Raw genomic sequence first — 72089 nt, 5'->3', positions numbered from 1 at the left:
TATTTCGCTGAAAACTAGTATGTGCTAACATGATGTAAACCTTATTATTATACTCACCATATGATTTAGAATCGTCTGCAACCAATTTTATGTCTGTGCTACCTAAGCTCCAGAATTTACTTTCAGGAACAACGCATTCTCTACATAGTGGAACATTAGAGTTTGCAGTACAAAAGCAAGTCAATGGCTGTTCCATTCCAAATGGTACCAGGTAGGTTCCTCAATTCAGCTTGCATTGGTGTATTCCATGGCACTGAGCACTCTACATGCAATATCTGCGCAGTTCCAAATCACACTGAGTAGTTATGTACACAACCTTACCACGAAATGCATTGAATAGAAAGTAAAGCATTGAACACAATAGAGTGTCAAGTACAATTTCGCTGAAAACTAGTATGTGCTAACATGATGTAAACCTTATTATTATACTCACCATATGATTTAGAATCGTCTGCAACCAATTTTATGAGTGTGCTACCTAAGCTCCAGAATTTACTTTCAGGAACAACACATTTTCCACATAGTGCAACATTAGAGTTTGCAGTACTAAAGCAAGTCAATGGCTGTTCCATTCCAAATGGTACCAGGTAGGTTCCTATATTCAGCTTGCATTGGTGTACTCCATGGCACGGAGCACTCTACATGCAATATCTACACAGTTCCAAATCACATGGAGTAGTTATGTACACAACCTTACCACGAAATGCATTGAATAGAAAGTAAAGCATTGAACACAATGGAGTGTCAAGTACAATTTTGGTGAAAACAAGTATGTGCTAACATGATGTAAACCTTATTATTGTACTCACCATGTGATTTAGAATAGTCTGCAAAACAATTTTATGTGTGTGCTCCCTGAGCTCCAGAATTTACTTTCAGTAACAACACATTTTCTACATAGTGCAACATTAGAGTTTGCAGTACAAAAGCAAGTCAATGGCTGTTCCATTCCAAATGGTACCAGGTAGGTTCCTATATTCAGCTTGCATTGGTGTACTCCATGGCACTGAGCACTCTACATGCAATATCTACACAGTTCCAAATCACCCTGAGTAGTTATGTACACAACCTTACCACGAAATGCATTGAATAGAAAGTAAAGCATTGAACACAATGGAGTGTCAAGTACAATTTCGCTGAAAACAAGTATGTGCTAACATGATGTAAACCTTATCATTATACTCACCATATGATTTAGAATCGTCTGCAACCAATTTTATGAGTGTGCTACCTAAGCTCCAGAATTTACTTTCAGGAACAACGCCTTCTCTACATAGTGGAACATTAGAGTTTGCAGTACAAAAGCAAGTCAATGGCTGTTCCATTCCAAATGGTACCAGGTAGGTTCCTATATTCAGCTTGCATTGGTGTACTCCATGGCACTGAGCACTCTACATGCAATATCTACACAGTTCCAAATCACCCTGAGTAGTTATGTACACAACCTTACCACGAAATGCATTGAATAGAAAGTAAAGCATTGAACACAATAGAGTGTCAAGTACAATTTCGCTGAAAACTAGTATGTGCTAACATGATGTAAACCTTATTATTATACTCACCATATGATTTAGAATCGTCTGCAACCAATTTTATGAGTGTGCTACCTAAGCTCCAGAATTTACTTTCAGGAACAACACATTTTCTACAAAGTGCAACATTAGAGTTTGCAGTACTAAAGCAAGTCAATGGCTGTTCCATTCCAAATGGTACCAGGTAGGTTCCTATATTCAGCTTGCTTTGGTGTACTCCATGGCACGGAGCACTCTACATGCAATATCTACACAGTTCCAAATCACATGGAGTAGTTATGTACACAACCTTACCACGAAATGCATTGAATAGAAAGTAAAGCATTGAACACAATGGAGTGTCAAGTACAATTTTGGTGAAAACAAGTATGTGCTAACATGATGTAAACCTTATTATTGTACTCACCATGTGATTTAGAATAGTCTGCAAACAATTTTATGTGTGTGCTCCCTGAGCTCCAGAATTTACTTTCAGTAACAACACATTTTCTTCATAGTGCAACATTAGAGCTTGCAGTACAAAAGCAAGTCAATGGCTGTTCCATTCCAAATGGTACCAGGTAGGTTCCTATATTCAGCTTGCATTGGTGGACTCCATGGCACTGAGCACTCTACATGCAATATCTACACAGTTCCAAATCACCCTGAGTAGTTATGTACACAACCTTACCACGAAATGCATTGAATAGAAAGTAAAGCATTGAACACAATAGAGTGTCAAGTACAATTTCGCTGAAAACTAGTATGTGCTAACATGATGTAAACCTTATTATTATACTCACCATATGATTTAGAATCGTCTGCAACCAATTTTATGAGTGTGCTACCTAAGCTCCAGAATTTACTTTCAGGAACAACACATTTTCTACATAGTGCAACATTAGAGTTTGCAGTACTAAAGCAAGTCAATGGCTGTTCCATTCCAAATGGTACCAGGTAGGTACCTATATTCAGCTTGCATTGGTGTACTCCATGGCACGGAGCACTCTACATGCAATATCTACACAGTTCCAAATCACATGGAGTAGTTACGTACACAACCTTACCACGAAATGCATTGAATAGAAAGTAAAGCATTGAACACAATGGAGTGTCAAGTACAATTTTGGTGAAAACAAGTATGTGCTAACATGATGTAAACCTTATTATTATACTCACCATATGATGTAGAATCGTCTGCAACCAATTTTATGAGTGTGCTACCTATGCTCCAGAATTTACTTTCGGGAACAACACATTTTCTACATAGTGCAACATTAGAGTTTGCAGTACTAAAGCAAGTCAATGGCTGTTCCATTCCAAATGGTACCAGGTAGGTTCCTCAATTCAGCTTGCATTGGTGTATTCCATGGCACTGAGCACTCTACATGCAATATCTGCGCAGTTCCAAATCACACTGAGTAGTTATGTACACAACTTTACCACGAAATGCATTGAATAGAAAGTAAAGCATTGAACACAATGGAGTGTCAAGTACAATTTCGCTGAAAACTAGTATGTGCTAACATGATGTAAACCTTAGTATTATACTCACCATATGATTTAGAATCGTCTGCAACCAATTTTATGCTGTGCTACCTAAGCTCCAGAATTTACTTTCAGGAACAACGCATTCTCTACATAGTGGAACATTAGAGTTTGCAATACTAAAGCAAGTCAATGGCTGTTCCATTCCAAATGGTACCAGGTAGGTTCCTATATTCAGCTTGCATTGGTGTATTCCATGGCACTGAGCACTCTTAATGCAATATCTATACAGTTCCAATTCACCCTGAGTAGTTAAATACACAACCTTACCACAAAATGCATTGAATACAAAGTAAAGCATTCAACACAATGGAGTGCCAAGTACATTTTGCTAAAAACAGTATTTGCTAACATGATGTAAACCTTATTATTGTACTCACCATGTGATTTAGAATAGTCTGCAAACAATTTTATGTGTGTGCTCCCTGAGCTCCAGAATTTACTTTCAGTAACAACACATTTTCTACATAGTGCAACATTAGAGTTTGCAGTTCTAAAGCAAGTCAATGGCTGTTCCTTTCCAAATGGTACCAGGTAGGTTCCTGAATTCATCTTGCATTGGTGTATTCCATGGCACTGAGCACTATACATGCAATATCTACACAGTTCCAAATCACATGGAGTAGTTATGTACACAACCTTACCACGAAATGCATTGAATAGAAAGTAAAGCATTGAACACAATAGAGTGTCAAGTACAATTTCGCTGAAAACTAGTATGTGCTAACATGATGTAAACCTTATTATTATACTCACCATATGATTTAGAATCGTCTGCAACCAATTTTATGAGTGTGCTACCTAAGCTCCAGAATTTACTTTCAGGAACAACACATTTTCCACATAGTGCAACATTAGAGTTTGCAGTACTAAAGCAAGTCAATGGCTGTTCCATTCCAAATGGTACCAGGTAGGTTCCTATATTCAGCTTGCATTGGTGTACTCCATGGCACGGAGCACTCTACATGCAATATCTACACAGTTCCAAATCACATGGAGTAGTTATGTACACAACCTTACCACGAAATGCATTGAATAGAAAGTAAAGCATTGAACACAATGGAGTGTCAAGTACAATTTTGGTGAAAACAAGTATGTGCTAACATGATGTAAACCTTATTATTGTACTCACCATGTGATTTAGAATAGTCTGCAAAACAATTTTATGTGTGTGCTCCCTGAGCTCCAGAATTTACTTTCAGTAACAACACATTTTCTACATAGTGCAACATTAGAGTTTGCAGTACAAAAGCAAGTCAATGGCTGTTCCATTCCAAATGGTACCAGGTAGGTTCCTATATTCAGCTTGCATTGGTGTACTCCATGGCACTGAGCACTCTACATGCAATATCTACACAGTTCCAAATCACCCTGAGTAGTTATGTACACAACCTTACCACGAAATGCATTGAATAGAAAGTAAAGCATTGAACACAATGGAGTGTCAAGTACAATTTCGCTGAAAACAAGTATGTGCTAACATGATGTAAACCTTATCATTATACTCACCATATGATTTAGAATCGTCTGCAACCAATTTTATGAGTGTGCTACCTAAGCTCCAGAATTTACTTTCAGGAACAACGCCTTCTCTACATAGTGGAACATTAGAGTTTGCAGTACAAAAGCAAGTCAATGGCTGTTCCATTCCAAATGGTACCAGGTAGGTTCCTATATTCAGCTTGCATTGGTGTACTCCATGGCACTGAGCACTCTACATGCAATATCTACACAGTTCCAAATCACCCTGAGTAGTTATGTACACAACCTTACCACGAAATGCATTGAATAGAAAGTAAAGCATTGAACACAATAGAGTGTCAAGTACAATTTCGCTGAAAACTAGTATGTGCTAACATGATGTAAACCTTATTATTATACTCACCATATGATTTAGAATCGTCTGCAACCAATTTTATGAGTGTGCTACCTAAGCTCCAGAATTTACTTTCAGGAACAACACATTTTCTACAAAGTGCAACATTAGAGTTTGCAGTACTAAAGCAAGTCAAAGGCTGTTCCATTCCAAATGGTACCAGGTAGGTTCCTATATTCAGCTTGCTTTGGTGTACTCCATGGCACGGAGCACTCTACATGCAATATCTACACAGTTCCAAATCACATGGAGTAGTTATGTACACAACCTTACCACGAAATGCATTGAATAGAAAGTAAAGCATTGAACACAATGGAGTGTCAAGTACAATTTTGGTGAAAACAAGTATGTGCTAACATGATGTAAACCTTATTATTGTACTCACCATGTGATTTAGAATAGTCTGCAAACAATTTTATGTGTGTGCTCCCTGAGCTCCAGAATTTACTTTCAGTAACAACACATTTTCTTCATAGTGCAACATTAGAGCTTGCAGTACAAAAGCAAGTCAATGGCTGTTCCATTCCAAATGGTACCAGGTAGGTTCCTATATTCAGCTTGCATTGGTGGACTCCATGGCACTGAGCACTCTACATGCAATATCTACACAGTTCCAAATCACCCTGAGTAGTTATGTACACAACCTTACCACGAAATGCATTGAATAGAAAGTAAAGCATTGAACACAATAGAGTGTCAAGTACAATTTCGCTGAAAACTAGTATGTGCTAACATGATGTAAACCTTATTATTATACTCACCATATGATTTAGAATCGTCTGCAACCAATTTTATGAGTGTGCTACCTAAGCTCCAGAATTTACTTTCAGGAACAACACATTTTCTACATAGTGCAACATTAGAGTTTGCAGTACTAAAGCAAGTCAATGGCTGTTCCATTCCAAATGGTACCAGGTAGGTACCTATATTCAGCTTGCATTGGTGTACTCCATGGCACGGAGCACTCTACATGCAATATCTACACAGTTCCAAATCACATGGAGTAGTTATGTACACAACCTTACCACGAAATGCATTGAATAGAAAGTAAAGCATTGAACACAATGGAGTGTCAAGTACAATTTTGGTGAAAACAAGTATGTGCTAACATGATGTAAACCTTATTATTATACTCACCATATGATGTAGAATCGTCTGCAACCAATTTTATGAGTGTGCTACCTATGCTCCAGAATTTACTTTCGGGAACAACACATTTTCTACATAGTGCAACATTAGAGTTTGCAGTACTAAAGCAAGTCAATGGCTGTTCCATTCCAAATGGTACCAGGTAGGTTCCTCAATTCAGCTTGCATTGGTGTATTCCATGGCACTGAGCACTCTACATGCAATATCTGCGCAGTTCCAAATCACACTGAGTAGTTATGTACACAACTTTACCACGAAATGCATTGAATAGAAAGTAAAGCATTGAACACAATGGAGTGTCAAGTACAATTTCGCTGAAAACTAGTATGTGCTAACATGATGTAAACCTTAGTATTATACTCACCATATGATTTAGAATCGTCTGCAACCAATTTTATGCTGTGCTACCTAAGCTCCAGAATTTACTTTCAGGAACAACGCATTCTCTACATAGTGGAACATTAGAGTTTGCAATACTAAAGCAAGTCAATGGCTGTTCCATTCCAAATGGTACCAGGTAGGTTCCTATATTCAGCTTGCATTGGTGTATTCCATGGCACTGAGCACTCTTAATGCAATATCTATACAGTTCCAATTCACCCTGAGTAGTTAAATACACAACCTTACCACAAAATGCATTGAATACAAAGTAAAGCATTCAACACAATGGAGTGCCAAGTACATTTTGCTAAAAACAGTATTTGCTAACATGATGTAAACCTTATTATTGTACTCACCATGTGATTTAGAATAGTCTGCAAACAATTTTATGTGTGTGCTCCCTGAGCTCCAGAATTTACTTTCAGTAACAACACATTTTCTACATAGTGCAACATTAGAGTTTGCAGTTCTAAAGCAAGTCAATGGCTGTTCCTTTCCAAATGGTACCAGGTAGGTTCCTGAATTCATCTTGCATTGGTGTATTCCATGGCACTGAGCACTATACATGCAATATCTACACAGTTCCAAATCACATGGAGTAGTTATGTACACAACCTTACCACGAAATGCATTGAATAGAAAGTAAAGCATTGAACACAATGGAGTGTCAAGTACAATTTTGGTGAAAACAAGTATGTGCTAACATGATGTAAAACTTATTATTATACTCACCATATGATTTAGAATCGTCTGCAACCAATTTTATCAGTGTGCTACCTATGCTCCAGAATTTACTTTCAGGAACAACACATTTTCTACAGAGTGCAACATTAGAGTTTGCAGTACTAAAGCAAGTCAATGGCTGTTCCATTCCAAATGGTACCAGGTAGGTTCCTATATTCAGCTTGCATTGGTGTATTCCATGGCACTGAGCACTCTTAATGCAATATCTATACAGTTTCAAATCACCCTGAATATGTATATACACAATCTTATCACAAAATACTTTGAATATAACGTATTGCCTTCAACTCAATGGAGTGTACAGTTCAATTTTGCTGAAAACTAGTAAGTCCTAACATGATGTAAGCCTTATTATTAGAGTATGATTTAGAGTAGTCTGCAACCAATTTTATGAGAGTGCTATCTATGAACCTGAAGTTATTTTCAGTAACATCATGTTCTCTACACAGTTGAACATTAGTGATTGCACTGCTAAACCAAGAAAATGGCTGTTCCACTCCAAATACTACCAGGTAAGTTCCTGAATTCAACTTGCATTGTAGTATTCCTTGGCACTGAGCAATGTACATGCAATATCTGCACAGCTCCAAATCACACTGAGTAGTTATGTACACAACCTTACCACGAAATGCATTGAATAGAAGGAAAAGCATTGAACACAATGGAGTGTCAAGTACAATTTTGCTGAAAACTAGTATGTGCTAACATGATGTAAACCTTATTATTATACTCACCATATGATTCAGAATCGTCTGCAACAAATTTTATGTGTGTGCTTCCTAATCTCCAGAATATACTTTCAGTAACAAAACATTCTCTACATGGTGGGACATTAGAGTTTGCAGTACTAAAGCAAGTCAATGGCTGTTCCATTCCAAATGGTACCAGGTAGCTTCCTATATTCAGCTTGCATTGGTGTATTCCATGGCACTGAGCACTCTACATGCAATATCTATACTGTTCCAAATCACCCTGAGTAGTTATGTACACAACCTTACCACAAAATTCATTGAATAGAGAGTAAAGCATTCAACACAATGGAGTGCCAAGTACAATTTTGCTAAAAACAGGTATTTGCTAACATGATGTAAACCTTATTATTATACTCACCATATGATTTAGAATCGTCTGCAACCAATTTTATGAGTGTGCTAACTAAGCTCCAGAATTTACTTTCAGGAACATCACATTTTCTACATAGTGCAACATTAGAGTTTGCAGTACTAAAGCAAGTCAATGGCTGTTCCATTCCAAATGGTACCAGGTAGGTTCCTCAATTCAGCTTGCATTGGTGTATTCCATGGCACTGAGCACTCTACATGCAATATCTGCGCAGTTCCAAATCACACTGAGTAGTTATGTACACAACTTTACCACGAAATGCATTGAATAGAAAGTAAAGCATTGAACACAATGGAGTGTCAAGTACAATTTCGCTGAAGACTAGTATGTGCTAACATGATGTAAACCTTATTATTATACTCACCATATGATTTAGAATCGTCTGCAACCAATTTTATGAGTGTGCTACCTAAGCTCCAGAATTTACTTTCAGGAACATCACATTTTCTACATAGTGCAACATTAGAGTTTGCAGTACTAAAGCAAGTCAATGGCTGTTCCATTCCAAATGGTACCAGGTAGGTTCCTCAATTCAGCTTGCATTGATGTATTCCATGGATTGAGCACTCTACATGCAATATCTGCGCAGTTCCAAATCACACTGAATAGTTATGTACACAACTTTACCACGAAATGCATTGAATAGAAATTAAAGCATAGAACACAATGGAGTGTCAAGTACAATTTCCCTGAAAACTAGTATGTGCTAACATGATGTAAACCTTGTTACTATACTCACCATATGATTTAGAATCGTCTGCAACCAATTTTATGTGTGTGCTACCTAAGCTCCAGAATTTACTTTCAGTAACAACACATTCTCTACATAGTGGAACATAAGAGTTTGCAGTACTAAAGCAAGTCAATGGCTGTTCCATTCCAAATGGTACCAGGTAGGTTCCTGAATTCAGCTTGCATAGGTGTATTCCATGGCACTGAGCACTCTACATGCAATATCTACACAGTTCCAAATCACATGGAGTAGTTATATACACAACCTTACCACACAATGCATTGAATATAACGTATTGCATTCAACTCAATGGAGTGTACAGTTCAATTTTGCTGAAAACTAGTAAGTGCTAACATGATATAAGCCTTATTATTACAGTATGATTTAGAGTAGTCTGCAACCAATTTTATGACTGTGCTATCTATGAACCACAAGTTATTTTCAGTAACATCATGTTCTCTACACAGGTGACGATTAGTGATTGCACTGCTAAACCAAGAAAATGACAGTTCCACTCCAAATACTACCAGGTAAGTTCCTGAACTCAACTTACATTGTAGTATTCCTTGGCACTGAGCAATGTACATGCAATATCTGCACAGCTCCACATCACACTGAGTAGTTATGTACACAACCTTACCACGAAATGCATTGAATAGAAGGAAAAGCATTGAACACAATGGAGTGTCAAGTACAATTTTGCTGAAAACCAGTATGTGCTAACATGATGTAAACCTTATTATTATACTCACCATATGATTCAGAATCGTCTGCAACCAATTTTATGTGTGTGCTTCCTAATCTCCAGAATTTACTTTCAGTAACAACACATTCTCTACATGGTGGGACATTAGAGTTTGCAGTACTAAAGCAAGTCAATGGCTGTTCCATTCCAAATGGTACCAGGTAGGTTCCTATAATCAGCTTGCATTGATGTATTCCATGGCACTGAGCACGCTACTTGCAATATCTACACTGTTCCAAATCACCCTGAGTAGTTATGTACACAACCTTACCAGAAAATGCATTGAATAGAAAGTAAAGCATTCAACACAATGGAGTGACAAGCACAATTTTGCTAAAAACAGGTATTTGCTAACATGATGTAAACCTTATTATTATACTCATCATATGATTTAGAATAGACTGCAAACAATTTTATGAGTGTTCTACCTAAGCTCCAGAATTTAGTTTCAGTAACAACACATTTTCTACATAGTGCAACATTAGTGTTTGCAGTACTAAAGCAAGTCAATGGCTGTTCCATTCCAAATGGTACCAGGTAGGTTCCTCAATTCAGCTTGCATTGGTGTATTCCATGGCACTGAGTACTCTGCATGCAATATCTACACAGTTCCAAATCACACTGAGTAGTTATGTACACAACCTTACCACGACATGCATTGAATAAAAGGAAAAGCTTTGAACACAATGGATTGTCAAGTACAATTTTGCAGAAAACTAGTATGTGCTAACATGATGTAAACCTTATTATTATACTCACCATATGATTCAGAATCGTCTGCAACCAATTTTATGTGTGTGCTACCTAAGCTCCAGAATTTAGTTTCAGTAACAACACATTTTCTACATAGTGCAACATTGGATTTGCAGTACTAAAGCAAGTCAATGGCTGTTCCATTCCAAATGGTACCAGGTAGGTTCCTGAATTCAGCTTGCATTGGTGTATTCCATGGCACTGAGCACTCTACCTGCAATATCTGCGCAGTTCCAAATCACACTGAGTAGTTATGTACACAACTTTACCACGAAATGCATTGAATAGAAAGTAAAGCATTGAACACAATGGAGTGTCAAGTACAATTTCCCTGAAAACTAGTATGTGCTAACATGATGTAAACCTTGTTACTATACTCACCATATGATTTAGAATCATCTGCAACCAATTTTATGTGTGTGCTACCTAAGCTCCAGAATTTACTTTCAGTAACAACACATTCTCTACATAGTGGAACATTAGAGTTTCTGGTACTAAAGCAAGTCAATGGCTGTTCCATTCCAAATGGTTTCAGGTAGGTTCCTATATTCAGCTTGCATTGGTGTACTCCATGGCACTGAGCACACTACATGCAATATCTACACAGTTCCAAATCACATGGAGTAGTTACGTACACAACCTTACCACGAAATGCATTGAATAGAAAGTAAAGCATTGAACACAATGGAGTGTCAAGTACAATTTTGGTGAAAACAAGTATGTGCTAACATGATGTAAAACTTATTATTATACTCAGCATATGATTTAGAATCGTCTGCAACCAATTTTATGACGGTGATACCTAAGCTCCAGAATTTACTTTCAGGAACAACGCATTCTCTACATAGGGGAACATTAGAGTTTGCAGTACTAAAGCAAGACAATGGCTGTTCCATTCCAAATGGTACCAGGTAAGTTCCTATATTCAGCTTGCATTGGTGTACTCCATGGCACTGAGCACTCTACATGCAATATCTACACAGTTCCAAATCACATGCAGTAGTTATGTACACAACCTTACCACGAAATGCATTGAATAGAAAGTAAAGCATTGAACACAATGGAGTGTCAAGTACAATTTCCCTGAAAACTAGTATGTGCTAACATGATGTAAACCTTGTTACTATACTCACCATATGATTTAGAATCGTCTGCAACCAATTTTATGTGTGTGCTACCTAAGCTCCAGAATTTACTTTCAGTAACAACACATTCTCTACATGGTGGAACATTAGAGTTTGCAGTACTAAAGCAAGTCAATGGCTGTTCCATTCCAAATGGTACCAGGTAGTTTCCTCAATTCAGCTTGCATTGGTGTATTCCATGGCACTGAGTACTCTCCATGCAATATCTGCACAGTTCCAAATCACACTGAGTAGTTATGTACACAACCTTACCACGAAATGCATTGAATAGAAAGTAAAGCATTGAACACAATGGGGTGTCAAGTACAAATTTGGTGAAAACAAGTATGTGCTAACATGATGTAAACCTTATTATTATACTCACCATATGATTTAGAATCGTCTGCAACCAATTTTATGTGTGTGCTACCTAAGCTCCAGAATTTACTTTCAGTAACAACACATTCTCTGCATAGTGGAACATTAGAATTTGCAGTACTAAAGCAAGTCAATGGCCGTTGCATTCCAAATGGTACCAGGTAGGTTCCTATCTTCAGCTTGCATTGGTGTACTCCATGGCACAGAGCACTCTACATGCAATATCTACACAGTTCCAAATCACATGGAGTAGTTATGTACACAACCTTACCACGAAATGCATTGAATAGAAAGTAAAGCATTGAACACAATGGAGTGTCAAGTACAATTTTGGTGAATACAAGTATGTGCTAACATGATGTAAACCTTATTATTATACTCACCATATGATTTAGAATCGTCTGCAACCAATTTTATGAGTGTGCTACCTAAACTCCAGAATTTACTTTCAGGAACAACACATTTTCTACATAGTGCAACATTAGAGTTTGCAGTACTAAAGCAAGTCAATGGCTGTTCCATTCCAAATGGTACCAGGTAGGTTCCTATATTCAGCTTGCATTGTGTACATGGCACTGAGCACTCTGCATGCAATATCTACACAGTTCCAAATCACACTGAGTAGTTATGTACACAAACTTACCACGAAATGCATTGAATAGAAAGTAAAGCATTGAACACAATGGAGTGTCAAGTACAATTTTGGTGAAAACAAGTATGTGCTAACATGATGTAAACCTTATTATTATACTCACCATATGATTTAGAATCGTCTGCAACCAATTTTATGATGGTGCTACCTAAGCTCCAGAATTTACTTTCAGGAACAACGCATTCTCTACATAGTGGAACATTAGAGTTTGCAGTACTAGAGCAAGTCAATGGCTGTTCTATTCCAAATGGTACCAGGTAGGTTCCTATATTCAGCTTGCATTGGTGTACTCCATGGCACTGAGCACTCTACATGCAATATCTACACAGTTCCAAATCACATGGACTAGTTATGTACACAACCTTACCACGAAATGCATTGAATAGAAAGTAAAGCATTGAACACAATGGAGTGTCAAGTACAATTTTGGTGAAAACAAGTATGTGCTAACATGATGTAAACCTTATTATTATACTCACCATATGATTTAGAATCGTCTGCAACCAATTTTATGAGTGTGCTACCTAAGCTCCAGCATTTACTTTCAGAAACAACACATTTTCTACATAGTGCAACATTAGAGTTTGCAGTACTAAAGCAAGTCAATGGCTGTTCCATTCCAAATGGTACCAGATAGGTTCCACAATTCAGCTTGCATTGGAGTATTCCATGGCACTGAGCACTCTACATGCAATACCTGCGGAGTTCCAAATCACACTGAGTAGTTATGTACACAACTTTACCACGAAATGCATTGAATAGAAAGTAAAGCATTGAACACAATGGAGTGTCAAGTACAATTTCGCTGAAATCTAGTATGTGCTAACATGATGTAAACCTTATTATTATACTCACCATATGATTCAGAATCGTCTGCAACCAATTTTATGTGTGTGCTACCTAAGCTCCAGAATTTAGTTTCAGTAACAACACATTTTCTACATAGTGCAACATTGGATTTGCAGTACTAAAGCAAGTCAATGGCTGTTCCATTCCAAATGGTACCAGGTAGGTTCCTGAATTCAGCTTGCATTGGTGTATTCCATGGCACTGAGCACTCTACCTGCAATATCTGCGCAGTTCCAAATCACACTGAGTAGTTATGTACACAACTTTACCACGAAATGCATTGAATAGAAAGTAAAGCATTGAACACAATGGAGTGTCAAGTACAATTTCCCTGAAAACTAGTATGTGCTAACATGATGTAAACCTTGTTACTATACTCACCATATGATTTAGAATCATCTGCAACCAATTTTATGTGTGTGCTACCTAAGCTCCAGAATTTACTTTCAGTAACAACACATTCTCTACATAGTGGAACATTAGACTTTGCAGTACTAAAGCAAGTCAATGGCTGTTCCATTCCAAATGGTACCAGGTAGGTTCCTCAATTCAGCTTGCATTGGTGTATTCCATGTCACTGAGTACTCTCCATGCAATATCTGCACAGTTCCAAATCACACTGAGTAGTTATGTACACAACCTTACCACGAAATGCATTGAATAGAAAGTAAAGCATTGAACACAATGGAGTGTCAAGTACAAATTTGGTGAAAACAAGTATGTGCTAACATGATGTAAACCTTATTATTATACTCACCATATGATTTAGAATCGTCTGCAACCATTTTTATGTGTGTGCTACCTAAGCTCCAGAATTTATTTTCAGTAACAACACATTCTCTGCATAGTGGAACATTAGAATTTGCAGTACTAAAGCAAGTCAATGGCCGTTCCATTCCAAATGGTACCAGGTAGGTTCCTATATTCAGCTTGCATTGGTGTACTCCATGGCACAGAGCACTCTACATGCAATATCTACACAGTTCCAAATCACATGGAGTAGTTATGTACACAACCTTACCACGAAATGCATTGAATAGAAAGTAAAGCATTGAACACAATGGAGTGTCAAGTACAATTTTGGTGAATACAAGTATGTGCTAACATGATGTAAACCTTATTATTATACTCACCATATGATTTAGAATCGTCTGCAACCAATTTTATGAGTGTGCTACCTAAACTCCAGAATTTACTTTCAGGAACAACACATTTTCTACATAGTGCAACATTAGAGTTTGCAGTACTAAAGCAAGTCAATGGCTGTTCCATTCCAAATGGTACCAGGTAGGTTCCTCAATTCAGCTTGCATTGATGTATTCCATGGCACTGAACACTCTACATGCAATATCTGCGCAGTTCCAAATCACACTGAGTAGTTATGTACACAACTTTACCACGAAATGCATTGAATAGAAAGTAAAGCATTGAACACAATGGAGTGTCAAGTACAATTTCGCTGAAAACTAGTATGTGCTAACATGATGTAAACCTTCTTACTATACTCACCATATGATTTAGAATCGTCTGCAACCAATTTTATGTGTGTGCTACCTAAGCTCCAGAATTTACTTTCAGTAACATCACATTCTCTACATAGTGGAACATTAGAGTTTGTGGTACTAAAGCAAGTCAATGGCTGTTCCATTCCAAATGGTTTCAGGTAGGTTCCTATATTCAGCTTGCATTGGTGTACTCCATGGCACTGAGCACTCTACATGCAATATCTACACAGTTCCAAATCACATGGAGTAGTTACGTACACAACCTTACCACGAAATGCATTGAATAGAAAGTAAAGCATTGAACACAATGGAGTGTCAAGTACAATTTTGGTGAAAACAAGTATGTGCTAACATGATGTAAAACTTATTATTATACTCAGCATATGATTTAGAATCGTCTGCAACCAATTTTATGACGGTGATACCTAAGCTCCAGAATTTACTTTCAGGAACAACGCATTCTCTACATAGTGGAACATTAGAGTTTGCAGTACTAAAGCAAGACAATGGCTGTTCCATTCCAAATGGTACCAGGTAAGTTCCTATATTCAGCTTGCATTGGTGTACTCCATGGCACTGAGCACTCTACATGCAATATCTACACAGTTCCAAATCACATGCAGTAGTTATGTACACAACCTTACCACGAAATGCATTGAATAGAAAGTAAAGCATTGAACACAATGGAGTGTCAAGTACAATTTCCCTGAAAACTAGTATGTGCTAACATGATGTAAACATTGTTACTATACTCACCATATGATTTAGAATCGTCTGCAACCAATTTTATGTGTGTGCTACCTAAGCTCCAGAATTTACTTTCAGTAACAACACATTCTCTACATAGTGGAACATTAGAGTTTGCAGTACTAAAGCAAGTCAATGGCTGTTCCATTCCAAATTGTACCAGGTAGTTTCCTCAATTCAGCTTGCATTGGTGTATTCCATGGCACTGAGTACTCTCCATGCAATATCTGCACAGTTCCAAATCACACTGAGTAGTTATGTACACAACCTTACCACGAAATGCATTGAATAGAAAGTAAAGCATTGAACACAATGGGGTGTCAAGTACAAATTTGGTGAAAACAAGTATGTGCTAACATGATGTAAACCTTATTATTATACTCACCATATGATTTAGAATCGTCTGCAACCAATTTTATGTGTGTGCTACCTAAGCTCCAGAATTTACTTTCAGTAACAACACATTCTCTGCATAGTGGAACATTAGAATTTGCAGTACTAAAGCAAGTCAATGGCCGTTGCATTCCAAATGGTACCAGGTAGGTTCCTATCTTCAGCTTGCATTGGTGTACTCCATGGCACAGAGCACTCTACATGCAATATCTACACAGTTCCAAATCACATGGAGTAGTTATGTACACAACCTTACCACGAAATGCATTGAATAGAAAGTAAAGCATTGAACACAATGGAGTGTCAAGTACAATTTTGGTGAATACATGTATGTGCTAACATGATGTAAACCTTATTATTATACTCACCATATGATTTAGAATCGTCTGCAACCAATTTTATGAGTGTGCTACCTAAACTCCAGAATTTACTTTCAGGAACAACACATTTTCTACATAGTGCAACATTAGAGTTTGCAGTACTAAAGCAAGTCAATGGCTGTTCCATTCCAAATGGTACCAGGTAGGTTCCTATATTCAGCTTGCATTGTGTACATGGCACTGAGCACTCTGCATGCAATATCTACACAGTTCCAAATCACACTGAGTAGTTATGTACACAAACTTACCACGAAATGCATTGAATAGAAAGTAAAGCATTGAACACAATGGAGTGTCAAGTACAATTTTGGTGAAAACAAGTATGTGCTAACATGATGTAAACCTTATTATTATACTCACCATATGATTTAGAATCGTCTGCAACCAATTTTATGATGGTGCTACCTAAGCTCCAGAATTTACTTTCAGGAACAACGCATTCTCTACATAGTGGAACATTAGAGTTTGCAGTACTAGAGCAAGTCAATGGCTGTTCTATTCCAAATGGTACCAGGTAGGTTCCTATATTCAGCTTGCATTGGTGTACTCCATGGCACTGAGCACTCTACATGCAATATCTACACAGTTCCAAATCACATGGACTAGTTATGTACACAACCTTACCACGAAATGCATTGAATAGAAAGTAAAGCATTGAACACAATGGAGTGTCAAGTACAATTTTGGTGAAAACAAGTATGTGCTAACATGATGTAAACCTTATTATTATACTCACCATATGATTTAGAATCGTCTGCAACCAATTTTATGAGTGTGCTACCTAAGCTCCAGCATTTACTTTCAGAAACAACACATTTTCTACATAGTGCAACATTAGAGTTTGCAGTACTAAAGCAAGTCAATGGCTGTTCCATTCCAAATGGTACCAGATAGGTTCCACAATTCAGCTTGCATTGGAGTATTCCATGGCACTGAGCACTCTACATGCAATACCTGCGCAGTTCCAAATCACACTGAGTAGTTATGTACACAACTTTACCACGAAATGCATTGAATAGAAAGTAAAGCATTGAACACAATGGAGTGTCAAGTACAATTTCGCTGAAATCTAGTATGTGCTAACATGATGTAAACCTTATTATTATACTCACCATATGATTTAGAATCGTCTGCAACCAATTTTATGAGTGTGCTACCTAAGCTCCAGAATTTACTTTCAGGAACAACTCATTTTCTACATAGTACAACATTAGAGTTTGCAGTACTAAAGCAAGTCAATGGCTGTTCCATTCCAAATGGTACCAGGTAGGTTCCTCAAATCAGCTTGCATTGGTGTATTCCATGGCACTGAGCACTCTACATGCAATATCTGCGCAGTTCCAAATCACACTGAGTAGTTATGTACACAACTTTACCACGAAATGCATTGAATAGAAAGTAAAGCTTTGAACACAATGGAGTGTCAAGTACAATTTCCCTGAAAACTAGTATGTGCTAACATGATGTAAACCTTATTATTATACTCACCATATGATTTAGAATCATCTGCAACCAATTTTATGAGTGTGCTACCTAAACTCCAGAATTTACTTTCAGGAACAACGCATTCTCTACATAGTGGAACATTAGAGTTTGCACTACTAAAGCAAGACAATGGCTGTTCCATTCCAAATGGTACCAGGTAAGTTCCTATATTCAGCTTGCATTGGTGTACTCCATGGCACTGAGCACTCTACATGCAATATCTACACAGTTCCAAATCACATGGAGTAGTTATGTACACAACCTTACCACGAAATGCATTGAATAGAAAGTAAAGCATTGAACACAATGGAGTGTCAAGTACAAATTTGGTGAAAACAAGTATGTGCTAACATGATGTAAACCTTATTATTATACTCACCATATGATTTAGAATCGTCTGCAACCAATTTTATGTGTGTGCTACCTAAGCTCCAGAATTTACTTTCAGTAACAACACATTCTCTGCATAGTGGAACATTAGAATTTGCAGTACTAAAGCAAGTCAATGGCCGTTCCATTCCAAATGGTACCAGGTAGGTTCCTATCTTCAGCTTGCATTGGTGTACTCCATGGCACAGAGCACTCTACATGCAATATCTACACAGTTCCAAATCACAAGGAGTAGTTATGTACACAACCTTACCACGAAATGCATTGAATAGAAAGTAAAGCATTGAACACAATGGAGTGTCAAGTACAATTTTGGTGAATACAAGTATGTGCTAACATGATGTAAACCTTATTATTATACTCACCATATGATTTAGAATCGTCTGCAACCAATTTTATGAGTGTGCTACCTAAACTCCAGAATTTACTTTCAGGAACAACACATTTTCTACATAGTGCAACATTAGAGTTTGCAGTACTAAAGCAAGTCAATGGCTGTTCCATTCCAAATGGTACCAGGTAGGTTCCTATATTCAGCTTGCATTGTGTACATGGCACTGAGCACTCAACATGCAATATCTACACAGTTCCAAATCACACTGTGTAGTTATGTACACAAACTTACCACGAAATGCATTGAATAGAAAGTAAAGCATTGAACACAATGGAGTGTCAAGTACAATTTTGGTGAAAACAAGGATGTGCTAACATGATGTAAACCTTATTATTATACTCACCATATGATTTAGAATCGTCTGCAACCAATTTTATGATGGTGCTACCTAAGCTCCAGAATTTACTTTCAGGAACAACGCATTCTCTACATAGTGGAACATTAGAGTTTGCAGTACTAGAGCAAGTCAATGGCTGTTCTATTCCAAATGGTACCAGGTAGGTTCCTATATTCAGCTTGCATTGGTGTACTCCATGGCACTGAGCACTCTACATGCAATATCTACACAGTTCCAAATCACATGGACTAGTTATGTACACAACCTTACCACGAAATGCATTGAATAGAAAGTAAAGCATTGAACACAATGGAGTGTCAAGTACAATTTTGGTGAAAACAAGTATGTGCTAACATGATGTAAACCTTATTATTATACTCACCATATGATTTAGAATCGTCTGCAACCAATTTTATGAGTGTGCTACCTAAGCTCCAGCATTTACTTTCAGAAACAACACATTTTCTACATAGTGCAACATTAGAGTTTGCAGTACTAAAGCAAGTCAATGGCTGTTCCATTCCAAATGGTACCAGATAGGTTCCACAATTCAGCTTGCATTGGAGTATTCCATGGCACTGAGCACTCTACATGCAATACCTGCGCAGTTCCAAATCACACTGAGTAGTTATGTACACAACTTTACCACGAAATGCATTGAATAGAAAGTAAAGCATTGAACACAATGGAGTGTCAAGTACAATTTCGCTGAAATCTAGTATGTGCTAACATGATGTAAACCTTATTATTATACTCACCATATGATTTAGAATCGTCTGCAACCAATTTTATGAGTGTGCTACCTAAGCTCCAGAATTTACTTTCAGGAACAACTCATTTTCTACATAGTACAACATTAGAGTTTGCAGTACTAAAGCAAGTCAATGGCTGTTCCATTCCAAATGGTACCAGGTAGGTTCCTCAAATCAGCTTGCATTGGTGTATTCCATGGCACTGAGCACTCTACATGCAATATCTGCGCAGTTCCAAATCACACTGAGTAGTTATGTACACAACTTTACCACGAAATGCATTGAATAGAAAGTAAAGCTTTGAACACAATGGAGTGTCAAGTACAATTTTGGTGAATACAAGTATGTACTTACATGATGTAAACCTTATTATTATACTCACCATATGATTTAGAATCATCTGCAACCAATTTTATGAGTGTGCTACCTAAACTCCAGAATTTACTTTCAGGAACAACGCATTCTCTACATAGTGGAACATTAGAGTTTGCACTACTAAAGCAAGACAATGGCTGTTCCATTCCAAATGGTACCAGGTAAGTTCCTATATTCAGCTTGCATTGGTGTACTCCATGGCACTGAGCACTCTACATGCAATATCTACACAGTTCCAAATCACATGGAGTAGTTATGTACACAACCTTACCACGAAATGCATTGAATAGAAAGTAAAGCATTGAACACAATGGAGTGTCAAGTACAAATTTGGTGAAAACAAGTATGTGCTAACATGATGTAAACCTTATTATTATACTCACCATATGATTTAGAATCGTCTGCAACCAATTTTATGTGTGTGCTACCTAAGCTCCAGAATTTACTTTCAGTAACAACACATTCTCTGCATAGTGGAACATTAGAATTTGCAGTACTAAAGCAAGTCAATGGCCGTTCCATTCCAAATGGTACCAGGTAGGTTCCTATCTTCAGCTTGCATTGGTGTACTCCATGGCACAGAGCACTCTACATGCAATATCTACACAGTTCCAAATCACAAGGAGTAGTTATGTACACAACCTTACCACGAAATGCATTGAATAGAAAGTAAAGCATTGAACACAATGGAGTGTCAAGTACAATTTTGGTGAATACAAGTATGTGCTAACATGATGTAAACCTTATTATTTTACTCACCATTTGATTTAGAATCGTCTGCAACCAATTTTATGAGTGTGCTACCTAAACTCCAGAATTTACTTTCAGGAACAACACATTTTCTACATAGTGCAACATTAGAGTTTGCAGTACTAAAGCAAGTCAATGGCTGTTCCATTCCAAATGGTACCAGGTAGGTTCCTATATTCAGCTTGCATTGTGTACATGGCACTGAGCACTCAACATGCAATATCTACACAGTTCCAAATCACACTGTGTAGTTATGTACACAAACTTACCACGAAATGCATTGAATAGAAAGTAAAGCATTGAACACAATGGAGTGTCAAGTACAATTTTGGTGAAAACAAGGATGTGCTAACATGATGTAAACCTTATTATTATACTCACCATATGATTTAGAATCGTCTGCAACCAATTTTATGATGGTGCTACCTAAGCTCCAGAATTTACTTTCAGGAACAACGCATTCTCTACATAGTGGAACATTAGAGTTTGCAGTACTAGAGCAAGTCAATGGCTGTTCTATTCCAAATGGTACCAGGTAGGTTCCTATATTCAGCTTGCATTGGTGTACTCCATGGCACTGAGCACTCTACATGCAATATCTACACAGTTCCAAATCACATGGACTAGTTATGTACACAACCTTACCACGAAATGCATTGAATAGAAAGTAAAGCATTGAACACAATGGAGTGTCAAGTACAATTTTGGTGAAAACAAGTATGTGCTAACATGATGTAAACCTTATTATTATACTCACCATATGATTTAGAATCGTCTGCAACCAATTTTATGAGTGTGCTACCTAAGCTCCAGCATTTACTTTCAGAAACAACACATTTTCTACATAGTACAACATTAGAGTTTGCAGTACTAAAGCAAGTCAATGGCTGTTCCATTCCAAATGGTACCAGATAGGTTCCACAATTCAGCTTGCATTGGAGTATTCCATGGCACTGAGCACTCTACATGCAATACCTGCGCAGTTCCAAATCACACTGAGTAGTTATGTACACAACTTTACCACGAAATGCATTGAATAGAAAGTAAAGCATTGAACACAATGGAGTGTCAAGTACAATTTCGCTGAAATCTAGTATGTGCTAACATGATGTAAACCTTATTATTATACTCACCATATGATTTAGAATCGTCTGCAACCAATTTTATGAGTGTGCTACCTAAGCTCCAGAATTTACTTTCAGGAACAACTCATTTTCTACATAGTACAACATTAGAGTTTGCAGTACTAAAGCAAGTCAATGGCTGTTCCATTCCAAATGGTACCAGGTAGGTTCCTCAAATCAGCATGCATTGGTGTATTCCATGGCACTGAGCACTCTACATGCAATATCTGCGCAGTTCCAAATCACACTGAGTAGTTATGTACACAACTTTACCACGAAATGCATTGAATAGAAAGTAAAGCTTTGAACACAATGGAGTGTCAAGTACAATTTTGGTGAATACAAGTATGTACTTACATGATGTAAACCTTATTATTATACTCACCATATGATTTAGAATCATCTGCAACCAATTTTATGAGTGTGCTACCTAAACTCCAGAATTTACTTTCAGGAACAACGCATTCTCTACATAGTGGAACATTAGAGTTTGCACTACTAAAGCAAGACAATGGCTGTTCCATTCCAAATGGTACCAGGTAAGTTCCTATATTCAGCTTGCATTGGTGTACTCCATGGCACTGAGCACTCTACATGCAATATCTACACAGTTCCAAATCACATGGAGTAGTTATGTACACAACCTTACCACGAAATGCATTGAATAGAAAGTAAAGCATTGAACACAATGGAGTGTCAAGTACAATTTCCCAGAAAACTAGTATGTGCTAACATGATGTAAACCTTGTTACTATACTCACCATATGATTTAGAATCGTCTGCAACCAATTTTATGTGTGTGCTACCTAAGCTCCAGAATTTACTTTCAGTAACAACACATTCTCTACATAGTGGAACATTAGAGTTTGCAGTACTAAAGCAAGTCAATGGCTGTTCCATTCCAAATGGTACCAGGTAGGTTCCTCAATTCAGCTTGCATTGGTGTATTCCATGGCACTGAGTACTCTCCATGCAATATCTGCACAGTTCCAAATCACACTGAGTAGTTATGTACACAACCTTACCACGAAATGCATTGAATAGAAAGTAAAGCATTGAACACAATGGAGTGTCAAGTACAAATTTGGTGAAAACAAGTATGTGCTAACATGATGTAAACCTTATTATTATACTCACCATATGATTTAGAATCGTCTGCAACCAATTTTATGTGTGTGCTACCTAAGCTCCAGAATTTACTTTCAGTAACAACACATTCTCTGCATAGTGGAACATTAGAATTTGCAGTTCTAAAGCAAGTCAATGGCCGTTCCATTCCAAATGGTACCAGGTAGGTTCCTATCTTCAGCTTGCATTGGTGAACTCCATGGCACAGAGCACTCTACATGCAATATCTACACAGTTCCAAATCACATGGAGTAGTTATGTACACAACCTTACCACGAAATGCATTGAATAGAAAGTAAAGCATTGAACACAATGGAGTGTCAAGTACAATTTTGGTGAATACAAGTATGTGCTAACATGATGTAAACCTTATTATTATACTCACCATATGATTTAGAATCGTCTGCAACCAATTTTATGAGAGTGCTACCTAAACTCCAGAATTTACTTTCAGGAACAACACATTTTCTACATAGTGCAACATTAGAGTTTGCAGTACTAAAGCAAGTCAATGGCTGTTCCATTCCAAATGGTACCAGGTAGGTTCCTATATTCAGCTTGCATTGTGTACATGGCACTGAGCACTCAACATGCAATATCTACACAGTTCCAAATCACACTGAGTAGTTATGTACACAAACTTACCACGAAATGCATTGAATAGAAAGTAAAGCATTGAACACAATGGAGTGTCAAGTACAATTTTGGTGAAAACAAGGATGTGCTAACATGATGTAAACCTTATTATTATACTCACCATATGATTTAGAATCGTCTGCAACCAATTTTATGATGGTGCTACCTAAGCTCCAGAATTTACTTTCAGGAACAACGCATTCTCTACATAGTGGAACATTAGAGTTTGCAGTACTAGAGCAAGTCAATGGCTGTTCCATTCCAAATGGTACCAGGTAGGTTCCTATATTCAGCTTGCATTGGTGTACTCCATGGCACTGAGCACTCTACATGCAATATCTACACAGTTCCAAATCACATGGACTAGTTATGTACACAACCTTACCACGAAATGCATTGAATAGAAAGTAAAGCATTGAACACAATGGAGTGTCAAGTACAATTTTAGTGAAAACAAGTATGCGCTAACATGATGTAAACCTTATTATTATACTCACCATATGATTTAGAATCGTCTGCAACCAATTTTATGAGTGTGCTACCTAAACTCCAGAATTTACTTTCAGGAACAACACATTTTCTACATAGTGCAACATTAGAGTTTGCAGTACTAAAGCATGTCAATGGCTGTTCCATTCCAAATGGTACCAGGTAGGTTCCTCAATTCAGCTTGCATTGGTGTATTCCATGGCACTGAGCACTCTCCATGCAATATCTGCGCAGTTCCAAATCACACTGAGCAGTTATGTACACAACCTTACCACGAAATGCATTGAATAGAATGTAAAGCATTGAACACAATGGAGTGTCAAGTACAATTTCGCTAAAATCTAGTATGTGCTAACATGATGTAAACCTTATTATTATACTCACCATATGATTTAGAATCGTCTGCAACCAATTTTATGAGTGTGCTACCTAAGCTCCAGAATTTACTTTCAGGAACAACTCATTTTCTACATAGTACAACATTAGAGTTTGCAGTACTAAAGCAAGTCAATGGCTGTTCCATTCCAAATGGTACCAGGTAGGTTCCTCAAATCAGCTTGCATTGGTGTATTCCATGGCACTGAGTACTCTCCATGCAATATCTGCACAGTTCCAAATCACACTGAGTAGTTATGTACACAACCTTACCACGAAATGCATTGAATAGAAAGTAAAGCATTGAACACAATGGAGTGTCAAGTACAATTTTAGTGAAAACAAGTATGCGCTAACATGATGTAAACCTTATTATTATACTCACCATATGATTTAGAATCGTCTGCAACCAATTTTATGAGTGTGCTACCTAAATTCCAGAATTTACTTTCAGGAACAACTCATTTTCTACATAGTACAACATTAGAGTTTGCAGTACTAAAGCAAGTCAATGGCTGTTCCATTCCAAATGGTACCAGGTAGGTTCCTCAAATCAGCTTGCATTGGTGTATTCCATGGCACTGAGCACTCTACATGCAATATCTGCGCAGTTCCAAATCACACTGAGTAGTTATGTACACAACTTTACCACGAAATGCATTGAATAGAAAGTAAAGCTTTGAACACAATGGAGTGTCAAGTACAATTTTGGTGAATACAAGTATATACTTACATGATGTAAACCTTATTATTATACTCACCATATGATTTAGAATCATCTGCAACCAATTTTATGAGTGTGCTACCTAAACTCCAGAATTTACTTTCAGGAACAACACATTTTCTACATAGTGCAACATTAGAGTTTGCAGTACTAAAGCATGTCAATGGCTGTTCCATTCCAAATGGTACCAGGTAGGTTCCTCAATTCAGCTTGCATTGGTGTATTCCATGGCACTGAGCACTCTCCATGCAATATCTGCGCAGTTCCAAATCACACTGAGCAGTTATGTACACAACCTTACCACGAAATGCATTGAATAGAATGTAAAGCATTGAACACAATGGAGTGTCAAGTACAATTTCGCTAAAATCTAGTATGTGCTAACATGATGTAAACCTTATTATTATACTCACCATATGATTTAGAATCGTCTGCAACCAATTTTATGAGTGTGCTACCTAAGCTCCAGAATTTACTTTCAGGAACAACTCATTTTCTACATAGTACAACATTAGAGTTTGCAGTACTAAAGCAAGTCAATGGCTGTTCCATTCCAAATGGTACCAGGTAGGTTCCTCAAATCAGCTTGCATTGGTGTATTCCATGGCACTGAGCACTCTCCATGCAATATCTATACAGTTCCAAATCACCCTGACTATGTATATACACAATCTTATCACAAAATACTTTGAATATAACGTATTGCCTTCAACTCAATGGAGTGTACAGTTCGATTTTGCTGAAAACTAGTAAGTCCTAACATGATGTAAGCCTTATTATTACAGTATGATTTAGAGTAGTCTGCAACCAATTTTATGAGTGTGCTATCTATGAACCTGAATCATGTTCTCTACACAGTTGAACATTAGAGATTGTACTGCTAACATGATGTAAACCTTATTATTATACTCACCATATGATTCAGAATCATCTGCAACCAATTTTATGTGTGTACTTCCTAATCTCCAGAATTTACTTTCAGTAACAACACATTCTCTACATGGTGGGACATTAGAGTTTGCAGTACTAATACAAGTCAATGGCTGTTCCATTCCAAATGGTACCAGGTAGGTTCCTATATTCAGCTTGCATTGGTGTATTCCATGGCACTGAGCACTCTACATGCAATATCTACACTGTTCCAAATCACCCTGAGTAGTTATGTACACAACCTTACCAGAAAATGCATTGAATAGAAAGTAAAGCATTCAACACAATGGAGTGCCAAGTACAATTTTGCTAAAAACAGGTATTTGCTAACATGATGTAAACCTTATTATTATACTCACCATATGATTTAGAATAGTCTGCAAACAATTTTATGAGTGTGCTACCTAAGCTCCAGAATTTACTTTCAGTAACAACACATTCTCTACATAGTGGAACAATAGAGTTTGCAGTACTAAAGCAAGTCAATGGCTGTTCCATTCCAAATGGTAACAGGTAGGTTCCTATATTCAGCTTGCATTGGTGTATTCCATGGCACTGAGCACTCTACTTGCAATATCTGCGCAGTTCCAAATCACACTGAGTAGTTATGTACACAACATTACCACGAAATGCATTGAATAGAAAGTAAAGCATTGAACACAATGGAGTGTCAAGTACAATTTCGCTGAAAACTAGTATGTGCTAACATGATGTAAACCTTATTATTATACTCACCATATGATTTAGAATCGTCTGCAACCAATTTTATGAGTGTGCTACCTAAGCTCCAGAATTTACTTTCAGGAACAACACATTTTCTACATAGTGCAACATTAGAGTTTGCAGTACTAAAGCAAGTCAATGGCTGTTCCATTCCAAATGGTACCAGGTAGGTTCCTCAATTCAGCTTGCATTGGTGTATTCCATGGCACTGAGCACTCTACATGCAATATCTGCGCAGTTCCAAATCACACTGAGTAGTTATGTACACAACTTTACAACGAAATGCATTGAATAGAAAGTAAAGCATTGAACACAATGGAGTGTCAAGTACAATTTCGCTGAAAACTAGTATGTGCTAACATGATGTAAACCTTATTACTATACTCACCATATGATTTAGAATCGTCTGCAACCAATTTTATGTGTGTGCTACCTAAGCTCCAGAATTTACTTTCAATAACATCACATTCTCTACATAGTGGAACATTAGAGTTTGTGGTACTAAAGCAAGTCAATGGCTGTTCCATTCCAAATGGTACCAGGTAGGTTCCTATATTCAGCTTGCATTGGTGTACTCCATGGCACTGAGCACTCTACATGCAATATCTACACAGTTCCAAATCACATGGAGTAGTTATGTACACAACCTTAACACGAAATGCATTGAATAGAAAGTAAAGCATTGAACACAATGGAGTGTCAAGTACAATTTTGGTGAAAACAAGTATGTGCTAACAAGATGTAAAACTTATTATTATACGCAGCATATGATTTAGAATCGTCTGCAACCAATTTTATGATGGTCCTACCTAAGCTCCAGAATTTACTTTCAGGAACAACGCATTCTCTACATAGTGGAACATTAGAGTTTGCAGTACTAAAGCAAATCAATGGCTGTTCCATTCCAAATGGTACCAGGTAGGTTCCTATATTCAGCTTGCATTGGTGTACTCCATGGCATTGAGCACTCTACATGCAATATCTACACAGTTTCAAATCACATGGAGTAGTTATGAACACAACCTTACCACGAAATGCATTGAATAGAAAGTAAAGCATTGAACACAATGGAGTGTCAAGTACAATTTTGGTGAAACATGTATGTGCTAACATGATGTAAACCTTATTATTATACTCTCCATATGATTTAGAATCGTCTGCAACCAATTTTATGAGTGTGCTACCTAAGCTCCAGAATTTACTTTCAGGGACAACACATTTTCTACATAGTGCAACATTGGAGTTTGCAGTACTAAAGCAAGTCAATGGCTGTTCCATTCCAAATGGTACCAGGTAGGTTCCTATATTCAGCTTGCATTGGTGTACTCCATGGCACAGAGCACTCTACATGCAATATCTACACAGTTCCAAATCACATGGAGTAGTTATGTACACAACTTTACCACGAAATGCATTGAAAAGAAAGTAAAGCATTGAACACAATGGAGTGTCAAGTACAATTTCGCTGAAAACTAGTATGTGCTAACATGATGTAAACCTTGTTACTATACTCACCATATGATTTAGAATCGTCTTCAACCAATTTTATGTGTGTGCTACCTAAGCTCCAGAATTTACTTTCAGAAACAACACATTCTCTACATAGTGGAACATTAGAGTTTGTCGTACTAAAGCAAGTCAATGGCTGTTCCATTCCAAATGGTACCAGGTAGGTTCCTATATTCAGCTTGCATTGGTGTACTCCATGGCACTGAGCACTCTCCATGCAATATCTACACAGTTCCAAATCACACTGAGTAGTTATGTACACAACATTACCACGAAATGCATTGAATAGAAAGGAAAGCATTGAACACAATGGAGTGTCAAGTACAATTTTGGTGAATACAAGTATGTGCTAACATGATGTAAACCTTATTATTTTACTCACCATTTGATTTAGAATCGTCTGCAACCAATTTTATGAGTGTGCTACCTAAACTCCAGAATTTACTTTCAGGAACAACACATTTTCTACATAGTGCAACATTAGAGTTTGCAGTACTAAAGCAAGTCAATGGCTGTTCCATTCCAAATGGTACCAGGTAGGTTCCTCAATTCAGCTTGCATTGGTGTATTCCATGGCACTGAGCACTCTACATGCAATATCTGCGCAGTTCCAAATCACACTGAGTAGTTATGTACACAACTTTACCACGAAATGCATTGAATAGAAAGTAAAGCATTGAACACAATGGAGTGTCAAGTACAATTTCGCTGAAAACTAGTATGTGCTAACATGATGTAAGCCTTATTATTATACTCACCATATGAGTTAGAATCGTCGGGAACCAATTTTATGAGTGTGCTACCTAAGCTCCAGAATTTACTTTCAGGAACAGCACATTTTCTACATAGTGCAACATTAGAGTTTGCAGTACTAAAGCAAGTCAATGGCTGTTCCATTCCAAATGGTACCAGGTAGGTTCCTCAATTCAGCTTGCATTGGTGTATTCCATGGCACTGAGCACTCTACATGCAATATTTGCGCAGTTACAAATCACACTGAGTAGTTATGTACACAGCTTTACCACGAAATGCATTGAATAGAAAGTAAAGCTTTGAAAACAATGGAGTGTCAAGTACGATTTTGGTGAATACAAGTATGTGCTAACATGATGTAAACCTTATTATTATACTCACCATATGATTTAGAATCGTCTGCAACCAATTTTATGAGTGTCCTGCCTAAACTCCAGAATTTACTTTCAGGAACAACACATTTTCTACATAGTGCAACATTAGAGTTTGCAGTAGTAAAGCAAGTCAATGGCTGTTCCATTCCAAATGGTACCAGGTAGGTTCCTCAATTCAGCTTGCATTGGTGTATTCCATGGCACTGAGTACTCTACATGCAATATCTGCGCAGTTCCAAATCACACTGAGTAGTTATGTACTCAACCTTACCACGAAATGCATGAATAGAAAGTAAAGCATTGAACACAATGGAGTGTCAAGTACAATTTTGGTGAAAACAAGTATGTGCTAACATGATGTAAACCTTATTATTATACACACCATATGATTTAGAATCGTCTGCAACCGATTTTATGACTGTGCTACCTAAGCTCCAGAACTTCGTTTCAGTAAAAAGCATTCTCTACATAGTGGAACATTAGAGTTTGCAGTACTAAAGCAAGTCAATTGCTCTTCCATTCCAAATGGTACCAGGTAGGTTCCTCAATTCAGCTTGCATTGGTGTATTCCATGGCACTGAGCACTCTTAATGCAATATCTATACAGTTCCAAATCACATGGAGTAGTTATGTACACAACCTTACCACAAAATGCATTCAATAGAAAGTAAAGCATTCAACACAATGGAGTGCCAAGTACATTTTGCTAAAAACAGTATTTGCTAACATGATGTAAACCTTATTACTATACTCACCATGTGATTTAGAATAGTATGCAAACAATTTTATGAGTGTGCTACCTGAGCGCCAGAATTTACTTTCAGTAACAACACATTTTCTACATAGTGCAACATTAGAGTTTGCAGTTCTAAAGCAAGTCAATTGCTGTTCCATTCCAAATGGTACCAGGTAGGTTCCTGAATTCAGCTTGCATTGGTGTATTCCATGGCACTGAGCACTATACATGCAATATCTATACAGTTCCAAATCACCCTGACTATGTATATACACAATCTTATCACAAAATACTTTGAATATAACGTATTGCCTTCAACTCAATGGAGTGTACAGCTCGATTTTGCTGAAAACTATTAAGTCCTAACACGATGTAAACCTTATTTTTACAGTATGATTTAGAGTAGTCTGCAACCAATTTTATGAGTGTGCTATCTATGAACCTGAATCATGTTCTCTACACAGTTGAACATTAGTGATTGTACTGCTATCATGATGTAAACCTTATTATTATACTCACCATATGGTTCAGAATCGTCTGCAACCAATTTTATGTGTGTGCTTCCTAATCTCCAGAATTTACTTTCAGTAACAACACATTCTCTACATGGTGGGACATTAGAGTTTGCAGTACTAAAGCAAGGCAATGGCTGTTCCATTCCAAATGGTACCAGGTAGGTTCCTATATTCAGCTTGCATTGGTGTATTCCATGGCACTGACCACTCTACATGCAATATCTACACTGTTCCAAATCACCCTGAGTAGTTATGTACACAACCTTACCAGAAAATGCATTGAATACAAAGTAAAGCATTCAACACAATGGAGTGCCAAGTACATTTTCCTAAAAACAGTATTTGCTAACATGATGTAAACCTTATTATTAATCTCACCATGTGATTTAGAATAGACTGCAAACAATTTTATGAGTGTGCTACCTAAGCTCCAGAATTTACTTTCAGTAACAACACATTTTCTAAACAGTGCAACATTAGAGTTTGCAGTTCTAAAGCAAGTCAATGGCTGTTCCATTCCAAATGGTACCAGGTAGGTTCCTGAATTCAGCTTGCATTGGTGTATTCCATGGCACTGAGCACTAGACATGCAATATCTATACAGTTCCAAATCACCCTGACTATGTATATACACAATCTTATCGCAAAATACTTTGAATATAACGTATTGCCTTCAACTCAATGGAGTGTACAGTTCAATTTTGCTGAAAACTAGTAAGTCCTAACATGATGTAAGCCTTATTATTACAGTATGATTTAGAGTAGTCTGCAACCAATTTTATGAGTGTGCTATCTATGAACCTGAAGTTATTTTCTGTAACATCATGTTCTCTACACAGTTGAACATTAGTGATTGCACTGCTAAACCAAGAAAATGGCTGTTCCACTCCAAATACTACCAGGTACGTTCCTGAATTCAACTTGCATTGTAGTATTCCTTGGCACTGAGCAATGTTCATGCAATATCTGCACAGCTCCAAATCACACTGAGTAGTTATGTACACAACCTTACCACGAAATGCATTGAATAGAAGGAAAAGCATTGAACACAATGGAGTGTCAAGTACAATTTTGCTGAAAACTAGTATGTGCTGACATGATGTAAACCTTATTATTATACTCACCATATGATTCAGAATTGTCTGCAACCAATTTTATGTGTGTGCTTCCTAATCTCCAGAATTTACTTTCAGTAACGACACATTCTCTACATGGTGGGACATTAGAGTTTGCAGTACTAAAGCAAGTCAATGGCTGTTCCATTCCAAATGGTACCAGATAGGTTCCTATATTCAGCTGGCATTGGTGTATTCCATGGCACTGACCACTCTACATGCAATATCTACACTGTTCCAAATCACCCTGAGTAGTTATGTACACAACCTTACCAGAAAATGCATTGAATAGAAAGTAAAGCATTCAACACAATGGAGTGCCAAGTACAATTTTGCTAAAAACAGGTATTTGCTAACATGATGTAAACCTTATTATTATACTCACCATATGACTTAGAATAGTCTGCAAACAATTTTATGAGTGTGCTACCTAAGCTCCAGAATTTACTTTCAGTAACAACACATTTTCTACATAGTAGAACATTAGAGTTTGCAGTACTAAAGCAAGTCAATAGCTGTTCCATTCCAAATGGTACCAGGTAGGTTCCTATATTCAGCTTGCATTGGTGTATTCAATGGCACTGAGCACTCTACATGCAATATCTACACAGTTCCAAATCACATGGAGTAGTTATGTACACAACCTTACCACAAAATGCATTGAATAGAAAGTAAAGCATTGAACTCAATGGAGTCTCAAGTACAATTTTGCTGAAAACAAGTATGTGCTAACATGATGTAAACCTTATTATTATACTCACCATATGATTTATAATCGTCTGCAACCAATTTTATGACTGTGCTACCTAAGCTCCAGAATTTACTTTCAGTAACAACACATTTTCTACATAGTGCAACATTAGAGTTTGCAGTACTAACGCAAGTCAATGGCTGTTCCATTCCAAATGGTACCAGGTAGGTTCCTCAATTCAGCTTGCATTGGTGTATTCCATGGCACTGAGCACTCTACATGCAATATCTGCGCAGTTCCAAATCACACTGAGTAGTTATATGCACAACCTTACCACGAAATGCATTGAATACAAAGTAAAGCATTCAACACAATGGAGTGCCAAGTACATTTTCCTAAAAACAGTATTTGCTAACATGATGTAAACCTTATTATTAATCTCACCATGTGATTTAGAATAGACTGCAAACAATTTTATGAGTGTGCTACCTAAGCTCCAGAATTTACTTTCAGTAACAACACATTTTCTAAACAGTGCAGCATTAGAGTTTGCAGTTCTAAAGCAAGTCAATGGCTGTTCCATTCCAAATGGTACCAGGTAGGTTCCTGAATTCAGCTTGCATTGGTGTATTCCATGGCACTGAGCACTAGACATGCAATATCTATACAGTTCCAAATCACCCTGACTATGTATATACACAATCTTATCACAAAATACTTTGAATATAACGTATTGCCTTCAACTCAATGGAGTGTACAGTTCAATTTTGCTGAAAACTAGTAAGTCCTAACATGATGTAAGCCTTATTATTACAGTATGATTTAGAGTAGTCTGCAACCAATTTTATGAGTGTGCTATCTATGAACCTGAAGTTATTTTCTGTAACATCATGTTCTCTACACAGTTGAACATTAGTGATTGCACTGCTAAACCAAGAAAATGGCTGTTCCACTCCAAATACTACCAGGTACGTTCCTGAATTCAACTTGCATTGTAGTATTCCTTGGCACTGAGCAATGTTCATGCAATATCTGCACAGCTCCAAATCACACTGAGTAGTTATGTACACAACCTTACCACGAAATGCATTGAATAGAAGGAAAAGCATTGAACACAATGGAGTGTCAAGTACAATTTTGCTGAAAACTAGTATGTGCTGACATGATGTAAACCTTATTATTATACTCACCATATGATTCAGAATTGTCTGCAACCAATTTTATGTGTGTGCTTCCTAATCTCCAGAATTTACTTTCAGTAACGACACATTCTCTACATGGTGGGACATTAGAGTTTGCAGTACTAAAGCAAGTCAATGGCTGTTCCATTCCAAATGGTACCAGATAGGTTCCTATATTCAGCTGGCATTGGTGTATTCCATGGCACTGAGCACTCTACATGCAATATCTACACTGTTCCAAATCACCCTGAGTAGTTATGTACACAACCTTACCAGAAAATGCATTGAATAGAAAGTAAAGCATTCAACACAATGGAGTGCCAAGTACAATTTTGCTAAAAACAGGTATTTGCTAACATGATGTAAACCTTATTATTATACTCACCATATGATTTAGAATAGTCTGCAAACAATTTTATGAGTGTGCTACCTAAGCTCCAGAATTTACTTTCAGTAACAACACATTTTCTACATAGTAGAACATTAGAGTTTGCAGTACTAAAGCAAGTCAATGGCTGTTCCATTCCAAATGGTACCAGGTAGGTTCCTCAATTCAGCTTGCATTGTTGTATTCAATGGCACCGAGCACTCTACAAGCAATATCTACACAGTTCCAAATCACATGGAGTAGTTATGTGCACAACCTTACCACAAAATGCATTGAATATAAAGTAAAGCATTGAACTCAATGGAGTCTCAAGTACAATTTTGCTGAAAACAAGTATGTGCTAACATGATGTAAACCTTATTATTATACTCACCATATGATTTAGAATCGTTTGCAACCAATTTTATGAGTCTGCTACCTAAACTCCAGAATTTACTTTCAGGAACAACACATTTTCTACATAGTGCAACATTAGAGTTTGCAGTACTAAAGCAAGTCAATGGCTGTTCCATTCCAAATGGTACCAGGTAGGTTCCTCAATTCAGCTTGCATTGGTGTATTCCATGGCACTGAGCACTCTACATGCAATATCTGCGCAGTTACAAATCACACTGAGTAGTTATGTACACAGCTTTACCACGACATGCATTGAATAGACAGTAAAGCTTTGAACACAATGGAGTGTCAAGTACGATTTTGGTGAATACAAGTATGTGCTAACATGATGTAAACCTTATTATTATACTCACCATATTATTTAGAATCGTCTGCAACCAATTTTATGAGTGTCCTGCCTAAACTCCAGAATTTACTTTCAGGAACAACACATTTTCTACATAGTGCAACATTAGAGTTTGCAGTAGTAAAGCAAGTCAATGGCTGTTCCATTCCAAATGGTACCAGGTAGGTTCCTTAATTCAGCTTGCATTTTTGTATTCCATGGCACTGAGCACTCTACATGCAATATCTGCGCAGTTCCAAATCACACTGAGTAGTTATGTACACAACCTTACCACGAAATGCATGAATAGAAAGTAAAGCATTGAACACAATGGAGTGTCAAGTACAATTTTGGTGAAAACAAGTATATGCTAACATGATGTAAACCTTATTATTATACTCACCATATGATTTAGAATCGTCTGCAACCGATTTTATGTGTGTGCTACCTAAGCTCCAGAATTTACTTTCAGAAACAACACATTCTCTACATAGTGGAACATTAGAGTTTGTCGTACTAAAGCAAGTCAATGGCTGTTCCATTCCAAATGGTACCAGGTAGGTTCCTATATTCAGCTTGCATTGGTGTACTCCATGGCACTGAGCACTCTCCATGCAATATCTACACAGTTCCAAATCACACTGAGTAGTTATGTACACAACATTACCACGAAATGCATTGAATAGAAAGGAAAGCATTGAACACAATGGAGTGTCAAGTACAATTTTGGTGAATACAAGTATGTGCTAACATGATGTAAACCTTATTATTTTACTCACCATTTGATTTAGAATCGTCTGCAACCAATTTTATGAGTGTGCTACCTAAACTCCAGAATTTACTTTCAGGAACAACACATTTTCTACATAGTGCAACATTAGAGTTTGCAGTACTAAAGCAAGTCAATGGCTGTTCCATTCCAAATGGTACCAGGTAGGTTCCTCAATTCAGCTTGCATTGGTGTATTCCATGGCACTGAGCACTCTACATGCAATATGTGCGCAGTTACAAATCACACTGAGTAGTTATGTACACAGCTTTACCACGAAATGCATTGAATAGAAAGTAAAGCTTTGAAAACAATGGAGTGTCAAGTACGATTTTGGTGAATACAAGTATGTGCTAACATGATGTAAACCTTATTATTATACTCACCATATGATTTAGAATCGTCTGCAACCAATTTTATGAGTGTCCTGCCTAAACTCCAGAATTTACTTTCAGGAACAACACATTTTCTACATAGTGCAACATTAGAGTTTGCAGTAGTAAAGCAAGTCAATGGCTGTTCCATTCCAAATGGTACCAGGTAGGTTCCTCAATTCAGCTTGCATTGGTGTATTCCATGGCACTGAGTACTCTACATGCAATATCTGCGCAGTTCCAAATCACACTGAGTAGTTATGTACACAACCTTACCACGAAATGCATGAATAGAAAGTAAAGCATTGAACACAATGGAGTGTCAAGTACAATTTTGGTGAAAACAAGTATGTGCTAACATGATGTAAACCTTATTATTATACACACCATATGATTTAGAATCGTCTGCAACCGATTTTATGACTGTGCTACCTAAGCTCCAGTACTTCGTTTCAGTAAAAAGCATTCTCTACATAGTGGAACATTAGAGTTTGCAGTACTAAAGCAAGTCAATTGCTCTTCCATTCCAAATGGTACCAGGTAGGTTCCTCAATTCAGCTTGCATTGGTGTATTCCATGGCACTGAGCACTCTTAATGCAATATCTATACAGTTCCAAATCACATGGAGTAGTTATGTACACAACCTTACCACAAAATGCATTCAATAGAAAGTAAAGCATTCAACACAATGGAGTGCCAAGTACATTTTGCTAAAAACAGTATTTGCTAACATGATGTAAACCTTATTACTATACTCACCATGTGATTTAGAATAGTATGCAAACAATTTTATGAGTGTGCTACCTGAGCGCCAGAATTTACTTTCAGTAACAACACATTTTCTACATAGTGCAACATTAGAGTTTGCAGTTCTAAAGCAAGTCAATTGCTGTTCCATTCCAAATGGTACCAGGTAAGTTCCTGAATTCAGCTTGCATTGGTGTATTCCATGGCACTGAGCACTATACATGCAATATCTATACAGTTCCAAATCACCCTGACTATGTATATACACAATCTTATCACAAAATACTTTGAATATAACGTATTGCCTTCAACTCAATGGAGTGTACAGCTCGATTTTGCTGAAAACTATTAAGTCCTAACACGATGTAAACCTTATTTTTACAGTATGATTTAGAGTAGTCTGCAACCAATTTTATGAGTGTGCTATCTATGAACCTGAATCATGTTCTCTACACAGTTGAACATTAGTGATTGTACTGCTATCATGATGTAAACCTTATTATTATACTCACCATATGGTTCAGAATCGTCTGCAACCAATTTTATGTGTGTGCTTCCTAATCTCCAGAATTTACTTTCAGTAACAACACATTCTCTACATGGTGGGACATTAGAGTTTGCAGTACTAAAGCAAGGCAATGGCTGTTCCATTCCAAATGGTACCAGGTAGGTTCCTATATTCAGCTTGCATTGGTGTATTCCATGGCACTGACCACTCTACATGCAATATCTACACTGTTCCAAATCACCCTGAGTAGTTATGTACACAACCTTACCAGAAAATGCATTGAATACAAAGTAAAGCATTCAACACAATGGAGTGCCAAGTACATTTTCCTAAAAACAGTATTTGCTAACATGATGTAAACCTTATTATTAATCTCACCATGTGATTTAGAATAGACTGCAAACAATTTTATGAGTGTGCTACCTAAGCTCCAGAATTTACTTTCAGTAACAACACATTTTCTAAACAGTGCAACATTAGAGTTTGCAGTTCTAAAGCAAGTCAATGGCTGTTCCATTCCAAATGGTACCAGGTAGGTTCCTGAATTCAGCTTGCATTGGTGTATTCCATGGCACTGAGCACTAGACATGCAATATCTATACAGTTCCAAATCACCCTGACTATGTATATACACAATCTTATCGCAAAATACTTTGAATATAACGTATTGCCTTCAACTCAATGGAGTGTACAGTTCAATTTTGCTGAAAACTAGTAAGTCCTAACATGATGTAAGCCTTATTATTACAGTATGATTTAGAGTAGTCTGCAACCAATTTTATGAGTGTGCTATCTATGAACCTGAAGTTATTTTCTGTAACATCATGTTCTCTACACAGTTGAACATTAGTGATTGCACTGCTAAACCAAGAAAATGGCTGTTCCACTCCAAATACTACCAGGTACGTTCCTGAATTCAACTTGCATTGTAGTATTCCTTGGCACTGAGCAATGTTCATGCAATATCTGCACAGCTCCAAATCACACTGAGTAGTTATGTACACAACCTTACCACGAAATGCATTGAATAGAAGGAAAAGCATTGAACACAATGGAGTGTCAAGTACAATTTTGCTGAAAACTAGTATGTGCTGACATGATGTAAACCTTATTATTATACTCACCATATGATTCAGAATTGTCTGCAACCAATTTTATGTGTGTGCTTCCTAATCTCCAGAATTTACTTTCAGTAACGACACATTCTCTACATGGTGGGACATTAGAGTTTGCAGTACTAAAGCAAGTCAATGGCTGTTCCATTCCAAATGGTACCAGATAGGTTCCTATATTCAGCTGGCATTGGTGTATTCCATGGCACTGACCACTCTACATGCAATATCTACACTGTTCCAAATCACCCTGAGTAGTTATGTACACAACCTTACCAGAAAATGCATTGAATAGAAAGTAAAGCATTCAACACAATGGAGTGCCAAGTACAATTTTGCTAAAAACAGGTATTTGCTAACATGATGTAAACCTTATTATTATACTCACCATATGATTTAGAATAGTCTGCAAACAATTTTATGAGTGTGCTACCTAAGCTCCAGAATTTACTTTCAGTAACAACACATTTTCTACATAGTAGAACATTAGAGATTGCAGTACTAAAGCAAGTCAATAGCTGTTCCATTCCAAATGGTACCAGGTAGGTTCCTATATTCAGCTTGCATTGGTGTATTCAATGGCACTGAGCACTCTACATGCAATATCTACACAGTTCCAAATCACATGGAGTAGTTATGTACACAACCTTACCACAAAATGCATTGAATAGAAAGTAAAGCATTGAACTCAATGGAGTCTCAAGTACAATTTTGCTGAAAACAAGTATGTGCTAACATGATGTAAACCTTATTATTATACTCACCATATGATTTATAATCGTCTGCAACCAATTTTATGACTGTGCTACCTAAGCTCCAGAATTTACTTTCAGTAACAACACATTTTCTACATAGTGCAACATTAGAGTTTGCAGTACTAACGCAAGTCAATGGCTGTTCCATTCCAAATGGTACCAGGTAGGTTCCTCAATTCAGCTTGCATTGGTGTATTCCATGGCACTGAGCACTCTACATGCAATATCTGCGCAGTTCCAAATCACACTGAGTAGTTATATGCACAACCTTACCACGAAATGCATTGAATACAAAGTAAAGCATTCAACACAATGGAGTGCCAAGTACATTTTCCTAAAAACAGTATTTGCTAACATGATGTAAACCTTATTATTAATCTCACCATGTGATTTAGAATAGACTGCAAACAATTTTATGAGTGTGCTACCTAAGCTCCAGAATTTACTTTCAGTAACAACACATTTTCTAAACAGTGCAGCATTAGAGTTTGCAGTTCTAAAGCAAGTCAATGGCTGTTCCATTCCAAATGGTACCAGGTAGGTTCCTGAATTCAGCTTGCATTGGTGTATTCCATGGCACTGAGCACTAGACATGCAATATCTATACAGTTCCAAATCACCCTGACTATGTATATACACAATCTTATCACAAAATACTTTGAATATAACGTATTGCCTTCAACTCAATGGAGTGTACAGTTCAATTTTGCTGAAAACTAGTAAGTCCTAACATGATGTAAGCCTTATTATTACAGTATGATTTAGAGTAGTCTGCAACCAATTTTATGAGTGTGCTATCTATGAACCTGAAGTTATTTTCTGTAACATCATGTTCTCTACACAGTTGAACATTAGTGATTGCACTGCTAAACCAAGAAAATGGCTGTTCCACTCCAAATACTACCAGGTACGTTCCTGAATTCAACTTGCATTGTAGTATTCCTTGGCACTGAGCAATGTTCATGCAATATCTGCACAGCTCCAAATCACACTGAGTAGTTATGTACACAACCTTACCACGAAATGCATTGAATAGAAGGAAAAGCATTGAACACAATGGAGTGTCAAGTACAATTTTGCTGAAAACTAGTATGTGCTGACATGATGTAAACCTTATTATTATACTCACCATATGATTCAGAATTGTCTGCAACCAATTTTATGTGTGTGCTTCCTAATCTCCAGAATTTACTTTCAGTAACGACACATTCTCTACATGGTGGGACATTAGAGTTTGCAGTACTAAAGCAAGTCAATGGCTGTTCCATTCCAAATGGTACCAGATAGGTTCCTATATTCAGCTGGCATTGGTGTATTCCATGGCACTGAGCACTCTACATGCAATATCTACACTGTTCCAAATCACCCTGAGTAGTTATGTACACAACCTTACCAGAAAATGCATTGAATAGAAAGTAAAGCATTCAACACAATGGAGTGCCAAGTACAATTTTGCTAAAAACAGGTATTTGCTAACATGATGTAAACCTTATTATTATACTCACCATATGATTTAGAATAGTCTGCAAACAATTTTATGAGTGTGCTACCTAAGCTCCAGAATTTACTTTCAGTAACAACACATTTTCTACATAGTAGAACATTAGAGTTTGCAGTACTAAAGCAAGTCAATGGCTGTTCCATTCCAAATGGTACCAGGTAGGTTCCTCAATTCAGCTTGCATTGGTGTATTCAATGGCACCGAGCACTCTACAAGCAATATCTACACAGTTCCAAATCACATGGAGTAGTTATGTGCACAACCTTACCACAAAATGCATTGAATATAAAGTAAAGCATTGAACTCAATGGAGTCTCAAGTACAATTTTGCTGAAAACAAGTATGTGCTAACATGATGTAAACCTTATTATTATACTCACCATATGATTTAGAATCGTTTGCAACCAATTTTATGAGTCTGCTACCTAAACTCCAGAATTTACTTTCAGGAACAACACATTTTCTACATAGTGCAACATTAGAGTTTGCAGTACTAAAGCAAGTCAATGGCTGTTCCATTCGAAATGGTAACAGGTAGGTTCCTCAATTCAGCTTGCATTGGTGTATTCCATGGCACTGAGCACTCTACATGCAATATCTGCGCAGTTACAAATCACACTGAGTAGTTATGTACACAGCTTTACCACGAAATGCATTGAATAGACAGTAAAGCTTTGAACACAATGGAGTGTCAAGTACGATTTTGGTGAATACAAGTATGTGCTAACATGATGTAAACCTTATTATTATACTCACCATATTATTTAGAATCGTCTGCAACCAATTTTATGAGTGTCCTGCCTAAACTCCAGAATTTACTTTCAGGAACAACACATTTTCTACATAGTGCAACATTAGAGTTTGCAGTAGTAAAGCAAGTCAATGGCTGTTCCATTCCAAATGGTACCAGGTAGGTTCCTTAATTCAGCTTGCATTTGTGTATTCCATGGCACTGAGCACTCTACATGCAATATCTGCGCAGTTCCAAATCACACTGAGTAGTTATGTACACAACCTTACCACGAAATGCATGAATAGAAAGTAAAGCATTGAACACAATGGAGTGTCAAGTACAATTTTGGTGAAAACAAGTATATGCTAACATGATGTAAACCTTATTATTATACTCACCATATGATTTAGAATCGTCTGCAACCGATTTTATGACTGTGCTACCTAAGCTCCAGAACTTCGTTTCACTAACAACGCATTCTCTACATAGTGGAACATTAGAGTTTGCAGTACTAAAGCAAGTCGATTGCTCTTCCATTCCAAATGGTACCAGGTAGGATCCTCAATTCAGCTTGCATTGGTGTATTTCATGGCACTGAGCACTCTTAATGCAATATCTATACAGTTCCAAATCACCCTGAGTAGTTATTTACACAACCTTACCACAAAATGCATTCAATAGAAAGTAAAGCATTCAACACAATGGAGTGCCAAGTACATTTTGCTAAAAACAGTATTTGCTAACATGATGTAAACCTTATTATTACAGTATGATTTAGAGTAGTCTGCAACCAATTTTATGAGTGTGCTACCTGAGCTCCAGAATTTACTTTCAGTAACAACACATTTTCTACATAGTGCAACATTAGAGTTTGCAGTACTAAAGCAAGTCAATGGCTGTTCCATTCCAAATGGTACCAGGTAGGTTCCTCAATTCAGCTTGCATTGGTGTATTCCATCGCACTGAGCACTCTACATGCAATATCTGCGCAGTTCCAAATCACACTGAGTAGTTATGTGCACAACCTTACCACAAAATGCATTGAATGGAAAGTAAAGCATTGAACTCAATGGAGTGTCAAGTAAAATTTCGCTGAAAACTAGTATGTGCTAACATGATGTAAACCTTATTATTATACTCACCATATGATTTAGAATCGTCTGCAACAGATTTTATGACTGTGCTACCTAAGCTCCAGAACTTAGTTTCAGTAACAACGCATTCTCTACATAGTGGAACATTAGAGTTTGCAGTACTAAAGCAAGTCAATTGCTCTTCCATTCTAAATGGTACCAGGTAGGTTCCTCAATTCAGCTTGCATTGGTGTATTCCATGGCACTGAGCACTCTTAATGCAATATCTATACAGTTCCAAATCACCCTGAGTAGTTATGTACACAACCTTACCACAAAATGCATTGAATACAAAGTAAACCATTCAACACAATGGAGTGCCAAGTACATTTTGCTAAAAACAGTATTTGCTAACATGATGTAAACCTTATTACTATACTCACCATGTGATTTAGAATAGTATGCAAACAATTTTATGAGTGTGCTACCTGAGCTCCAGAATCTACTTTCAGTAACAACACATTTTCTACATAGTGCAACATTAGAGTTTGCAGTTCTAAAGCAAGTCAATGGCTGTTCCATTCCAAATGGTACCAGGTAGGTTCCTGAATTCAGCTTGCATTGGTGTATTCCATGGCACTGAGCACTATACATGCAATATCTATACAGTTCCAAATCACCCTGACTATGTATATACACAATCTTATCACAAAATACTTTGAATATCACGTATTGCCTTCAACTCAATGGAGTGTACACATCAATTTTGCTGAAAACTAGTAAGTCCTAACATGATGTAAGCCTTATTATTACAGTATGATTTAGAGTAGTCTGCAACCAATTTTATGAGTGTGCTATCTATGAACCTGAATCATGTTCTCTACACAGTTGAACATTAGTGATTGCACTGCTAACATGATGTAAACCTTATTATTATACTCACCATATGATTCAGAATCGTCTGCAACCAATTTTATGTGTGTGCTTCCTAATCTCCAGAATTTACTTTCAGTAACAACACATTCTCTACATGGTGGGACATTAGAATTTGCAGTACTAAAGCAAGTCAATGGCTGTTCCATTCCAAATGGTACCAGGTAGGTTCCTATATTCAGCTTGCATTGGTGTATTCCATGGCACTGAGCACTCTACATGCAATATCTACACTGTTCCAAATCACCCTGAGTAGTTATGTACACAACCTTACCAGAAAATGCATTGAATAGAAAGTAAAGCATTCAACACAATGGAGTGTCAAGTACAATTTTGCTAAAAACAGGTATTTGCTAACATGATGTAAACCTTATTATTATACTCACCATATGATTTAGAATAGTCTGCAAACAATTTTATGAGTGTGCTACCTAAGCTCCAGAATTTACTTTCAGTAACAACACATTCTCTACATAGTGGAACATTAGAGTTTGCAGTACTGAAGCAAGTCAATGCCTGTTCCATTACAAATGGTACCAGGTAGGTTCCTATATTCAGCTTGCATTGGTGTATTCAATGGCACTGAGCACTCTACATGCAATATCTACACAGTTCCAAATCACCCTGAGTAGTTATGTACACAACCTTACCACAAAATGCATTGAATAGAAAGTAAAGCATTGAACTCAATGGACTCTCAAGTACAATTTTGCTAAAAACAAGTATGTGCTAACATGATGTAAACCTTATTATTATACTCACCATATGATTTAGAATCGTCTGCAACCAATTTTATGACTGTGCTACCTAAGCTCCAGAATTTACTTTCAGTAACAACACATTTTCTACATAGTTCAACATTAGAGTTTGCAGTACTAACGCAAGTCAATGGCTGTTCCATTCCAAATGGTACCAGGTAGGTTCCTATATTCAGCTTGCATTGTGTACTCCATGGCACTGAGCACTCTACATGCAATATCTACACAGTTCCAAATCACACTGAGTAGTTATGTACACAACCTTACCACAAAATGCATTGAATACAAAAGCATTCAACACAATGGAGTGTCAAGTACAATTTTGCTGAAAACTAGTATGTGCTAACATGATGTAAACCTTATTATTATACTCACCATATGATTCAGAATCGTCTGCAACCAATTTTATGTGTCTGCTACCTAATCTCCATAATTTACTTTCAGTAACTACACATTCTCTACATAGTGGAACTTTAGAGTTTGCAGTACTAAAGCAAGTCAATGGCTGTTCCATTCCAAATGGTACCAGGTAGGTTCCTCAATTCAGCTTGCATTGGTGTATTCCATGGCACTGAGCACTCTACATGCAATATCTGCGCAGTTCCAAATCACACTGAGTAGTTATGTACACAACCTTACCACGAAATGCATTGAATAGAAAGTAAAGCATTGAACACAATGGAGTGTCAAGTACAATTTTGGTGAAAACAAGTATGTGCTAACATGATGTAAACCTTATTATTATACTCACCATATGATTTAGAATCGTCTGCAACCGATTTTATGACTGTGCTCCCTAAGCTCCAGAACTTACTTTCAGTAACAACGCATTCTCTACATGGTGGAACATTAGAGTTTGCAGTACTAAGGCAAGTCAATTGCTCTTCCATTCCAAATGGTACCAGGTAGGTTCCTGAATTCAGCTTGCATTGGTGTATTCCATGGCACTGAGCACTCTTAATTCAATATCTATACAGTTCCAAATCACCCTGAGTAGTTATGTACACAACCTTACCACAAAATTCATTGAATACAAAGAAAAGCATTCAACACAATGGAGTGCCAAGTACATTTTGCTAAAAACAGTATTTGCTAACATGATGTAAACCTTATTACTATACTCACCATGTGATTTAGAATAGTATGCAAACAATTTTATGAGTGTGCTACCTGAGCGCCAGAATTTACTTTCAGTAACAACACATTTTCTACATAGTGCAACATTAGAGTTTGCAGTTCTAAAGCAAGTCAATGGCTGTTCCATTCCAAATGGTACCAGGTAGGTTCCTGAATTCAGCTTGCATTGGTGTATTCCATGGTACTGAGCACTATACATGCAATATCTATACAGTTCCAAATCACCCTGACTATGTATATACACAATCTTATCACAAAATACTTTGAATATAACGTATTGCCTTCAACTCAATGGAGTATACAGTTCGATTTTGCTGAAAACTAGTAAGTCCTAACATGATGTAAGCCTTATTATTACAGTATGATTTAGAGTAGTCTGCAACCAATTTTATGAGTGTGCTATCTATGAACCTGAATCATGATCTCTACACAGTTGAACATTAGTGATTGTACTGCTAACATGATGTAAACCTTATTATTATACTCACCATATGGTTCAGAATCGTCTGCAACCAATTTTATGTGTGTGCTTCCTAATCTCCAGAATTTACTTTCAGTAACAACACATTCTCTACATGGTGGGACATTAGAGTTTGCAGTACTAAAGCAAGGCAATGGCTGTTCCATTCCAAATGGTACCAGGTAGGTTCCTATATTCAGCTTGCATTGGTGTATTCCATGGCACTGACCACTCTACATGCAATATCTACACTGTTCCAAATCACCCTGAGTAGTTATGTACACAACCTTACCAGAAAATGCATTGAATAGAAAGTAAAGCATTCAACACAATGGAGTGCCAAGTACAATTTTGCTAAAAACAGGTATTTGCTAACATGATGTAAACCTTATTATTATACTCACCATATGATTTAGAATAGTCTGCAAACAATTTTATGAGTGTGCTACCTAAGCTCCAGAATTTACTTTCAGTAACAACACATTCTCTACATAGTGGAACATTAGAGTTTGCAGTAGTAAAGCAAGTCAATGGCTGTTCCATTCCAAATGGTACCAGGTAGGTTCCTATATTCAGCTTGCATTGGTGTATTCAATGGCACCGAGCACTCTACATGCAATATCTACACAGTTCCAAATCACATGGAGTAGTTATGTACACAACCTTACCACAAAATGCATTGAATAGAAAGTAAAGCATTCAACACAATGGAGTGCCAAGTACATTTTGCTAAAAACAGTATTTGCTAACATGATGTAAACCTTATTATTAATCTCACCATGTGATTTAGAATAGACTGCAAACAATTTTATGAGTGTGCTACCTGAGCTCCAGAATTTACTTTCAGAAACAACACATTTTCGAAACAGTGCAACATTAGAGTTTGCAGTTCTAAAGCAAGTCAATGGCTGTTCCATTCCAAATGGTACCAGGTAGGTTCCTGAATTCAGCTTGCATTGGTGTATTCTATGGCACTGAGCACTAGACATGCAATATCTATACAGTTCCAAATCACCCTGACTATGTATATACACAATCTTATCACAAAATACTTTGAATATAACGTATTGCCTTCAACTCAATGGAGTGTACAGTTCAATTTTGCTGAAAACTAGTAAGTCCTAACATGATGTAAGCCTTATTATTACAGTATGATTTAGAGTAGTCTGCAACCAATTTTATGAGTGTGCTATCTATGAACCTGAAGTTATTTTCTGTAACATCATGTTCTCTACACAGTTGAACATTAGTGATTGCACTGCTAAACCAAGAAAATGGCTCTTCCACTCCAAATCCTACCAGGTACGTTCCTGAATTCAACTTGCATTGTAGTATTCCTTGCCACTGAGCAATGTTCATGCAATATCTGCACAGCTCCAAATCACACTGAGTAGTTATGTACACAACCTTACCACGAAATGCATTGAATAGAAGGAAAAGCATTGAACACAAAGGAGTGTCAAGTACAATTTTGCTGAAAGCTAGTATGTGCTGACATGATGTAAACCTTATTATTATACTCACCATATGATTCAGAATCGTCTGCAACCAATTTTATGTGTGTGCTTCCTAATCTCCAGAATTTACTTTCAGTAACAACACATTCTCTACACGGTGGGACATTAGAGTTTGCAGTACTAAAGCAAGTCAATGGCTGTTCCATTCCAAATGGTACCAGGTAGGTTCCTATATTCAGCTTGCATTGGTGTATTCCATGGCACTGAGCACTCTACATGCAATATCTACACTGTTCCAAATCACCCTGAGTAGTTATGTACACAACCTTACCAGAAAATGCATTGAATAGAAAGTAAAGCATTCAACACAATGGAGTGCCAAGTACAATTTTGCTAAAAACAGGTATTTCCTAACATGATGTAAACCTTATTATTATACATACCATATGATTTAGAATAGTCTGCAAACAATTTTATGAGTGTGCTACCTAAGCACCAGAATTTACTTTCAGTAACAACACATTCTCTACATAGTGGAACATTAGAGATTGCAGTGCTGTAGCAAGTCAATGGCTGTTCCATTCCAAATGGTACCAGGCAGGTTCCTATATTCGGCTTGCATTGGTGTATTCAATGGCACTGAGCACTCTACATGCAATATCTGCGCAGTTCCAAATCACACTGAGTAGTTATGTACACAACTTTACCACGAAATGCATTGAATAGAAAGTAAAGCTTTGAACACAATGGAGTGTCAAGTACAATTTTGGTGAATACAAGTATGTGCTTACATGATGTAAACCTTATTATTATACTCACCATATGATTTAGAATCATCTGCAACCAATTTTATGAGTGTGCTACCTAAACTCCAGAATTTACTTTCAGGAACAACACATTTTCTACATAGTGCAACATTAGAGTTTGCAGTACTAAAGCAAGTCAATGGCTGTTCCATTCCAAATGGTACCAGGTAGGTTCCTCTATTCAGCTTGCATTGGTGTATTCCATGGCACTGAGCACTCTACATGCAATATCTGCGCAGTTCCAAATCACACTGAGTAGTTATGTACACAACCTTACCACGAAATGCATTGAATAGAAAGTAAAGCATTGAACACAATGGAGTTTCAAGTAAAATTTGGTGAAAACAAGTATGTGCTAACATGATGTAAACCTTATTATTATACTCACCATATGATTTAGAATCGTCTGCAACCGATTTTATGACTGTGCTCCCTAAGCTCCAGAACTTACTTTCAGTAACAACGCATTCTCTACATAGTGGAACATTAGAGTTTGCAGTACTAAAGCAAGTCAATTGCTCTTCCATTCCAAATGGTACCAGGTAGGTTCCTGAATTCAGCTTGCATTGGTGTATTCCATGGCACTGAGCACTCTTAATGCAATATCTATACAGTTCCAAATCACCCTGAGTAGTTATGTACACAACCTTACCACAAAATGCATTGAATACAAAGAAAAGCATTCAACACAATGCAGTGCCAAGTACATATTGCTAAAAACAGTATTTGTTAACATGATGTAAACCTTATTACTATACTCACCATGTGATTTAGAATAGTATGCAAACAATTTTATGAGTGTGCTACCTGAGCTCCAGAATTTACTTTCAGTAACAACACATTTTCTACATAGTGCAACATTAGAGTTTGCAGTTCTAAAGCAAGTCAATGGCTGTTCCATTCCAAATGGTACCAGGTAGGTTCCTGAATTCAGCTTGCATTGGTGTATTCCATGGCACTGAGCACTATACATGCAATATCTATACAGTTCCAAATCACCCTGACTATGTATATACACAATCTTATCACAAAATACTTTGAATATAACGTATTGCCTTCAACTCAATGGAGTATACAGTTCGATTTTGCTGAAAACTAGTAAGTCCTAACATGATGTAAGCCTTATTATTACAGTATGATTTAGAGTAGTCTGCAACCAATTTTATGAGTGTGCTATCTATGAACCTGAATCATGCTCTCTACACAGTTGAACATTAGTGATTGTACTGCTAACATGATGTAAACCTTATTATTATACTCACCATATGATTCAGAATCGTCTGCAACCAATTTTATGTGTGTGCTTCCTAATCTCCAGAATTTACTTTCAGTAACAACACATTCTCTACATGGTGGGACATTAGAGTTTGCAGTACTAAAGCAAGTCAATGGCTGTTCCATTCCAAATGGTACCAGGTAGGTTCCTATATTCAGCTGGCATTGGTGTATTCCATGGCACTGACCACTCTACATGCAATATCTACACTGTTCCAAATCACCCTGAGTAGTTATGTACACAACCTTACCAGAAAATGCATTGAATAGAAAGTAAAGCATTCAACACAATGGAGTGCCAAGTACAATTTTGCTAAAAACAGGTATTTGCTAACATGATGTAAACCTTATTATTATACTCACCATATGATTTGGAATAGTCTGCAAACAATTTTATGAGTGTGCTACCTAAGCTCCAGAATTTACTTTCAGTAACAACACATTCTCTACATAGTAGAACATTAGAGTTTGCAGTACTAAAGCAAGTCAATGGCTGTTCCATTCCAAATGGTACCAGGTAGGTTCCTATATTCAGCTTGCATTGTTGTATTCAATGGCACCGAGCACTCTACAAGCAATATCTACACAGTTCCAAATCACATGGAGTAGTTATGTGCACAACCTTACCACAAAATGCATTGAATAGAAAGTAAAGCATTGAACTCAATGGAGTCTCAAGTACAATTTTGCTGAAAACAAGTATGTGCTAACATGATGTAAACCTTATTATTATACTCACCATATGATTTAGAATCGTCTGCAACCGATTTTATGACTGTGCTACCTAAGCTCCAGAACTTACTTTCAGAAACAACGCATTCTCTACATAGTGGAACATTAGAGTTTGCAGTACTAAAGCAAGTCAATTGCTCTTCCATTCCAAATGGTACCAGGTAGGTTCCTGAATTCAGCTTGCATTGGTGTATTCCATGGCACTGAGCACTCTTAATGCAATATCTATACAGTTCCAAATCACCCTGAGTGGTTATGTACACAACCTTACCACAAAATGCATTGAATACAAAGAAAAGCATTCAACACAATGGAGTGCCAAGTACATTTTGCTAAAAACAGTATTTGCTAACATGATGTAAACCTTATTACTATACTCACCATGTGATTTAGAATAGTATGCAAACAATTTTATGAGTGTGCTACCTAAGCTCCAGAATTTACTTTCAGTAACAACACATTTTCTACATAGTTCAACATTAGAGTTTGCAGTACTAACGCAAGTCAATGGCTGTTCCATTCCAAATGGTACCAGGTAGGTTCCTATATTCAGCTTGCATTGTGTACTCCATGGCACTGAGCACTCTACATGCAATATCTACACAGTTCCAAATCACACTGAGTAGTTATGTACACAACCTTACCACGAAATGCATTGAATAGAAAGTAAAGCATTGAACACAATGGAGTGTCAAGTACAATTTTGGTGAAAACAAGTATGTGCTAACATGATGTAAACCTTATTATTATACTCACCATATGATTTAGAATCGTCTGCAACCAATTTTATGATGGTGCTACCTAAGCTCCAGAATTTACTTTCAGGAACAATGCATTCTCTACATAGTGGAACATTAGAGTTTGCAGTACTAAAGCAAGTCAATGGCTGTTCCATTCCAAATGGTACCAGGTAGGTTCCTCAATTCAGCTTGCATTGGTGTATTCCATGGCACTGAGCACTCTACATGCAATATCTGCGCAGTTCCAAATCACACTGAGTAGTTATGTACACAACTTTACCACGAAATGCATTGAATAGAAAGTAGAGCTTTGAACACAATGGAGTGTCAAGTACAATTTTGGTGAATACAAGTATGTGCTTACATGATGTAAACCTTATTATTATACTCACCATATGATTTAGAATCATCTGCAACCAATTTTATGAGTGTGCTACCTAAACTCCAGAATTTACTTTCAGGAACAACACATTTTCTACATAGTGCAACATTAGAGTTCGCAGTACTAAAGCAAGTCAATGGCTGTTCAATTCCAAATGGTACCAGGTAGGTTCCTCAATTCAGCTTGCATTGGTGTATTCCATGGCACTGAGCACTCTACATGCAATATCTGCGCAGTTCCAAATCACACTGAGTAGTTATGTACACAACCTTACCACGAAATGCATTGAATAGAAAGTAAAGCATTGAACACAATGGAGTGTCAAGTACAATTTTGGTGAAAACAAGTATGTGCTAACATGATGTAAACCTTATTATTATACTCACCATATGATTTAGAATCGTCTGCAACCGATTTTATGACTGTGCTACCTAAGCTCCAGAACTTAGTTTCAGTAACAACGCATTCTCTACATAGTGGAACATTAGAGTTTGCAGTACTAAAGCAAGTCAATTGCTCTTCCATTCTAAATGGTACCAGGTAGGTTCCTCAATTCAGCTTGCATTGGTGTATTCCATGGCACTGAGCACTCTTAATGCAATATCTATACAGTTCCAAATCACCCTGAGTAGTTATGTACACAACCTTACCACAAAATGCATTGAATACAAAGTAAACCATTCAACACAATGGAGTGCCAAGTACATTTTGCTAAAAACAGTATTTGCTAACATGATGTAAACCTTATTACTATACTCACCATGTGATTTAGAATAGTATGCAAACAATTTTATGAGTGTGCTACCTGAGCTCCAGAATCTACTTTCAGTAACAACACATTTTCTACATAGTGCAACATTAGAGTTTGCAGTTCTAAAGCAAGTCAATGGCTGTTCCATTCCAAATGGTACCAGGTAGGTTCCTGAATTCAGCTTGCATTGGTGTATTCCATGGCACTGAGCACTATACATGCAATATCTATACAGTTCCAAATCACCCTGACTATGTATATACACAATCTTATCACAAAATACTTTGAATATCACGTATTGCCTTCAACTCAATGGAGTGTACACATCAATTTTGCTGAAAACTAGTAAGTCCTAACATGATGTAAGCCTTATTATTACACTATGATTTAGAGTAGTCTGCAACCAATTTTATGAGTGTGCTATCTATGAACCTGAATCATGTTCTCTACACAGTTGAACATTAGTGATTGCACTGCTAACATGATGTAAACCTTATTATTATACTCACCATATGATTCAGAATCGTCTGCAACCAATTTTATGTCTGTGCTTCCTAATCTCCAGAATTTACTTTCAGTAACAACACATTCTCTACATAGTGGAACATTAGAGTTTGCAGTACTGAAGCAAGTCAATGCCTGTTCCATTACAAATGGTACCATGTAGGTTCCTATATTCAGCTTGCATTGTGTACTCCATGGCACTGAGCACTCTACATGCAATATCTACACAGTTCCAAATCACACTGAGTAGTTATGTACACAACCTTACCACGAAATGCATTGAATAGAAAGTAAAGCATTGAACACAATGGAGTGTCAAGTACAATTTTGGTGAAAACAAGTATGTGCTAACATGATGTAAACCTTATTATTATACTCACCATATGATTTAGAATCGTCTGCAACCAATTTTATGATGGTGCTACCTAAGCTCCAGAATTTACTTTCAGGAACAACGCATTCTCTACATAGTGGAACATTAGAGTTTGCAGTACTAAAGCAAGTCAATGGCTGTTCCATTCCAAATGGTACCAGGTAGGTTCCTCAATTCAGCTTGCATTGGTGTATTCCATGGTAACTGAGCACTCTACATGCAATATCTGCGCAATTCCAAATCACACTGAGTAGTTATGTACACAACTTTACCACGAAATGCATTGAATAGAAAGTAGAGCTTTGAACACAATGGAGAGTCAAGTACAATTTTGGTGAATACAAGTATGTGCTTACATGATGTAAACCTTATTATTATACTCACCATATGATTTAGAATCATCTGCAACCAATTTTATGAGTGTGCTACCTAAACTACAGAATTTACTTTCAGGAACAACACATTTTCTACATAGTGCAACATTAGAGTTCGCAGTACTAAAGCAAGTCAATGGCTGTTCAATTCCAAATGGTACCAGGTAGGTTCCTCAATTCAGCTTGCATTGGTGTATTCCATGGCACTGAGCACTCTACATGCAATATCTGCGCAGTTCCAAATCACACTGAGTAGTTATGTACACAACCTTACCACGAAATGCATTGAATAGAAAGTAAAGCATTGAACACAATGGAGTGTCAAGTACAATTTTGGTGAAAACAAGTATGTGCTAACATGATGTAAACCTTATTATTATACTCACCATATGATTTAGAATCGTCTGCAACCGATTTTATGACTGTGCTACCTAAGCTCCAGAACTTACTTTCAGTAACAACGCATTCTCTACATGGTGGAACATTAGAGTTTGCAGTACTAAGGCAAGTCAATTGCTCTTCCATTCCAAATGGTACCAGGTAGGTTCCTGAATTCAGCTTGCATTGGTGTATTCCATGGCACTGAGCACTCTTAATTCAATATCTATACAGTTCCAAATCACCCTGAGTAGTTATGTACACAACCTTACCACAAAATTCATTGAATACAAAGAAAAGCATTCAACACAATGGAGTGCCAAGTACATTTTGCTAAAAACAGTATTTGCTAACATGATGTAAACCTTATTACTATACTCACCATGTGATTTAGAATAGTATGCAAACAATTTTATGAGTGTGCTACCTGAGCGCCAGAATTTACTTTCAGTAACAACACATTTTCTACATAGTGCAACATTAGAGTTTGCAGTTCTAAAGCAAGTCAATGGCTGTTCCATTCCAAATGGTACCAGGTAGGTTCCTGAATTCAGCTTGCATTGGTGTATTCCATGGTACTGAGCACTATACATGCAATATCTATACAGTTCCAAATCACCCTGACTATGTATATACACAATCTTATCACAAAATACTTTGAATATAACGTATTGCCTTCAACTCAATGGAGTATACAGTTCGATTTTGCTGAAAACTAGTAAGTCCTAACATGATGTAAGCCTTATTATTACAGTATGATTTAGAGTAGTCTGCAACCAATTTTATGAGTGTGCTATCTATGAACCTGAATCATGATCTCTACACAGTTGAACATTAGTGATTGTACTGCTAACATGATGTAAACCTTATTATTATACTCACCATATGGTTCAGAATCGTCTGCAACCAATTTTATGTGTGTGCTTCCTAATCTCCAGAATTTACTTTCAGTAACAACACATTCTCTACATGGTGGGACATTAGAGTTTGCAGTACTAAAGCAAGGCAATGGCTGTTCCATTCCAAATGGTACCAGGTAGGTTCCTATATTCAGCTTGCATTGGTGTATTCCATGGCACTGACCACTCTACATGCAATATCTACACTGTTCCAAATCACCCTGAGTAGTTATGTACACAACCTTACCAGAAAATGCATTGAATAGAAAGTAAAGCATTCAACACAATGGAGTGCCAAGTACAATTTTGCTAAAAACAGGTATTTGCTAACATGATGTAAACCTTATTATTATACTCACCATATGATTTAGAATAGTCTGCAAACAATTTTATGAGTGTGCTACCTAAGCTCCAGAATTTACTTTCAGTAACAACACATTCTCTACATAGTGGAACATTAGAGTTTGCAGTAGTAAAGCAAGTCAATGGCTGTTCCATTCCAAATGGTACCAGGTAGGTTCCTATATTCAGCTTGCATTGGTGTATTCAATGGCACCGAGCACTCTACATGCAATATCTACACAGTTCCAAATCACATGGAGTAGTTATGTACACAACCTTACCACAAAATGCATTGAATAGAAAGTAAAGCATTCAACACAATGGAGTGCCAAGTACATTTTGCTAAAAACAGTATTTGCTAACATGATGTAAACCTTATTATTAATCTCACCATGTGATTTAGAATAGACTGCAAACAATTTTATGAGTGTGCTACCTGAGCTCCAGAATTTACTTTCAGAAACAACACATTTTCGAAACAGTGCAACATTAGAGTTTGCAGTTCTAAAGCAAGTCAATGGCTGTTCCATTCCAAATGGTACCAGGTAGGTTCCTGAATTCAGCTTGCATTGGTGTATTCTATGGCACTGAGCACTAGACATGCAATATCTATACAGTTCCAAATCACCCTGACTATGTATATACACAATCTTATCACAAAATACTTTGAATATAACGTATTGCCTTCAACTCAATGGAGTGTACAGTTCAATTTTGCTGAAAACTAGTAAGTCCTAACATGATGTAAGCCTTATTATTACAGTATGATTTAGAGTAGTCTGCAACCAATTTTATGAGTGTGCTATCTATGAACCTGAAGTTATTTTCTGTAACATCATGTTCTCTACACAGTTGAACATTAGTGATTGCACTGCTAAACCAAGAAAATGGCTCTTCCACTCCAAATCCTACCAGGTACGTTCCTGAATTCAACTTGCATTGTAGTATTCCTTGCCACTGAGCAATGTTCATGCAATATCTGCACAGCTCCAAATCACACTGAGTAGTTATGTACACAACCTTACCACGAAATGCATTGAATAGAAGGAAAAGCATTGAACACAAAGGAGTGTCAAGTACAAATTTGCTGAAAGCTAGTATGTGCTGACATGATGTAAACCTTATTATTATACTCACCATATGATTCAGAATCGTCTGCAACCAATTTTATGTGTGTGCTTCCTAATCTCCAGAATTTACTTTCAGTAACAACACATTCTCTACATGGTGGGACATTAGAGTTTGCAGTACTAAAGCAAGTCAATGGCTGTTCCATTCCAAATGGTACCAGGTAGGTTCCTATATTCAGCTTGCATTGGTGTATTCCATGGCACTGAGCACTCTACATGCAATATCTACACTGTTCCAAATCACCCTGAGTAGTTATGTACACAACCTTACCAGAAAATGCATTGAATAGAAAGTAAAGCATTCAACACAATGGAGTGCCAAGTACAATTTTGCTAAAAACAGGTATTTCCTAACATGATGTAAACCTTATTATTATACACACCATATGATTTAGAATAGTCTGCAAACAATTTTATCAGTGTGCTACCTAAGCACCAGAATTTACTTTCAGTAACAACACATTCTCTACATAGTGGAACATTAGAGATTGCAGTGCTGTAGCAAGTCAATGGCTGTTCCATTCCAAATGGTACCAGGCAGGTTCCTATATTCGGCTTGCATTGGTGTATTCAATGGCACTGAGCACTCTACATGCAATATCTGCGCAGTTCCAAATCACACTGAGTAGTTATGTACACAACTTTACCACGAAATGCATTGAATAGAAAGTAAAGCTTTGAACACAATGGAGTGTCAAGTACAATTTTGGTGAATACAAGTATGTGCTTACATGATGTAAACCTTATTATTATACTCACCATATGATTTAGAATCATCTGCAACCAATTTTATGAGTGTGCTACCTAAACTCCAGAATTTACTTTCAGGAACAACACATTTTCTACATAGTGCAACATTAGAGTTTGCAGTACTAAAGCAAGTCAATGGCTGTTCCATTCCAAATGGTACCAGGTAGGTTCCTCTATTCAGCTTGCATTGGTGTATTCCATGGCACTGAGCACTCTACATGCAATATCTGCGCAGTTCCAAATCACACTGAGTAGTTATGTACACAACCTTACCACGAAATGCATTGAATAGAAAGTAAAGCATTGAACACAATGGAGTTTCAAGTAAAATTTGGTGAAAACAAGTATGTGCTAACATGATGTAAACCTTATTATTATACTCACCATATGATTTAGAATCGTCTGCAACCGATTTTATGACTGTGCTCCCTAAGCTCCAGAACTTACTTTCAGTAACAACGCATTCTCTACATAGTGGAACATTAGAGTTTGCAGTACTAAAGCAAGTCAATTGCTCTTCCATTCCAAATGGTACCAGGTAGGTTCCTGAATTCAGCTTGCATTGGTGTATTCCATGGCACTGAGCACTCTTAATGCAATATCTATACAGTTCCAAATCACCCTGAGTAGTTATGTACACAACCTTACCACAAAATGCATTGAATACAAAGAAAAGCATTCAACACAATGCAGTGCCAAGTACATATTGCTAAAAACAGTATTTGCTAACATGATGTAAACCTTATTACTATACTCACCATGTGATTTAGAATAGTATGCAAACAATTTTATGAGTGTGCTACCTGAGCTCCAGAATTTACTTTCAGTAACAACACATTTTCTACATAGTGCAACATTAGAGTTTGCAGTTCTAAAGCAAGTCAATGGCTGTTCCATTCCAAATGGTACCAGGTAGGTTCCTGAATTCAGCTTGCATTGGTGTATTCCATGGCACTGAGCACTATACATGCAATATCTATACAGTTCCAAATCACCCTGACTATGTATATACACAATCTTATCACAAAATACTTTGAATATAACGTATTGCCTTCAACTCAATGGAGTATACAGTTCGATTTTGCTGAAAACTAGTAAGTCCTAACATGATGTAAGCCTTATTATTACAGTATGATTTAGAGTAGTCTGCAACCAATTTTATGAGTGTGCTATCTATGAACCTGAATCATGCTCTCTACACAGTTGAACATTAGTGATTGTACTGCTAACATGATGTAAACCTTATTATTATACTCACCATATGATTCAGAATCGTCTGCAACCAATTTTATGTGTGTGCTTCCTAATCTCCAGAATTTACTTTCAGTAACAACACATTCTCTACATGGTGGGACATTAGAGTTTGCAGTACTAAAGCAAGTCAATGGCTGTTCCATTCCAAATGGTACCAGGTAGGTTCCTATATTCAGCTGGCATTGGTGTATTCCATGGCACTGACCACTCTACATGCAATATCTACACTGTTCCAAATCACCCTGAGTAGTTATGTACACAACCTTACCAGAAAATGCATTGAATAGAAAGTAAAGCATTCAACACAATGGAGTGCCAAGTACAATTTTGCTAAAAACAGGTATTTGCTAACATGATGTAAACCTTATTATTATACTCACCATATGATTTGGAATAGTCTGCAAACAATTTTATGAGTGTGCTACCTAAGCTCCAGAATTTACTTTCAGTAACAACACATTCTCTACATAGTAGAACATTAGAGTTTGCAGTACTAAAGCAAGTCAATGGCTGTTCCATTCCAAATGGTACCAGGTAGGTTCCTATATTCAGCTTGCATTGTTGTATTCAATGGCACCGAGCACTCTACAAGCAATATCTACACAGTTCCAAATCACATGGAGTAGTTATGTGCACAACCTTACCACAAAATGCATTGAATAGAAAGTAAAGCATTGAACTCAATGGAGTCTCAAGTACAATTTTGCTGAAAACAAGTATGTGCTAACATGATGTAAACCTTATTATTATACTCACCATATGATTTAGAATCGTCTGCAACCGATTTTATGACTGTGCTACCTAAGCTCCAGAACTTACTTTCAGAAACAACGCATTCTCTACATAGTGGAACATTAGAGTTTGCAGTACTAAAGCAAGTCAATTGCTCTTCCATTCCAAATGGTACCAGGTAGGTTCCTGAATTCAGCTTGCATTGGTGTATTCCATGGCACTGAGCACTCTTAATGCAATATCTATACAGTTCCAAATCACCCTGAGTAGTTATGTACACAACCTTACCACAAAATGCATTGAATACAAAGAAAAGCATTCAACACAATGGAGTGCCAAGTACATTTTGCTAAAAACAGTATTTGCTAACATGATGTAAACCTTATTACTATACTCACCATGTGATTTAGAATAGTATGCAAACAATTTTATGAGTGTGCTACCTGAGCTCCAGAATTTACTTTCAGTAACAACACATTTTCTACATAGTGCAACATTAGAGTTTGCAGTTCTAAAGCAACTCAATGGCTGTTCCATTCCAAATGGTACCAGGTAGGTTCCTGAATTCAGCTTGCATTGGTGTATTCCATGGCACTGAGCACTAGACATGCAATATCTATACAGTTCCAAATCACCCTGACTATGTATATACACAATCTTATCACAAAATACTTTGAATATAACGTATTGCCTTCAACTCAATGGAGTATACAGTTCGATTTTGCTGAAAACTAGTAAGTCCTAACATGATGTAAGCCTTATTATTACAGTATGATTTAGAGTAGTCTGCAACCAATTTTATGAGTGTGCTATCTACGAACCTGAATCATGTTGTCTACACAGTTGCACATTAGTGATTGTACTGCTAACATGATGTAAACCTTATTATTATACTCACCATATGGTTCAGAATCGTCTGCAACCAATTTTATGTGTGTGCTTCCTAATCTCCAGAATTTACTTTCAGTAACAACACATTCTCTACATGGTGGGACATTAGAGTTTGCAGTTCTAAAGCAAGGCAATGGCTGTTCCATTCCAAATGGTACCAGGTAGGTTCCTATATTCTGCTTGCATTGGTGTATTCCATGGCACTGAGCACTCTACATGCAATATCTACACTGTTCCAAATCACACTGAGTAGTTATGTACACAACCTTACCAGAAAATGCATTGAATAGAAAGTAAAGCATTCAACACAATGGAGTGCCAAGTACAATTTTGCTAAAAACAGGTATTTCCTAACATGATGTAAACCTTATTATTATACTCACCATATGATTTAGAATAGTCTGCAAACAATTTTATGAGTGTGCTACCTAAGCACCAGAATTTACTTTCAGTAACAACACATTCTCTACATAGTGGAACATTAGAGATTGCAGTACTGTAGCAAGTCAATGGCTGTTCCACTCCAAATGGTACCAGGTCGGTTCCTATATTCGGCTTGCATTGGTGTATTCAATGGCACTGAGCACTCTGCATGCAATATCTGCGCAGTTCCAAATCACACTGAGTAGTTATGTACACAACTTTACCACGAAATGCATTGAATAGAAAGTAAAGCTTTGAACACAATGGTCTCAAGTACAATTTTGCTGAAAACAAGTATGTGCTAACATGATGTAAACCTTATTATTATACTCACCATATGATTTAGAATCGTCTGCAACCGATTTTATGACTGTGCTACCTAAGCTCCAGAACTTACTTTCAGTAACAACGCATTCTCTACATAGTGGAACATTAGAGTTTGCAGTACTAAAGCAAGTCAATTGCTCTTCCATTCCAAATGGTACCAGGTAGGTTCCTGAATTCAGCTTGCATTGGAGTATTCCATGGCACTGAGCACTCTTAATGCAATATCTATACAGTTCCAAATCACCCTGAGTAGTTATGTACACAACCTTACCACAAAATGCATTGAATACAAAGAAAAGCATTCAACACAATGGAGTGCCAAGTACATTTTGCTAAAAACAGTATTTGCTAACATGATGTAAACCATATTACTATACTCACCATGTGATTTAGAATAGTATGCAAACAATTTTATGAGTGTGCTACCTGAGCTCCAGAATTTACTTTCAGTAACAACACATTTTCTACAAAGTGCAACATTAGAGTTTGCAGTTCTAAAGCAAGTCAATGGCTGTTCCATTCCAAATGGTACCTGGTAGGTTCCTGAATTCAGCTTGCATTGGTGTATTCCATGGCACTGAGCACTATAAATGCAATATCTATACAGTTCCAAATCACCCTGACTATGTATATACACAATCTTATCACAAAATACTTTGAATATAACGTATTGCCTTCAACTCAATGGAGTGTACAGTTCGATTTTTCTGAAAACTAGTAAGTCCTATCATGATGTAAGCCTTATTATTACAGTATGATTTAGAGTAGTCTGCAACCAATTTTATGAGTGTGCTATCTATGAACCTGAATCATGCTCTCTACACAGTTGAACATTAGTGATTGTACTGCTAACATGATGTAAACCTTATTATTATACTCTCCATATGATTCAGAATCGTCTGCAACCAATTTTATGTGTGTGCTTCCTAATCTCCAGAATTTACTTTCAGTAACAACACATTCTCTACATGGTGGGACATTAGAGTTTGCAGTACTAAAGCAAGTCAATGGCTGTTCCATTCCAAATGGTACCAGGTAGGTTCCTATATTCAGCTGGCATTGGTGTATTCCATGGCACTGACCACTCTACATGCAATATCTACACTGTTCCAAATCACCCTGAGTAGTTATGTACACAACCTTACCAGAAAATGCATTGAATAGAAAGTAAAGCATTCAACACAATGGAGTGCCAAGTACAATTTTGCTAAAAACAGGTATTTGCTAACATGATGTAAACCTTATTATTATACTCACCATATGATTTAGAATAGTCTGCAAACATTTTTATGAGTGTGCTACCTAAGCTCCAGAATTTACTTTCAGTAACAACACATTCTCTACATAGTAGAACATTAGAGTTTGCAGTACTAAAGCAAGTCAATGGCTGTTCCATTCCAAATGGTACCAGGTAGGTTCCTATATTCAGCTTGCATTGGTGTATTCAATGGCACCGAGCACTCTACAAGCAATATCTACACAGTTCCAAATCACATGGAGTAGTTATGTGCACAACCTTACCACAAAATGCATTGAATAGAAAGTAAAGCATTGAACTCAATGGAGTCTCAAGTACAATTTTGCTGAAAACAAGTATGTGCTAACATGATGTAAACATTATTATTATACTCACCATATGATTTAGAATCGTCTGCAACCGATTTTATGACTGTGCTACCTAAGCTCCAGAACTTACTTTCAGTAACAACTCATTTTCTACATAATGCAACATTAGAGTTTGCAGTACTAAAGCAAGTCAATGGCTGTTCCATTCCAAATGGTACCAGGTAGGTTCCTATATTCAGCTTGCATTGGTGTATTCCATGGCACTGACCACTCTACATGCAACATCTACACTGTTCCAAATCACCCTGAGTAGTTATGTACACAACCTTACCAGAAAATGCATTGAATAGAAAGTAAAGCATTCAACACAATGGAGTGCCAAGTACAATTTTGCTAAAAACAGTTATTTCCTAACATGATGTAAACCTTATTATTATACTCACCATATGATTTAGAATAGTCTGCAAACAATTTTATGAGTGTGCTACCTAAGCACCAGAATTTACTTTCAGTAACAACACATTCTCTACATAGTGGAACATTAGAGATTGCAGTACTGTAGCAAGTCAATGGCTGTTCCATTCCAAATGGTACCAGGTAGGTTCCTATATTTGGCTTGCATTGGTGTATTCAATGGCACTGAGCACTCTACATGCAATATCTGCGCAGTTCCAAATCACACTGAGTAGTTATGTACACAACTTTACCACGAAATGCATTGAATAGAAAGTAAAGCTTTGAACACAATGGAGTGTCAAGTACAATTTTGGTGAATACAAGTATGTGCTTACATGATGTAAACCTTATTAGTATACTCACCATATGATTTAGAATCATCTGCAACCAATTTTATGAGTGTGCTACCTAAACTCCAGAATTTACTTTCAGGAACAACACATTTTCTACATAGTGCAACATTAGAGTTTGCAGTACTAAAGCAAGTCAATGGCTGTTCCATTCCAAATGGTACCAGGTAGGTTCCTCTATTCAGCTTGCATTGGTGTATTCCACGGCACTGAGCACTCTTAATGCAATATCTATACAGTTCCAAATCACCCTGAGTAGTTATGTACACAACCTTACCACAAAATGCATTGAATACAAAGAAAAGCATTCAACACAATGGAGTGCCAAGTACATTTTGCTAAAAACAGTATTTGCTAACATGATGTAAACCTTATTACTATACTCACCATGTGATTTAGAATAGTATGCAAACAATTTTATGAGTGTGCTACCTGAGCTCCAGAATTTACTTTCAGTAACAACACATTTTCTACATAGTGCAACATTAGAGTTTGCAGTTCTAAAGCAAGTCAATGGCTGTTCCATTCCAAATGGTACCAGGTAGGTTCCTGAATTCAGCTTGCATTGGTGTATTCCATGGCACTGAGCACTATACATGCAATATCTATACAGTTCCAAATCACCCTGACTATGTATATAAACAATCTTATCACAAAATACTTTGAATATAACGTATTGCCTTCAACTCAATGGAGTGTACAGTTCGATTTTTCTGAAAACTAGTAAGTCCTATCATGATGTAAGCCTTATTATTACAGTATGATTTAGAGTAGTCTGCAACCAATTTTATGAGTGTGCTATCTATGAACCTGAATCATGTTCTCTACACAGTTGAACATTAGTGATTGTACTGCTAACATGATGTAAACCTTATTATTATACTCACCATATGATTCAGAATCGTCTGCAACCAATTTTATGTGTGTGCTTCCTAATCTCCAGAATTTACTTTCTGTAACAACACATTCTCTACATGGTGGGACATTAGAGTTTGCAGTGCTAAAGCAAGTCAATGGCTGTTCCATTCCAAATGGTACCAGGTAGGTTCCTATATTCAGCTGGCATTGGTGTATTCCATGGCACTGAGCACTCTTAATGCAATATCTATACAGTTCAAAATCACCCTGAGTAGTTATGTACACAACCTTACCACAAAATGCATTGAATACAAAGATAAGCATTCAACACAATGGAGTGCCAAGTACATTTTGCTAAAAACAGTATTTGCTAACATGATGTAAACCTTATTATTATACTCACCATATGATTTAGAATAGTCTGCAAACATTTTTATGAGTGTGCTACCTAAGCTCCAGAATTTACTTTCAGTAACAACAAATTCTCTACATAGTAGAACATTAGAGTTTGCAGTACTAAAGCAAGTCAATTGCTCTTCCATTCCAAATGGTACCAGGTAGGTTCCTGAATTCAGCTTGCATTGGTGGATTCCATGGCACTGAGCACTCTTAATGCAATATCTATACAGTTCAAAATCACCCTGAGTAGTTATGTACACAACCTTACCACAAAATGCATTGAATACAAAGAAAAGCATTCAACACAATGGAGTGCCAAGTACATTTTGCTAAAAACAGTATTTGCTAACATGATGTAAACCTTATTACTATACTCACCATGTGATTTAGAATAGTATGCAAACAATTTTATGAGTGTGTTACCTGAGCTCCAGAATTTACTTTCAGTAACAACACATTTTCTACATAGTGCAACATTAGAGTTTGCAGTTCTAAAGCAAGTCAATGGCTGTTCCATTCCAAATGGTACCAGGTAGGTTCCTATATTCAGCTTGCATTGGTGTATTCCATGGCACTGAGCACTCTACATGCAATATCTACACTGTTCCAAATCACCCTGAGTAGTTATGTACACAACCTTACCAGAAAATGCATTGAATAGAAAGTAAAGCATTCAACACAATGGAGTGCCAAGTACAATTTTGCTAAAAACAGGTATTTCCTAACATGATGTAAACCTTATTATTATACTCACCATATGATTTAGAATAGTCTGCAAACAATTTTATGAGTGTGCTACCTAAGCACCAGAATTTACTTTCAGTAACAACACATTCTCTACATAGTGGAACATTAGAGATTGCAGTACTGTAGCAAGTCAATGGCTGTTCCATTCCAAATGGTACCAGGTAGGTTCCTATATTCGGCTTGCATTGGTGTATTCAATGGCACTGAGCACTCTACATGCAATATCTGCGCAGTTCCAAATCACACTGAGTAGTTATGTACACAACTTTACCACGAAATGCATTGAATAGAAAGTAAAGCTTTGAACACAATGGAGTGTCAAGTACAATTTTGGTGAATACAAGTATGTGCTAACATGATGTAAACCTTATTATTATACTCACCATATGATTTAGAATCGTCTGCAACCGATTTTATGACTGTGCTACCTAAGCTCCAGAACTTACTTTCAGTAACAACGCATTCTCTACATAGTGGAACATTAGAGTTTGCAGTACTAAAGCAAGTCAATTGCTCTTCCATTCCAAATGGTACCAGGTAGGTTCCTGAATTCAGCTTGCATTGGTGTATTCCATGGCACTGAGCACTCTTAATGCAATATCTATACAGTTCCAAATCACCCTGAGTAGTTATGTACACAACCTTACCACAAAATGCATTGAATACAAAGAAAAGCATTCAACACAATGCAGTGCCAAGTACATTTTGCTAAAAACAGTATTTGCTAACATGATGTAAACCTTATTACTATACTCACCATGTGATTTAGAATAGTATGCAAACAATTTTATGAGTGTGCTACCTGAGCTCCAGAATTTACTTTCAGTAACAACACATTTTCTACATAGTGCAACATTAGAGATTGCAGTTCTAAAGCAAGTCAATGGCTGTTCCATTCCAAATGGTACCAGGTAGGTTCCTGAATTCAGCTTGCATTGGTGTATTCCATGCCACTGAGCACTATACATGCAATATCTATACAGTTCCAAATCACCCTGACTATGTATATACACAATCTTATCACAAAATACTTTGAATATAACGTATTGCCTTCAACTCAATGGAGTATACAGTTCGATTTTGCTGAAAACTAGTAAGTCCTAACATGATGTAAGCCTTATTATTACAGTATGATTTAGAGTAGTCTGCAACCAATTTTATGAGTGTGCTATCTATGAACCTGAATCATGCTCTCTACACAGTTGAACATTAGTGATTGTACTGCTAACATGATGTAAACCTTATTATTATACTCACCATATGATTCAGAATCGTCTGCAACCAATTTTATGTGTGTGCTTCCTAATCTCCAGAATTTACTTTCAGTAACAACACATTCTCTACATGGTGGGACATTAGCGTATGCAGTACTAAAGCAAGTCAATGGCTGTTCCATTCCAAATGGTACCAGGTAGGTTCCTATATTCAGCTGGCATTGGTGTATTCCATGGCACTGACCACTCTACATGCAATATCTACACTGTTCCAAATCACCCTGAGTAGTTATGTACACAACCTTACCAGAAAATGCATTGAATAGAAAGTAAAGCATTCAACACAATGGAGTGCCAAGTACAATTTTGCTAAAAACAGGTATTTGCTAACATGATGTAAACCTTATTATTATACTCACCATATGATTTAGAATCGACTGCAACCCATTTTATGACTGTGCTACCTAAGCTCCAGAACTTACTTTCAGTAACAACTCATTTTCTACATAGTGCAACATTAGAGTTTGCAGTACTAAAGCAAGTCAATGGCTGTTCCATTCCAAATGGTACCAGGTAGGTTCCTATATTCAGCTTGCATTGGTGTATTCCATGGCACTGAGCACTCTACATGCAATATCTACACTGTTCCAAATCACACTGAGTAGTTATGTACACAACCTTACCAGAAAATGCATTGAATAGAAAGTAAAGCATTCAACACAATGGAGTGTCAAGTACAATTTTGGTGAATACAAGTATGTGCTTACATGATGTAAACCTTATTATTATACTCACCATATGATTTAGAATCATCTGCAACCAATTTTATGAGTGTGCTACCTAAACTCCAGAATTTACTTTCAGGAACAACACATTTTCTACATAGTGCAACATTAGAGTTTGCAGTACTAAAGCAAGTCAATGGCTGTTCCATTCCAAATGGTACCAGGTAGGTTCCTCTATTCAGCTTGCATTGGTGTATTCCATGGCACTGAGCACTCTTAATGCAATATCTATACAGTTCCAAATCGCCCTGAGTAGTTATGTACACAACCTTACCACAAAATGCATTGAATACAAAGAAAAGCATTCAACACAATGGAGTGCCAAGTACATTTTGCTAAAAACAGTATTTGCTAACATGATGTAAACCTTATTACTATACTCACCATGTGATTTAGAATAGTATGCAAACAATTTTATGAGTGTGCTACCTGAGCTCCAGAATTTACTTTCAGGAACAACACATTTTCTACATAGTGCAACATTAGAGTTTGCAGTACTAAAGCAAGTCAATGGCTGTTCCATTCCAAATGGTACCAGGTAGGTTCCTATATTCAGCTTGCATTGGTGTATTCCATGGCACTGAGCACTCTACATGCAATATCTGCGCAGTTCCAAATCACACTGAGTAGTGATGTACACAACCTTACCACGAAATGCATTGAATAGAAAGTAAAGCATTGAACACAATGGAGTTTCAAGTACAATTTTGGTGAAAACAAGTATGTGCTAACATTATGTAAACCTTATTATTATACTCACCATATGATTTAGAATCGTCTGCAACCGATTTTATGACTGTGCTACCTAAGCTCCAGAACTTACTTTCAGTAACAACGCATTCTCTACATAGTGGAACATTAGAGTTTGCAGTACTAAAGCAAGTCAATTGCTCCTCCATTCCAAATGGTACCAGGTAGGTTCCTATATTCAGCTTGCATTGGTGTATTCCATGGCACTGAGCACTCTACATGCAATATGTACACAGTTCCAAATCACATGGAGTAGTTATGTACACAACCTTACCACAAAATGCATTGAATACAAAGTAAAGCATTCAACACAATGGAGTGCAAAGTACAATTTTGCTAAAAACAGTATTTGCTAACATGATGTAAACCTTATTATTATACTCACCATATGATTAAGAATTGTCTGCAAACAATTTTATGAGTGTGCTACATGAGCTCCAGAATTTACTTTCAGTAACAACACATTTTCTACATAGTGCAACATTAGAGTTTGCAGTACTAAAGCAAGTCAATGGCTGTTCCATTCCAAATGGTACCAGGTAGGTTCCTCAATTCAGCTTGCATTGGTGTATTCCATGGCACTGAGCACTAGACATGCAATATCTATACAGTTCCAAATCACCCTGACTATGTATATACACAATCTTTTCACAAAATACTTTGAATATAACGTATTGCCTTCAACTCAATGGAGTGTACAGTTCAATTTTGCTGAAAACTAGTAAGTCCTAACATGAAGTAAGCCTTATTATTACAGTATGATTTAGAGTAGTCTGCAACCAATTTTATGAGTGTGCTATCTATGAACCTGAATCATGTTCTCTACACTGTTGAACATTAGTGATTGCCCTGCTAAACCAAGAAAATGGCTGTTCCACTCCAAATACTACCAGGTAAGTTCCTGAATTCAACTTGCATTGTAGTATTCCTTGGCACTGAGCAATATACATGCAATATCTGCACATTTCCAAATCACACTGAGTAGTTATGTACACAACCTTACCAGAAAATGCATTGAATAGAAAGTAAAGCATTCAACACAATGGAGTGCCAAGTAAAATTTTGCTGAAAACTAGTATGTGCTAACATGATGTAAACCTTATTATTATACTCACCATATGATTTAGAATCGTCTGCAACCAATTTTATATGTGTGCTACCTGAGCTCCAGAATTTACTTTCAGTAACAACACATTCTCTACATAGTGGAACATTAGAGTTTGCAGTACTAAAGCAAGTCAATGGCTGTTCCATTCCAAACGGTACCAGGAACGTTCCTCAATTCAGCTTGCATTTGTGTATTCCATGGCACTGAGCACTCTACATGCAATATCTACCCAGTTCCAAATCACACTGAGTAGTTATGTACAGAACCTTACCACGAAATGCATTGAATAGAAAGTAAAGCATTGAACACAATGGAGTGTCAAGTACAATTTCGCTGAAAACTAGTATGTGCTAACATGATGTAAACATTAATATTATACTCACCATATGATTTAGAATCGTCTGCAACCAATTTTATATGTGAGCTACCTGAGCTCCAGAATTTACTTTCAGTAACAACACATTCTCTACATAGTGGAACATTAGAGTTTGCAGTACTAAAGCAAGTCAATGGCTGTTCCATTCCAAATGGTACCAGGTAGGTTCCTGAATTCAGCTTGCATTGGTGTATTCCATGGCACTGAGCACTCATAATGCAATCTCTATACAGTTCCAAATCTCCCTGAGTAGTTATGTACACAACCTTACCACAAAATGCATTGAATACAAAGTAAAGCATTCAACACAATGGAGTGCCAAGTACAGTTTTGCTAAAAACAGTATTTGCTAACATGATGTAAACCTTATTATTATACTCACCATATGAGTTAGAATCGTCGGGAACCAATTTTATGAGTGTGCTACCTGAGCTCCAGAATTTACTTTCAGTAACAGCACATTTTCTACATAGTGCAACATTAGAGTTTGCAGTACTAAAGCAAGTCAATGGCTGTTCCATTCCAAATGGTACCAGGTAGGTTCCTGAAATCAGCTTGCATTGGTGTATTCCATGGCACTGAGCACTAGACATGCAATATCTATACATTTCCAAATCACCCTGACTATGTATATACACAATCTTATCACAAAATACTTTGAATATAACGTATTGCCTTCAACTCAATGGAGTATACAGTTCGATTTTGCTGAAAACTAGTAAGTCCTAACATGATGTAAGCCTTATCATTACAGTATGATTTAGAGTAGTCTGCAACCAATTTTATGAGTGTGCTATCTATGAACCTGAATCATGTTCTCTACACTGTTGAACATTAGTGATTGCACTGCTAAACCAAGAAAATGGCTGTTCCACTCCAAATACTACCAGGTAAGTTCCTGAATTCAACTTGAATTGTAGTATTCCTTGGCACTGAGCAATATACATGCAATATCTACACATTTCCAAATCACACTGAGTAGTTATGTACACAACCTTACCAGAAAATGCATTGATTAGAAAGTAAAGCATTCAACACAATGGACTGCCAAGTACAATTTTGCTAAAAACAGGTATTTGCTAACATGATGTAAACCTTATTATTATACTCACCATATGATTTAGAATAGTCTGCAAACAATTTTATGAGTGTGCTACCTAAGCTCCAGAATTTACTTTCAGTAACAACACATTTTCTACATAGTGCAACATTAGAGTTTGCAGTACTAAAGCAAGTCAATGGCTGTTCCATTCCAAATGGTACCAGGTAGGTTCCTCAATTCAGCTTGCATTGGTGTATTCCATGGCACTGAGCACTCTACATGCAATATCTGCACAGTTCCAAATCACACTGAGTATTTATGTACACAACCTTACCACGAAAAGCATTGAATAGAAAGTAAAGCATTGAACACAATGGAGTGTCAAGTAAAATTTTGCTGAAAACTAGTATGTGCTAACATGATGTAAACCTTATTATTATACTCACCATATGATTTAGAATCGTCCGCAACCAATTTTATGACTGTGCTACCTAAGCTCCAGAATTTACTTTCAGTAACAACACATTTTCTACATAGTGCAACGTTAGAGTTTGCAGTACAAAAGCAAGTCAATGGCTGTTCCATTCCAAATGCTACCAGGTAGGTTCCTCAATTCAGCTTGCATTGGTGTATTCCATGGCACTGAGCACTCTACATGCAATATCTACACTGTTCCAAATCACCCTGAGTAGTTATGTACACAACCTTACCAGAAAATGCATTGAATAGAAAGTAAAGCATTCAACACAATGGAGTGCCAAGTACAATTTTGCTAAAAACAGTATTTGCTAACATGATGTAAACCTTATTATTATACTCACCATATGATTAAGAATTGTCTGCAAACAATTTTATGAGTGTGCTACCTGAGCTCCAGAATTTACTTTCAGTAACAACACATTTTCTACATAGTGCAACATTAGAGTTTGCAGTACTAAAGCAAGTCAATGGCTGTTCCATTCCAAATGGTACCAGGTAGGTTCCTCAATTCAGCTTACATTGGTGTATTCCATGGCACTGAGCACTAGACATGCAATATCTATACAGTTCCAAATCACCCTGACTATGTATATACACAATCTTTTCACAAAATACTTTGAATATAACGTATTGCCTTCAACTCAATGGAGTGTACAGTTCAATTTTGCTGAAAACTAGTAAGTCCTAACATGAAGTAAGCCTTATTATTACAGTATGATTTAGAGTAGTCTGCAACCAATTTTATGAGTGTGCTATCTATGAACCTGAATCATGTTCTCTACACTGTTGAACATTAGTGATTGCCCTGCTAAACCAAGAAAATGGCTGTTCCACTCCAAATACTACCAGGTAAGTTCCTGAATTCAACTTGCATTGTAGTATTCCTTGGCACTGAGCAATATACATGCAATATCTGCACATTTCCAAATCACACTGAGTAGTTATGTACACAACCTTACCAGAAAATGCATTGAATAGAAAGTAAAGCATTCAACACAATGGAGTGCCAAGTAAAATTTTGCTGAAAACTAGTATGTGCTAACATGATGTAAACCTTATTATTATACTCACCATATGATTTAGAATCGTCTGCAACCAATTTTATATGTGTGCTACCTGAGCTCCAGAATTTACTTTCAGTAACAACACATTCTCTACATAGTGGAACATTAGAGTTTGCAGTACTAAAGCAAGTCAATGGCTGTTCCATTCCAAACGGTACCAGGTAGGTTCCTCAATTCAGCTTGCATTTGTGTATTCCATGGCACTGAGCACTCTACATGCAATATCTACCCAGTTCCAAATCACACTGAGTAGTTATGTACAGAACCTTACCACGAAATGCATTGAATAGAAAGTAAAGCATTGAACACAATGGAGTGTCAAGTACAA

This window comes from Hypanus sabinus, chromosome 16, assembly GCF_030144855.1.
Source record: "Hypanus sabinus isolate sHypSab1 chromosome 16, sHypSab1.hap1, whole genome shotgun sequence".
Taxonomy (NCBI): domain Eukaryota; kingdom Metazoa; phylum Chordata; class Chondrichthyes; order Myliobatiformes; family Dasyatidae; genus Hypanus; species Hypanus sabinus.
The sequence above is the reverse complement of the archived record's forward strand: the minus strand, read 5'-3'. Positions refer to the sequence as shown.